Source organism: Ischnura elegans, chromosome 6 (genome assembly GCF_921293095.1).
Source record: "Ischnura elegans chromosome 6, ioIscEleg1.1, whole genome shotgun sequence".
NCBI lineage: Eukaryota > Metazoa > Arthropoda > Insecta > Odonata > Coenagrionidae > Ischnura > Ischnura elegans.
Genome location: NC_060251.1, coordinates 4,978,253 through 5,050,341, shown reverse-complemented (window position 1 = coordinate 5,050,341; position 72,089 = coordinate 4,978,253). Strand labels below are relative to the sequence as shown.

Below are 72,089 nucleotides of genomic sequence, written 5' to 3'. Positions count from 1 at the left end.
TCCTTCAGAAAATTTTCGATATAAATGGTTCAAAATGGTTAGTTTTACTGCTTTCGGAGGGATGTTTTATTAATATTTACACTATTCTGTAAGTAATGTTAATCCAATTAAGTAAAATGGATTAAACTTTTTAAAAATTTCCGAGGTCTGGGGGGGTTTCATCCCCCAAAACCCACCCCCTCGCTGCGCCACTGCAATGGTGGATATATTTTAGATCCTTTGTGACTATAGCCCGCCACCCATTGGGTCGACACACACACTAGATAAAATGAAAACTTTTGAAAATTACCTCTTTCTAAGAAATTATTTATTTATCTTTCCTGCTAAATTTACCTACTAAAACGAATTATTACACAAAAAAAACATATTTTTAATGGCAAGAACATATTTCTGTGAACAGCTTATGAAAATCCTTAATGACAAATGTAATTACAGTCAGAGCACATATTATTAGTTTTTGATTGACATTTTCCTTAATATGATAGAGTTTTAACTTTAATTAGTAAATGAGGTTTATCTTCAATTACCTATATTTACTATTTCAGGGCCATAACACCTGGGCCAACTCCCTGCTACATGGGCGGCCAACCACCCAGAGGTAAGAGAACCCTACACTCATTTCATTTTTAATTGTTGCAGCTTTTTTACAACAAAAAGTATTCATCCCTCACTCTTAGAGCACTACAAGACTGAGATATGTTCTTTCAGCTATTATAATATGGATCATACTACCCCAATTAAACAGTGTAACCTCCTTTTTTTGCCGCCTCCCCTCCCCTATTACACTTGTACTGACGAAAGGGCCTCGACCAGCATAACGAAGAGCAAAGTGGAAGGGCCTGCGACAAAAAGAGGACATTATTTCTAAATGTCCCTGCTCATTCCTCAATATCTATTTTGGCATGTATTATAGCTGTAATCCTTACTTAGAACATTTAAAACCCTAGCAAAGAGGGCAACTGCAGGCGGACGGAACTCACATAGTATTATGTGTAGGGATGATGGAATCGGATACAAATATCCACAGATATTGCCCTTCATCAGATACATCGGATCCAAAGTCGCAGAAGACATAGGATCTAGATGCAAAATATTAAATAATAGCTTCAGTGAATTCAACTCCCCACAAGGCTGGAAAGAGTTCCGAATCTCTCTTTGAATGCACCGTCGCATGCAATTCTTGTCCTACTCATGAACCGTTTTGCTTGAAAACTCTCGCAGAGGCTACGTAGGAGTATTTCAGCAGTGGAAAATAAAAAAGGCAAAATACAATTGGCACATATTGTGACTCTTCCCAAGAGATTGAACATTCATCAGGGGAATCTCAGCATCAGTAATGTAAAAACGCATCTGGATTCGAAAATTTCCGATCGGAAACATCCAGCTCCAAAAATCAAAGATCCGAAAAAAAGTCCTTGATTGGCCCATCCCTAATTATTTGGGTTCCGTTATGCTGTTTACTGTTAATGTGGGTATTAATATTCCTGCTCGCGGCAGTGCCCTGCGAGGTGCCTCCAGTATATGTATATCATTGCTTCTTGCCTGAGAGAAGGCTTTGCCGCTTTGACTGCAATGCCCCTAAGCACGTGCCTATATATTTATCCTTAAGGTTGAACAGCCCCAGCATGCAAAAAACATTCACTCAAAGTGCCTATCAATTTCAAAGTGTACACAGTGTGTCTTATCATCATTAAAAAGGCACATTTCACATGCATTTTATGATTCTACTTGAAACAATAACCAGGAGCAATAGCATGTGTTTTAAGTAGAGCAGATGATCCCAAATTCATCTTAAGCTGGCTCACGATGAATATCATTTAAATTGATTTCTTTTTCAGCCATAACACCTGGCCACTCATCCCGCTGCGGAATTAGGGGAATGACACCTGCCCCAGGCCTGCAGCACATCATCAAATCGGTAAGAGATTTGTTCGTATTATCATTTTTTCACATGCATATATATATATATATATATATATATATATATATATATATATTCCATATTCCAGCATCGCAAAAACCATAAACTGGCTCAGGGACTATAATTTGGAACTCACTCCGGATTAACTTGAGCCTTTGCATCAGCACCTAACGTATTCAAGCAAAGGCATTTGAATATGTATTCAAATGACTAACTAATCCAGGACTATGCGGATGGAATCTAAGTAATACATAGTTTAAGGTATATTTTCATAATAGATGGACCCATTCAGTTTTTCAAACTCAGTCCTTACAGTTCTTTTCTTAGAACAAGAACTTTTATGTTGCTTTGGCGTACCCAGCGGAGGAGAGGGGAGGCAACTTCCCCCCTTAGAAGCGAAAATAAATTTAGTGCAAAACAAAAGTTATGAACAAAATTTTCTTTTGAAGAAAAATAAAATTAGTAGAAGACATGGAACTAAAATAAATATCATTATTCTTTCAAGCAAATAATTATAAAGACCAATAAATTGCTGTCATAATTTCCTTAAAATTTTCGTTTCATTAGCCTTTTTTCTGCAAAAAAGTTTCAACTTGAATGGCCATAGCTAGTTTTGCCCCCCCCCCTCCCACCTTGATTTGATTCTGGGTACACATATGCAAAGTTGTGATGATTTGGTATGAAAGTAATAACGAAAAGAATACAATAAGGAACATTTACATCTGGAAGAAAGTTTTGCGTCAAAGAGTTCAATACCCACATCAAAATTCATGACAAATGTTTTGGTACACTTTTTTCTTGCTGTAGCCTTGCTGTTTGCTGCTGAGAACAATTCCTCATTTCCTCATGTGATATGTGTATGTACCCACTACGGATGAACTTTGCCTCTGATTTCCTTCATGCATTTTACCACCCTCTGATGGAAAATGCATGTAATTATCCATCCCCTTGAAAGAAACGAAGTTGATATGGATTTTTATCATATTTTTTACTTCCATCGTGTACATCAGCTCAAATTTCCAAAATATTATGACACCAGTGGTAAAAGTGTCATACCAAAATGTTTACCCTTTTGCAGGGAACTATCGCTTGCTCTCTGGGAATCTACCTCTGTCACATGCCGCATTAGCACTGAGCACATGGCAGGGAAAAAAGAAGAAACAACTCCATTACTCAGCTCTGCTTACATGTTTTACTGAAAAGCTTCTCTACTACCAGTGTTTGAGATAGCCAATATATGTAGAGCCATCTGATAGTCATTGCTTATTTTTGGGGTAATCTGCTGATGACATCATTAAATCTTAGTCATTGCATGATAGTTAAATACAGATAACATCCTTCCGGGACTGTTTCATTCATAAGAATTAAGAAGGAAATAGAATAAATAGCAAATGAAAACTGCTGTATCTTTCCAGGCACTGGATCAGGTCTATCGTGGAAAACTGAAGCTCAAAAGTCAATAATATGGCATACCAATAATACGGCCTCTATTCCCGGACAAAAATTGCTCAGTGAATGTACAAATTCCACAAAGAGTACAGTAAGTTAGTACTAGTACTAATTGCAGTGAATACTAAACTGTGAAGCAGCACCATTGTGGGGTGGATTCTGGAAACGACTCATAAAGAGTGTCAAGGGCCTCATGAAGAGGATGATCGGCAAGAGCAAGTTGTCATTTGATGAGTTTCGCACCTGTATCGCAAGCGTGGCTGCCACCACCAATGACCGTCCACTTACAACCATTACCGAAGATGGAAATGATCTTGTGTCTCCCTCTCCATCCATGTTTTTAAGACGTACAATGCCTGGAGGTTTCCCTGAAGGAAATTTTGCCCAAGGACTGGAACAGAGTTACCGAAAAATGCAGAATATTTAAACCCAGCTGAAGGATCGTTTTTGAAAAGAGTACCTGTCCCTTCTCATCCAGAAGAAGAAGAAAGTTAACATTCGACCCACTGCTGTGGGAGATGTGGTACTCGTTGGATGTGACATCAAGAAGAGGTTCGAGTGGCCCCTTGGGAAAATTGAGGACCTCTACAGTGGAAAAGATTGAATCGTGAGGTCTGCAAAAATCAAGATTTATAGCAGTAGGGGGATTATCTATATCAATCGTCCCTTACAACATCTGTACCCGCTGGAGATTTCTCAACAAGAAGGTGCAGCAATGTCAACGACAAAACCTATATTAGAAGAAACCTCGTCGACTTCAATGGAAAAGCCTGTCAAGAAGGCTGAGAACAAAGAAGAGTTCATCATTACACGTGGTGGAGGAAAAGTGAAAAAGCCGAGTCGCTACTCTTCCTGGTTTGGAGGAATCATCACATGAACTTCTTATACAAATATTTAATTCATCAAGCTATTCTTTTGTGGATATAATTCCCAACTAATTGTAAATAAGGTTAGGAATTAGTGGGAGGATGAAGAATCAACTTGAAATTATGAAAGTGAACTTGTTTATTTTAGTTGCTATGTAATGTCAAGGATATAAATTTGTTGATTTAATCTTGCTATTAACAATAAAAAACGAAACCCTGAATCAATCGTTCGAAACTTTAAATCTCTCTGTCGGGTAGGCGAGTGGATTTGACAGAGGGGATGGTATATTATTTTCAAAAAACTTTCTCTATATTTGCCAGACTTGGAAAAATGCTTTCAATCAATTCTCGGTCAACAATACTTGTGAAATATTCCATTATTGTATCAACCATTCATTAATATAAGACCACATTTCCGATTTGAAAGATTTTTTACCGAATTATATACTCTGTAAACCATGTATGTTGCCACAGCATTGCAGCAATGTCTCTCTGCAACCTACTGGGAGTTGCAGCAATGTAATGACCAAAGAGGCGGACGAAACCTAGCTACCAAAGCTGGAGTCAAACTCCAGGAACTTAAGCCCAATCGGAAATAAAATTAGCCGATGGTATGTACTGAGGTAAATAACGTCCACGATCACATTGGACCGGCAGAGTGTTTTCTTTCGGACTCCATTACGAGGCATTTCCTATCCTTAGATTTATATATTCATCCCCTGCGTATCTCTTACTAATACGAGGCTCTGTGGCCGAGTTGGTCTACATTGTGCGTGGTTGTTGCAGAAAAGTTCTGGGAGGGTTTGAATATGTAATTATTATACTTCTTTCACTTTCTAAAAGAGAAATCGTGAACGTTAACGTAATCAAAGCAGATTACTGTACCGATGTTCAGGAAAAAGTTAGTTATGAATTTTTTTAAACCACTGAAGTTATTAAAATGATGACTTTATCTACGTTAGCACATTTCTAAACAGATTCATTCACGGGGAAGAAATAATAAGGGGAGGTGAGGATTGTTGTATCTTCATGTCTTTTCGGCTATGTCAAATCTCAGTTGCGTGTGATTGCTACTCATAGTAATTAAAATTATCACAAAACAATCAGACCCTATCGTATTCGAAATCAATTTGATGACCCTAGAGTTAGGATATAATGGTAGGTAACTCTGACAATTAAAAATTGGTTATCTTTATAAAAAACCAAAAATATATTAATGAAAAACATACATGTGAAATTTAAAAGGTCAACTTTAAATTTAACTTAGATAATTAGCTTTAAAGTCCACATAGGAGCTTCGGCCATGCCCACGACGACAAACGTATTTCCATTGGCTGACGCCGCGTAACGTGTGAACCTCATGAATGTCTCGTGAGTACAGTAGGGGAAAGAGAAAAAAACTGAGGGGGGTGGCACAAAATATATCTTGAGTTGTCTTAATTTTATCGCAATAAAAAATGGTCAAGTCACAGGCAGAGTATAAGAAAATTTAATTAAAAGTGATTATATGCATGTAAAAGACAATGACATCTTATGATATGAAAAAGTTAAAATTGTTCTTTTGCAATGCTCGGCAATACAGCTAAAACCGCAAGGGAGGGGGGGGTGCGCTTCCCCATCTGTATCCGCCAGTGCTTGAGTAATACCTGAAGAAGCCGTAAACACATTGTGTTCGTGGAATTAGTGGCCAAAAGTCTATCATCTTGGCGAAACAATGCGTTAATTTTGTTCTGGCTGATTCCCGAAACGTACTGACGTTATCAAACAAGTCTCAAAACACAATTTATTGTCTCAAAACGAATCATTTCAGTGAAATAAAACTTCTTAAGATGAAATGCTCACAGTTTTGAGATAGACAGTAATCACGGCAATCATCGTGGATGCTTTAATTTGTGGACATACCATCGTAAAATCCTTTAATTATTACTGTTTTTTAGTTTCCGGATGGAAATAATGAAATAAATGAAAAAATTTTGCAATAGTGATATCTGTTTTCTTGTTCACTAAAGGGAGGAAATTCGGGGTATTCTCCGTTTCTTTTAGGATTAGCATTCAAATTTCGTTGGAACAGCATTTTTAAAGCAGAGGCCGCGCTTTGGTCAACTGTGTCACTGAAAATTATTCAAGTCAGTTTCGTACAATAAAAAATGGTGGAAAAGTGTCATCAAAATGAAAGAGTAACTCAGAGATGGGGATTTTTAATTGTAAATATCCGTACGTTCACTTATCTATACATCTGAGTTACTCGTACAATCGATTGTACCTACAGTGGTATATCACTTCTAAAAGTTTTAGGACAAAGCTTGTGGCACCACTTCAGCTTCTCTAGGAAATTTCAATCCTTACGTAGTTTTTTGCTGCGCTCAGCTAGCATTCCGCTTGTGAGTGAATATATACACACTTACAAAGGGAAATTTTAATTTATAATTGCAACTATATCATTCTGCTTCAATATATGTTAGATTAAATGATTATTTTGTCTGCATTTACTGCATATTTGCATTGGTTTTCACGGTTTGGTTACATATTGCGCATTTAAAGCCAACCACTGCAATGGAAAGGGTCTTCGTTGCAAAGAAGTACATAAGAATAACGGTCTTCTAAGCACATACGAATTTTTTGCGATGTATGGCCGAAGACAACAAAAGAAGCAATGGAAACTAATTCCCTTTGAGAAGCATAAACAGACATTAAAATGGCCCTCAGTAACCCCCCTACTCCTCCTAGTTTCTATACGAGTAGATAGGAGTTTTACATCGTCTGAGATTACCAATGCATGAATGAGGTACAGAGCTCAGGGAAACATGTCTTAATAATCACCCATTTAAACTGCCTAAGGTCGGAAAGTTTCCTTCGTTTGATAAGGCACTAATAATCCTTATTTAAGCCAAGCGCTACCAGCTAGCATCCTGCGTCGTATCAGCGCTCAAAGCCTCGCCTCCAGGTCACCTCACCTGCGGCAGCGGGAACCAGAAATACGTCACTCGGACTTTTCCCAACACTCATACTTAGCCATCGCGTTTTCGCGCGCCTGAAAATTTTTTCTTTTCATTTAATCGCGAAAAATAGATATCGTCATTTAAAAATCTAAATGGGTTAAATACGTAATCCAGGAGTCTTTCTTTCTTTATCTCTAGTCATTTTTTATCGAATAAATCGTTCGATTGAGTCAATAAAAATGATAGGAAACCACCCCATGGCCGTAGCGTTATAAACAAGCAAGAAGGAGATCGAGCACGTATTACAGGACGCGGATGTGGTCATTGGAACAGTGAGCTGGCGTACAGAGATATATGAGCGACTGCGAAGTTTTTTCTTCAGGATATAAAATCTACAGATGCGATCGATGCGATAGGGAAAGTGGCGGAGTTTTTATAGCCGTAAAAATCAGATTTGGTTTAATTCTTGGAGTTTTTATTGCACAAAAACATTAAGCACGTCCGCCCACGACATTAACGACATTGAAATAGAAAGCGTATGGCGTACAATTAAGCAACGAAGTAAGAGGAGTAATCATATTTGCTCTTTTTAGACCTCCGAACTCTGAAGTTGATATTATTTACCAAATGGATAATCAAATATACGCCTTTACTTTGAGAGACAGTAAAAGTGTAATAGTGATCGGGGGAAACCTTAATCTCCTATTCTAAAAATTGAGATACTTACGCTACAAAGGCGAATTCAAGGAACAAATCGGTGAAATCCTACCAAACGCACTTGCAACTCAACCATTTGACATAGTAGTTGACAAGCCAACGAAAGGAAAATATGTTTAGACCTTTCGGCAGTCAGCCATCCTAAGATGATCAAACAAATGGATATTATTCACGGTGTAAATGATCCCAGAGTAATTTTTGAAATGTTAATAATTGAAGAAAAGTCAGCTGTAAAACAAGAACGCAGCATTAGCTGATTTCATAAATAGAAATTCATTAAATTTGGTGAGATAGTGAATGATTCGTACACGAAATTTGTAGCTAAATTTGAACAAAAGCGCAAATGTATCGTGGAAATACTTCTCAGAAATTCTACATCAAGGAAGCAACGAATATATATTTCACTAAAACTGAAAAGTGATAGTAAAACAATTTGCTATCACAACAACGATGTTAGGAGCGACCTTAGGAAACAGAGAAAACTGTACCACTTGTTCAAAAAGTCCTTTACGTTAGGTGAAAAATCAAAAGAACTTGAAGCGAAAGAAAATTACGCCGCAAAATAATCAATAAACAAAGAATAAATGCAAACTGCACTGCGAAATTTCTAGAAAAAATCACTCGTTGAATTACTCGAAAAAAAATCCGAAATCTTAGTGGATTTCTCCATTTTCGGGTTATCGCCGCGTTTCATGGTCAGAGGTGTCACCGCGAGAATGGAGAAATCCACTAATTCTGTACGCCACGGAAGACTCCGAGACAACGATCCGAAATCTATTTGCTCGTTTACGAGAGGGAATCAGGGAAACTATTCAACCGCAGATTCGTCATTTGGTATAGACGGTACTATCGACGCCGAAAATATTGACAGAGCCAACGCCTTGAATCCCCAAATCAAAAATATACGCAGTTATACAGACGATACTAAATGTAATTTAGGCATCATATTCACTGAGAAACCTATGGAGGAAAAACCTATCGATTGCGATGGGATAACTAAGTATCTAGAAGCAATAAAAAGTAGAAAAATCTCCGATTCCGGAGGGAATACCCTCAAGGAGTTTGTCCTCAAAGAGTTGAGGAGTTAGCCGAGCGACGAATTGTAATCAATGTGTGGCCCGAAATGGACGCTTAGTCTCACCGAGAAATACATTAATTCTTCACATTAAAATGCAGTTGAAATGTCGTCTCGAGACGTCCAAAGGTCTTACGTAAGTCAATAAAAATTCCTTTCTTTCTGTTCTCATTTTATGTACATCATCATATAATACAAATTGAAACTTTATGGCTCTAAACTACTATCATTCGTGGAAAATTTCTAAAATGGAAACAAAAACTATAAAATATTCCTTTCGAATAATTCTTTCAAAATAATATCAGGTTCTCTTTTGCCATTTCACACCTTTATTTTATTTTTCATACATTATTTTCACACTGGGTATTATGTAAATAAAGCAGGGACGCCGACCTACAAAAAATATTGGGGGGCCCAAACCGGGGATCTTGCCCCGGGGAATTATATAAGTATGAGTTTTAAGTTTTTTAAGCATTTTATAAGAGTCATATGATCAACATTAGAACCCTGATATCTCGAAACTCGATATCTGGACACTCCGGGGAAAATCGACAAGCCTGACACATTTTTTCCTCACCCGTATAACGAATTTTTTAGGGGGCTCGGGCCCCCTCAGGCCCCATGGAGTCGGCGCCACTGAAATAGAGCAACGAATGAAAAAGTAGAATTTTATATTGCAAAAAAACTTTCGTTCAAGTAACACGAGTCTTTTTTCTATTACACCTTTCGTATAGGCTTCACGATGGGAGAATACTGCTGTTGGGGTCCCCTAGGATCGGGGCCCTCGGCCATTGCATACCCAACCGCACCGTTCCAGATTACACCCCTCTGCTAATAATTCACGGGATCAATTCCAAACACTCATTAATGATTAAATAAAAAGTATTCCAACAAGGAGTAAGAATTATACCCAATGAACTTATCATTTTGTTGACACAATAAACTGTGAATTCATTGCGAAGTTAGCATTTTCATCCTTTAGTTCCATTAACGTATTCATAAAATATTCAATACATATAATCGGATGACAGGAAGTAATTTTACTGTTGAACTAATTATCCCAAATCAATATAAAATTTCCATGATATTCATTACAAGAAGGTACAAAATTGCAAATTTAGGTAATACGCATAATTACTCCATAAATTCCACATCCTCCTTCATAAGTTGTCATCGAAATTTAAGACGCTAAAGGGACAAACGTTAGTAGCAGTTATGGCGAATGACCCATATTAATGAGGCGGAGTAGATTTAGGATGATTTAAGGTATTAGGCTGGGATAGCCAGAGAATTGCCCGCCGTAAGTGCAATCACATGTGTCCATTGTTGGCGCTGCCATGGTTATTCTAGCTCTTCACAAGAGAAGCAATAATACGGAGCAGAGGGAATTGCTCTAACGTTTTAGAAGATTTTGACTACCATTTTAGTTGAAAAATATGGGAAACTATACTACTACTACTATGAATAAGCTTCTCAAGCAGGACATCGGTTAAAATATTTTTAGAATTTTTTTAGGAACTGCGAGGAACGTTTTTAGCGAGTTACTAGCTGCGAGATTTGTCGTTATAATAAAAATTACATGTAAATCGGAATTGGAATATATTTCTAAAGGTAACAGGAAGAAGGTTAGAGTTAATTTGAGAATAATATAAGGAAGTCATTCAGTGCTCGACGAGCGATGCGATAAACTGAAAACGTTGCTTGTTTGAGGAATAAAAATCAGATATGTGAAAAAAGAATCAGCGCTGAGTATGCCGCTAATTTTTTCATGTACAACGCGGTGTTTTTCAAAGAGAGTGTAGCATATAGGCAGTGGTTTAATGTCTTAAAATAAATTTTAATCATTTTTTCTCGTGCACTATCTTCATCAAGGGAATATAAATATTATAAACACATCATCAGTCATCATCCGTGAGATTAGTTTGACACAAGTCTATTCAATCTTCCTATCGGCTGATATTATAACACGTACTTTCTTAATTCTTCCGTTATTCCCTTCCTACAAGCCCTCAAAGAGAATTTTCATTAATCATCGGTTCTAGTGATATGAACGATCAAACAGTCCCGCCTTCTACCCGATTTTTCAAAAGAAGTTTCTGTTTACTGATATACCGGGAAAAGCCACGGAGAATATTAAACGTAGCGACCCGCGATGCACATATAATGCGAATATTCTTCGAAGAAAAACTCATTCGCTTTGACCGGGATTCGAAGCCGAAACTTCCGAAGTTTGGTCGATTGCTTAGGCCAGTCAAACTACAATAGCGTCTAATCACCCTCTGGAAATTTGTGGACTGAACCAGACGAGATTGCTGTGGACGGCTTAGCATATAATAATAATAATAATATTATTTATTGTTCCGTTGGTCAAGGAAATTTGACATAGAACATGGTCATGAAAACATAAAAATATACACTTTACACAATATAGACACATCTCCCGCAATAACAGCCAACGAATTTCCACAGCGGGATTTGAGGACGCCTTTGTACCTACACTAACTGATGCAGAGGACCAGATTGTATCTAATCTGTACACCAGCAGCGCAGCGTAGTCAAGTTTTTGGGAGGATTAAATCCCCCCCCCCCGGAGATGAGAGAAAGTTTTAGGTTTAATCCATTTCACTTAATTTGATTGATATATTTATAGAAGAGTGTAAGTATGAATAAAATATCCCACAGAAAGACATAAAACTCTCTATTTTGAAACATTTATATTAATTTTTTCTTGCCCCTCAGACCTCCAGCTTATCCTGGCGGTTATACCACACACCTAACGTCTAGTTGAGCCTAAAACACCCCTAGCCTTGTTTCCTAGCTGCGCCCCTGCTGAACACACTTTCTAACAATTTTGACCCTGCACGATATGTGATCCAGACCAGGGGTGGGGTGGCCAGGAATTTTGTTCGGGAGTATAAAAACAGAGCCTGGGTTAATTTTGAAAAACAAAGTATTGAGTATTGAGAGGATTTAAGACTAGTTTCAACACTTTTCTTAACAAAAAAAACTTAACTTTTCAAATAAATCTTTTGTAAATTCATGAATTTTCAATCTTTGCTGTCTTTTATTAGGCAAAGTAATTGTATTTTTATATTTTGGGGGTGGGGAGGCATACCTCCACAAATTCCTCCTCGCTATGCGACTCATCCATACGATTTCCTGACATCAACAAATTTTAATATACATACATTCTCTTCTACTGTGGTCCAGGTTGCTGCTGTTGCCCACAGCCAGAGGAGGAGGAGGAAGAAGAGGTTGAAACGGAGGGGTCCTTGGAATCGTATCCTATGAGGTGGGAAAAGATCATGGGGCCTAGGATACAAATACCTAACATCCACGTACATCCTTGCATGCCGTCCATTCATGGGCAGGTTATGCGAGGGTGAAGGTGAAGACCCCTACGGTGCCAGATGACTGAGGGCCATAGGGAGGTGTTACAAGGCAGACCAGAGGTTTTTCTCAAGGTAATTGGTTGTTTCTATTTCTTTAGAGCTTTGCTTAAACCTTTCATTCTGAATATTGTCGTTCGCTTATGATCATTTTATAAAAATATTACTTAAGGCTACCTATACACCCCACATTAGGTTATCAATGAAAACAAACAAATGTCCACAATAATGGACATGGGTGGATGGAATTGCACACTGAAGTAGCAATGGTGATGTGTTAAGTTCATCAATGAGGAAATGTATTTTTTACATATGCATGAACTATTACAAAACTTCATTAGAGGGGCACCTTAAAGATAATCGTTTATTTTCAATTTTCTATGGAAATAACTGATAGGAAAGAGGGGGGTTCCTTCCACTGCCAAGACATGTATTATGCTGAATATATTCATTACAAGAGAGAGAATCCTTGAAAAATTGAGGAAATTAAACCAAATAATAATTGGATACCCATTGAACATATATTATCAGTTAACCCTTTCACACCGAATGTTATCACCAGCCAACTGTTACACTTAAATGGAGGTGCTCTAATGTTGGCTCTAGCTAACGAGACCTTTACAATGCAAGCGACAATGACAGTGTCCGACCCCACAAATGGGAATCGATAATTGATGTAGCATTGGTCGCAAGTTTTCAAGCCTGAGATGAGCTTAGTGAAACCTTGGTGCCACTCCTCGGCAATTCAATCCGATCTTCCTTATCATTTATGATACTCCTCACAGCAGGAATGGACTCCTGAACTGGTTCTTCTGTCAATGATTTTTGAGTACTTCCAATTCTTTATGCCTTGAAATGAATTCTTTGTTTTGTTCTGCGAATTTGTTATTTTTAAGTGGAATTTTAATGTTATAATTTTAACAGACTTCTGGCATGAAAGTCTTGGTACCCTATGTGTTCACAACTGATGAAAAATGCGTATTGAGAGAAACATTATCCCCCAAATTTGTTACTATCAATTCTGAAAATCAATTAAAAATTCAATGGCATATTTGTTATTTTCATTAAGGTGTACATTATTCAAAATCATAAAAAATCATTTTAGAATAATATGTACTGTCAATGTAGTAATGAGTTAACTGTGAAGTCGTGCTAAGAATGGGTGGGAGGGTCGAGTGTGGCAGGAGTATTGGGTGGACACCCCATTGTGTTAGGTCCCAAATCGGAAGGAATTCGTAGGAGAGAAGTGTAAAACATTCTCATGCTAATCATTCCACAGAAACATTTTCCTTTCCCAGGTACCCGTAAGGAAAGTGTTAAAATATTTAAGGGATACTATGAAATATCCTTAAATTATGCAGATTTAATTAAGATTTTATGAATAGAATGTATAGCCTATTTATTTAAATATATGTAGTTTTCCTTTTCATACAATTTAAGGGCATTTTTCCATTGTATGCAGCACTCAGATTAAGCAAACACTCTTATAGCGAATTTCTGGCCTTATACTGCATACTACTACATAATTTAATTTTAGGATTAAGCAGAAGTACACCGTCATATGGCAGTAGTGAATCGTTACTGTCAGGATACAATCATGCCAAATAACTTTCCAGAATTTATAGCACATGTTATCATCCTACTACATACGTGTCCATCAATTCTTCATGATGTGAGTGATGATGCTTCTTTGGGTATTAGTCTGCATTAGGAGCACACTCATGTGTGAACATTAATATTTTCATTTCAGAACCAGAACACCCGGTTCCCCTCCCTAAGGCAGTCCCTGGCACCGAGGGCAGGCCCCCACCCACCAGGACCCCTCCGAACATTGAACGCCAGAACATCCGGCACCTCTAATGCTACCTCCTCCTCCTCACCCAGCAGGTTTGTTGAAATCACTCTCAGAAATTCCATTTTCTATTAGCTTCGATATTATAAATGAAAATATAAGGGATTTATAATGTAAAATCACTGTCAATATAAAATAGGCAATATCTATTTCACCTTTCCTTTAGGGTTCAATGCTGTAGGTATTAAGAATAGTGAGTATTACTGGAGTGTTAGATACAGGTAAATGGATTTGAGGGATAGAAAGTCAGAGAATAAGGGCTCAAGGGGAGCCTTCCAAGGGTACAATACACCGGGACCCAGCAATCTCGCTGATACGCCTAATCACCCGGGGAGGGGGAGGAGAGGATAGAAAAAGGAAAGAGGCGCCACTGCAATAGGACCACGACGACACCTCTTGGGTAGGATAGGGTCGGAAGGGTTGGGACGGAAAAAAACATCCTAATGCTATAGAAGCAAAAAGGTCCCGACTAAATAGAAAAACCAGGGAAAGCCATTAATGCACCAGCGATTTTAAAGGATTATCCTATGAGGAAGAATAACCCAACGATCGCATTGCTAGCTTAAGATGGAGGGACAGAGAGTATTACTGGAGTGTTAGGTACAGGTTAATGGACTTGTGGAGTGATAAGTCAACATGGGATATTAAATGGGAAGCTGGGTCGCTGTGAAAGGTATAGATAAGGTAAGCAGCTTGATTTTGATGGTAGAAAATGAGATACAAACCACCGCCCTTGTTGTGGTTAATAGCCAGGTCAAATTAAACAAAAAAATAGGGGATTATTGTTTCCATAGCTTAGCCATATGGCCTTGTTTTCCGTACCCTTTTAGTTTTTCATGAAACAGATAAGGTACATTTGTAGTGAATAATTTTCTCATATTACGCATGCAGTTATGTTCAGAGACAGCATAGTCATGCATATTTTGGAGAGTATAGCTCTAGATAAGTTTCGAATGGCTTTCTCTAAAAATTGGTAAATCTTGGAGAAAAGATTGTAGAAAAAAATTATTAGATAATTACATGATCTTCAATTTTCGTCAGAGCTATTTTTATAGTTTAACTAACCGTTTTTAACTAAGCAACTCTTTTTTGACCTTTTTAACAGAGAATTAAAACAGTTTAAGGTAGAAATTTGAGAAATCCTGAGTAGGAAAAATCTGGCAGTGATGGGGGACTGCAATGCATAAGTTTTAAGGGAGGGACGGAAATGAAATAGGGGAAGTAGGATCTTGAAAATGGAGCAAAAGCAGGTCAGTAGCATTTTGCAGGTGGGACAAATTATCCATTACTAACATAGGAGGATTTAGGAGGGGGCAGGTGCCCCCCTAAACACTAAAATATAGACAAACGTTTTTTATACATATATCATTACTTTCATTTTGTAATGTTCAATTATGGGCCTCAATCATTTAATTTCACATTAATAGCTTTCGTGTTAAAATAAAGAGAATATTTCTTACAGCGACTGTTGTATCTTGTTTCCTAATCTCAAGAATGAAAAGATCGTTTTCCAGTCAGACCAATGAGCAGGGCCCCCCCAACCCCAAAACCGAGAAAAAATCCTGGGTCCGCACCTGATTACATATATATTCCAAGCATCATAAGGAAGTGATTCAGTCCATGGTATCGCATGGACTATGTCCATGAAATATGTAAACATATCAGATAGACGACATAAAAGTAAGCCTAAGATGTAGGTTAATCATGAAAAACTCACGCTGGCTCCCTGCAGTTGATGTTGATTCAACCCAAAACTTAGTGTATATGACATGAAATGTGAGTTTATAGTAACATGACCTGGTAATTCAAAAAGGTGAGGAAAAGGAATGTGGTAGCTCTGGAGTGTACTTGTAGGAGAGAATTTCAGGAACTCGTGAAATATGTATAGTATCCAAGAGAATGGAGAAAAGTAGACTATAGAGAAGCATGGTATGAAATTGAAAGTGGAAACATCCAGGGGCGCCGACTTATAAAAAATATTGGGGGGGCCCATATCGGAGGTTTTTCCCCGGGAAGAGGTTAAATTCAAAGTGTGTCGCAGCGCCGAAAAGCTGTCATGATTCACACCACCTGATTCAGTTAACCTGCTTAACCTTATAATTGTTTGTTTTAACACATTGTTGAATTTATTTTAAAAGGTAACTATCGTCAAACATAGGAAAAAAATTACCAATATATTTTTGTGATTTCACAAAGCATAATATAACTTAATTATTTTCTTGAATTATTGAGGGGGCTCCGCCCCCCCAAACGAATCTTTGAGGGGGCTCGGGCCCCCTCAGGCCCCATGGAGTCGGCGCCACTGGAAACATCAAAGCATTCAAGATGTTAATTGAATATGGTGACAATTTGGTGATAAAAAAAACCATGGATAACAGATTAAATAATATCAAATATAGAGGACTTAAGAAAGTGGGAAGACATTGAGAGAGAGCAGGGAGAAAAGACATTAAGGGAAATAAATGAAGAATTACAACCAGAAAAATAATATGGCATGGTGGAATGATGGAAAAAACAGAGTACGTAATGTAATGGAAATGTTCAGAAGGAAGGAGAGGTATGAGCACTATAAGCCAAAGTTTTGTCACTATTGGCCATCGAATGAGGGCAACCCAAATCAAATATTGAGGCTAATGATGGAAGAACATGCTAACTGAGCTCCACAAGATTCAAAGTATGTTACTGGAAAGATACACAGTTTAAAGGATATGCCCAACAGCAGGAGGAGGCTGAAAATGTTGAACAGAGTGTTGAACAGGTCTTAAGTGTTGAGGAGAAGGATAATTTTGGACTTGGATGATAAACAATGATATCAAGAGAGCCCTTCACAGTATGAAGACTGGGAAATAAGTAGGCCTTGACAAGCTTGCACGTCATCCAGTGTAAGCTTCTGAAGAATCAGGGTGGCAGCAGAATGTTTTTCAAAATAGTACTCTGGATCTTTGAGGATATGTCTTGGCCAGAGGATTTTTAGGAATACAGTTGCTCTTCCAATTGCAAAAATAGAGGCATTGAGGGATCAAAATATGTAGAAAGATGAAGTCAAGGGCAAAGAAGTGAATATGTTACCATATGTTATGTTATGGACAAGCAAAGTCAACTGGATATGTAGTAATAGTGATGAGAACACTTGTAATAAGATACCCAGAATATAATTAGTACATACTTGTAACCCCTATCTATAGCATCCATTCTACAGATATATACTTCTGCATATATCTGTGATCCATTCCTAATGATGAATTTCTAGCCAAAATATTTCCTAATAATTTTAGTTTAAAGTTTGAGTTAAAATGTTTACACTAAGGTTTCTATCAAGTTTTCACAACTAGCACATCTATGTAATATGGAAGACTTTTTGATTACCCATTTCACATTTTCACCAAAACATTTTAGGGACAAATTTAATCAATTCCAAATTCCATTAAAAATTATTGTTATTAGTCACAGATTTACAGCAATAAATAGCCGTTTGCAAAAAAAAATTAAAAAATTAATGATTTTTAAAAGCATTATTGAGAAACTGAGAAAATGGCATTCAGTTAACTATAGCATAAAACTAATTGCTCGCTTCCTTTTCAGTAGCAGCTCAAATGACCCAGAAGGGCACGTAATTCCACAGCCTAGACTTTATCCACGAGGCTTCGTCCAGCCATGAGGTAATTATATTCTCTTCAGTCCAGAGTGACATGATCATCAGCCAAAACAGGCGTTGGCCTGTGGGGAAATGTTGATACCAAATATCCTGTTGCTCATATATACTAATTTCCCATGAATTTCCCTGGCAGTTTAGGCACAGCCATCCTCAGTACATTAATTTAGCAAGGTTAAAAACTGATTAACCGACTAATTCTATCTCCTTCTGTAGCAGTATGCAATATATGCATTGTCTTTTTATATTTTTATCATAATTAGTCTGCATGCATGCCAATGTGATTTAGGTAACATTATCGTTCTTTTCTAGACAAAAAATATTGAACTTGACATAGGTGGATGTCAATATGTGACATTGAAAAAGCAAGACCTGGTGATATTCAAACCTATGATTATTTCAAGGTTAGCAGGCGAAGAATCTCTTTCCAGCTTAACCTGGTATTTTTACCAAACTGCCTCCTTCGGTTTCAGTGCACATACATATTTCGCATTTCATTTTTTTACAATATTTAAATGCACTCAAATATTCGAAGGTGGAAAGGTCACCTCAGATTATGCTAATTTCATGCATTTAAAAAAGAGAAGCAAATTCCTGTCCATTGACCACTGCACTGCACAGTGGTCTACGGAAGCATTAGTTGGAATAACGAAGAAAGATGCACTTGGTGTGAATTTATGTGCATATTGGGCGAGAGAGAGGGGAGAATCAACGGGGACGAGAGCGGCCTCCATCCAAAATCCATTTTGTCACAACTCTTGGGCATTACCAGAAGAGAAGCACGTCTCAATGTTCGTACACCTCTATAGACACTTGAGAGGCCTCTTCATAGACCATAGGCTCCTTACCTACATTCTCGGATCTAAAAATATTGGGAGAAATATGAAAATATTTCATTACTGCTCTAAAAGTTGGAAACATCAATTTGCTTTACCCTTTCACTGCTGTTCAATCTTCGAAAACTTTCTCCTCGCTCACAGCGAAAACGTTAAAATGCATTTTGTGGGGCCATGGAGCAGGTACTTCCAGGATGGATGTGGTACACCCTCCGAAGGGTCGCAAATCCAGGACCCTTTCCTTGACGAGCTCACCCTATCTGGTCCCTCTCTTCGACCCTGCGAGCGGGGGCCCTCCCTCCCCAAAAGTGACAGCTCTGACTGCCTTTTGAAATGTTAACTTTGTTAAATGGCTATTTTCCAGTGGTCCACAGCCATGTTTTTAGCAGTTCACAACATTGATATTTTGCATCGCAGAAACACGGTTCAAAGACATACTTGATTGCTTGATTGGCAGGAGTTTTTTTTTGGCTTAGCCGTGGAAGGTACATCAAAATGCAGGAAATGTTTGCCCTATAAGAGCAGTAACTCAGCAATATCTGTAGGAAATGACCATAAAATAATAAGGTTTTTTGATTTTTGACCCTCCCCACCATAAATGACATTTGAGCAAGGGTCAGGGGTTCACGTAAAGGTCTCAAAATTTGAGGTGAGTTCCTGGTCCTTTGGACTTTTCAATGATAGGCAATAGTAATTTATTCGCTTGTAACGAATTCAGATGATACCAAATCCCAGCTATAACGAATTATTCCTTGGTCCTAATGAAATTGCTATGGACCTATTGCTTGAATACAGATGATTATCTGAATTTTAACCAGCAATCCTGTGGTTCATATAGCAAAATCCTTTATTATGGACATCACAAAATCCTGTATATTACAAAATGTAATGATAGTTCCCTGAAATTCATTAGAAGCAAGTTTAACTGTACATACAAACAACAGAGGATGTCTGTTTGTGTGTCTGCTATGCATTTCCAAACAGCTGCACGACTTGAAACCAAAGTTAGTACATTGATGGATCTCCTGGACATCCTGCTATTGGTACGCACACCTCTTGACACAATCAAAAGAGAAAACATAAATCAAAGGAATCCACATTGAACTATATACATAAATCCTTTTGATGCAAACCTTTCTGCTGCGATATGAGTTCACAGGATGTTCATGGTCTGTGCACATACTGACACACACAGCGATCAATGTTGTGGAGTGGAGTGTTAGCTAATAGTTAGTTTGGGGTTAGGGACCTGGCAATTTTTTAAAAACAGGACACTAAGTAGGGAGTTTTAAACTAATTTAAAACTTTTCATACTAAAAAAACTTCATTTTCCAAAGAAATCTCTTGTAAATTCATGATTTTTCAATACTTTGTTTTTTCCTGTGGAGCATTGTTATTTTTTTAAATATTTTTGGGGCCCCCCATTGCTAACCACTGATTTTATCCTCTGACTTCCGGCTTTTTTCCATTTGCCAATGCACCGTTGGCTTCGACCTTTTTCTTCTATATATTCCTATCCCTTTCTTTCCTTACCTTTGAATTTATTTCCATGTGTGTGCTTAAGGCATCATGTACATGAATGAAGGATGCATTAGCCATATTGGCTTGTTTCACTTGGGCTCAGCTTGCCCCAAAACGCATGTTCCTGTCTCTTTCCAGCCATAGTATGAGTGTGTGACTTCCCATTCATTCTTGTGTCCTTGTCCATTTCTTCCATTGGTGAGTGGTGAGCTGCCCCAGTGCCATTTAGTGGTTACTCTGGCCAAAGCAAAGGGAGATTAATTCTGTTCATAAATCCCAACCGAAATCATGGCAAATTTGAGCATCCATGTAGCGCAACTGGTAGAGCACTTTATCAATAATCGAGAGGTTCTGGGTACGAGTCCCAGTCAGCCCACATGTGAACACACAACAGAAAAAGGGTGGGTGACTAGCGGCAGCAGCGGATTTTCCACTTTTATTTTGCTACAGGAGTGTGTGAAATTCTTTTGGACAAATATTGCATTTTTTTTAAATTTAGTATCTCTCCTAACAATTGGGGTAAAAATTATAGTGGTGGAAATATTATTTGCCTTAAATTGGAGCAATAATCAAATCAGGAAATTCTGCGATCGAGCCAGGCATCTACCTTGACTTCTTATACTATTCTATGCCTATTTAAATGAAAAAGAGCGAGTTGGAGCAAGATTATTCTTTTGAAACATAAGTTAAGATTCAGGTCTTTCTTGCCATATACATTTCTCGATCGAGTCTCGTCGCCCTCATAAAGAGTGTAACCACTATTTGTCAATAATAGTCCAAAACAATACACTTTTAAATGTTTAATTATTAAATGACAAATTGATAAATCAACAAATGTTTCCCTATAATTATTAGGAAATGTTTACACTTTTAGAGAATATGCTTTAAAGTGAATGAAAAACAAGCTTAACCACTCTTGAGCGAAAGTAAAAACTCAATTTTTGCTGAAATTCCGATTTGAAATTTTTTCTAATTTTTAAGGGATTTTGATGACTTTATTGATACGCCAAATATTTAAATAGTTACAGTTCCAAAAACATAGTGAAAATTTAGGGTTTTGTCAAGCTTTTTTCGATTACCGCCCACTGTGCGTCGGTGGTGAAATAATAATACCAACAAGGGTTAAATCCTTTCGCATGGATTCATTTGCTCCACTTTATCTCATTTTTCAGGTGTTCCTGAGTGGGGGATGGTTTCTATTGGCCCGCTGTTTGTGCCTCAGCTGATCATCTCCACGGGAGACGGACCTGCGGGCCTCACGCTGCAATTCCACAATGCCACTCACACCGGAATCAGAACTGGATGAACGATATCCGCCAAGTACGTATCAATTCTTAGTAATTATACGTTCATCAGTGTCTTGGAGGGTAAGTCAATAGGAATAGGGTGGTTTCCTATTATTTTTTTATTGCATGATCGAAAGGTTATTGCTCTTGGAGTATATATTTCACACTTTCATATTTTTATTGACAATATTTATTTTTTTGCCATTAAATGAAAGGTGAAAATTTTCAAGCACACGAAAACGTGACACCTAAGTATGAATGCTGGGAAAACCCCGTGTGACGTCATTCTGAATCCTGCTGCCGCAAGTGAGGTGACGTTGAGGCGAGGCTTTGAGCGCTGATACGACACAGGATGCTAGCAGGTGGCAGAGTACCCTCCTAGCAGGTAGCGCTTGGCTTATATGTATAAGGATTATCAATATCTTATCAAACGAAGGAATCTTTCCGACCATAGGCAGTTTTAACAGGTGATGATTAAGATACATATCCCTGAACTCTGTGCCTCATGCATGCATTGGTAATCTCAACCGATGTATGACTCCTATCTACTCGTATAGAAACTAGGTCCCTGTGACGTCACATGGTGTGGCATTGCATGGGCACCAATCTGGTCTTTTTCAAATGCAGTTAAAATTGACCATTGCCAGTTGTCTAAACTAGGATTTGTAAAACCAAATAATTTGTATATTAGGAATACACTGTTGGGTAACAAATCGCAATCAATGCCTTTTGTTTTCTTTGATGAAGGAAACTATTAATTTCAGATGTTTAACAAATAATATTCATTGCAAAAAGCCTAAATGAAGATATAAAAATACACCGAAATGTTGGCCAAAATTTTCGCATTTAACTCACTTTTAAATTTTAAATTTTTTTATCGTTGTATGTGTACCCTTAAAGCCCAGCATATATATTTAAAGACATTTTTATTATTTTTTAGAGTATTTACTGTTTTGGTGAATGTGGTATTACATGTAAGTTTTGGTGAACACCTCTGGTCAGTCAATCCTCTACACTGGCACGTTGTCAAGGGGTCTTCAGCCCCCCATGTAATATTTTTGCCTTCTGTCGACTGTGCACCGAATACATCCGATAAGTTCTGAAATTTTGCCTAACAGGTAGGAGTGAGGATTTTTTTCCCATCGCACTTTAAAAGTCTTAATTAAATGTACGGCATAATTTTCTTAGAGTATTTAATTTTTATGAGTAAACTGTTGGTGTGCTAACACCCCCCTGAGTAACCACCCCTTATGTGTATTGAGGCGGCTTGTAGGGCAGTATGTAGATGTAGATGTCCCAATTTTCTCTACTATGTGTTGTGGTGGGTATTGCACCACACTCCTCCCCCCCTTGAGCGAGTGGTAATATCTGGTGATGGCACTGATGGAGTTGGCGGAGAGTCCTCCTCAAGAAGATGGGCTGGCTTGAGACGGTCTATGGAAACACTGGAAGGTTTTCCATTGATGTTTAGGGTATAAATCTTCTTATTGCGGTTGAGAACAGGGTATGGTCCCATGTACGGTGGTTGTAGGGCTGGCCGTAGATCGTCTTGGCGAACAAAGACCTGGGAAGAAGTGGCCAAGTCCTTGTGGATAAAGACACGCTGTGAGGAGATCTAGCGTGATGGCACTGATGGAGTTGGCGGAGAGTCCTTCTCAAGAAGATGGGCTGGCTTGAGATGGTCTATGGAAACACTGGAAGGTGTCGGATGCAGCCTAACTCTGACTCATGTGGTCACGCAGCTGAGAGGCAAGATGGCTAGATCTGTTGAATCTAAATGCTGGTCAGAGTCGACGAAGAAGTCACCGCGAAGACGCAGTTGCTCCTCAAAGAGAAGTTCGGCAGGGGCTGTCAGCAGGTCGGCTCTCCAAGTTGTGCGGAGGCCGAGAAGAACTGTGGGTAGTGCGTCCATCCGAGAGTTGGAAGAAGAGCACATGAGGGCCGCCTTGAGAACGCGATGTAGACGTTCGACAAGTCCATTGGCCTGAGGATGGTAGTTCCTGGTGTGGTGTAACATTGCACCCAGAATGGAGCAAAGTTGCTGGAAAATAGAAGACACGAACTGCCGTCCACAGTCGCAAGTGATATGCTTAGGACAGCCAGAGTTAGCTACCCAACCAAGAAGAAAGGCGTGAGAGACGCTGTCCGCGGTGATGCCTACTAGTGGTTCTGCAACAGGCCAGCGGGAGAACTGGTCCATAATTGTGAGGAGGTAGCAGTAGCCGTAGAAAGGCGGAAGAGGTCCCACAATGTCCATGTGTATGTGTTCAAAATGCCTGGTTAGCAGAACGAAATCTCCGAGTGGCGTTGTGATGTGACGAGACACCTTGCAACGCTGGCAGAAGAGGCAGCTGCGAGCCCATGCGCGACAGTCCTTACGCATGGATGGCCAAACATATCGACGGGAGACGAGTTTTATGGTGGAGTTTGCCAGGATGACTAAGGAAGCGGATGTTGTCAAAGATTTGCTGACGATATGGTGGAGTAAGTAAGGGGCGTGGAGTTGGCATGGAAGTGTCGCACCACAGTGAAATGTTCATTCCGGGTACAGGCCTCCTGTGAAGCTGAAGAGCTGTACCGCTGTGGAGTAGTCTGTGTAGTTCTTCGTCGTCGTCTAGGGAGCAAGAGAGAGCAATGAAGTCAATTGGAGCTGTTGTGATTATGGATTATACCCTGGAGACCAAGTCCGCGACGACGTTGTCCAGTCCAGATATATTCCTCACATCCATGGTGAATTGTGAGATAAATTCCAGATGATTAAATTGTCGTGGTGAGCAGGTGTCATTACTCCTGATTCTAGGGCCAAAGGTGTAATATAGGGGTTTGTGATCAGTGAAGATCGCGGGCTTCTACCATTAATCGAAGTGCCTCACTGCTTGGTAGGCAGCGTAGAGTTTGCGATCGTAAGTGCTCCATTTCTGCTGGGAAGGCTTTAGCTTTCAACGGAAGAAACCAAGTGGCTGCCAAGAGTTATCAGAAAATTGCTGTAGGATGGCGGCAATTGTGGTTTGGCTAGCATCAACGACGAGAGCCAGAGGTGCTGAGTTGATTAAATGCGTCTGGGTTGCAGCCTGGGCGAGTCCAGCTTTAGAGGCATCGAAACTCTGCTGAAGTTCAGGTGTCCAGCAAATTGGAGTGGAGTTTTTGACATCAGGACCTTAAAGCAGTGCATTGAGAGGGGCTTGTGTAGATGCAGCGTGTGGTATTTGCTGGCGATAGAAATTCAGCATACCGAGGAATCTTCGAAGGTCCTTAGTAGTCTTCGGTGGAGGGAAGTCTTTGATAGCAGCTTCCTTGTCAGGTAACGGCGTGCATCCATCAACGATCATGTGACCTTGGAAGCCCAGAAATGTGACCTTGGAAGATCCTAGAATACACTTAGCTGAGTTGACGATGACACTAATCAGAAAGGCACTGGAATAAGCTCCGTAGGTGTTGATGATGCTCTTCCTGCGAATGGGAAAATACTAACATATCATCTATGCAAGGAAAGCAAAAATTTAGGCCTTCGAGAGCTTCGTCAATGAAGCGCTGCCATGTTTGGGTGGCATTACTAAGTCCAAATAGCATAAATAGGAATTCAAAAAGGCTGAAGGGTGTAATTATGGCTGTCTTTTCTTTATCTTTGGGAGCCATTGGAATTTGAGTGAAGGTCTTGGCACAGTCAATAACGCTGAAGATGGTGCATCCCTGAAGAGCGTGGGAGAAATCCTTCAGATGGTGAACAGGGTAGCGGTCCGGTATCGTACGTGCATTGATGGCCCTTTAGTCACCACAAGGTCGTCAGCTACTATCCTTCTTGCGAACTATGTGAAGTGGTGAGGCGTAAGAGCTGTGAGAGCGATGAACAGTGCCTTCGCGTAGTAGTAGCTCTAATTCTGCCTGTGTGTCTTGAAGTCGATCCGGGGATCCGGGGCGGGCACGGTGATCGATCGGCGGTCCAGGTTGCAGGCGTATGTGGTGCTTAGGATGATGGTGAATATCCCGAGGAGTCCCTCCTGGCCGGGTGATACCAGGAAACTAGGCCAGGAGGTCATGGTAGGATGAAGAGCCCGACAGAGCGCGCATGCTGTCTTGGGAAGATCGACCCCTATTACTCTATTTAGAATTGCCAGTGATTGTGTCGATGAGCTGAGTGGTGGCCATATTAGGAACGAGTAGAAACAAGGGTTATGAAATCTGCTCCGATGATTGGCTCGGTAACGTCGGCAACGATGAATCTCCAAGGGAAGTCACGAGGGAGGCTGAACTGAAGGCGTAGAAGTAAAGTACCGTATGAACGGATCCGGCTGTCATTGGCTGCGGAGAGCTTGTAGTTAGTGCAGGTCCGTTGATCGGGGCACAATTTTACTGGGTAGATTGAGAGATCCCATCCATTGTCTATGAGGAAACGCCGATGGGAGAGGCGGCAGCCTGTGAGAGAACGGGTCGTAGCCGCCTCTACGAGTCGCTTTTGGAGTTTACCGGATTCACTGCATTTGCGGTGCATGGCTGGATGCAAAGTCTTGCTTTGACCCCAAATTTGCGATGGTAGTAACACATCACAGGTTAAGCGGGGCGCTGCGAAATATCTGTGAGCAGAATGCGGTAAAAGGCTGCTCCGAGTCCACGTTTGTGGTTGCAAATGTTTTCTTAGACGAGCTTTTATACCTTGCAGCTGCTTCGAGAGTTCCTCAACCCGTTGGGTCAATGCCGAATCATCAGTGGTATGGCGTACTGCATGGATGGCGGGTGAAGATGGAGGAGGAACGACGGCGACGATACTGTCAGCCATATCTGCAAGTTCATCAAGGTAAAATGAAGTGACTTGCGATTACAATGGCTTGAGCGTTGACCGGAAGGCGTTGCAATCATAATCAGCCGAGGAAAGAGTCCTCCACATATGTGGTGCCGATGACGGACAGCATGCGTCGTAAGAGGTGCTAAGGCTTGGTATCTCCAAGCTCATCCACTGTGAGGAGTTGCTGCATTCGTTGATCCTCGGAGAGATAGACGCGCTCTATCAATAGATTTTTCAGTGTTTGATAACGATTTTCGGCCGGTGGATTCACTGTAAGATCGCTAATTTCACTGGCCAAACGATGGTCTAGGTTTCCTACGACGTAATTGTATTTAGTATTGTCTGAGGTGATGTTGGCCAAAGAAAATTGTGCTTGGACCTTATTTCAGGCTGAGCTGGCCAGAAAGGAGGCAGTTTCAGAGTAACACGGTAAATGGCAGCAGTGTCGACGCGGGAGGATAATTGAGGTGATGAGAACTGCTGCGATGAGAGCGTTCCTTGCTGCTGTTCTTGGATAAGTGGCAGCTGTTGGCTGTGGTTTGTTTGCTGTGCGGCGAGTTGATGCAGCAGTTCCGCGATTTGTGCCTGCAGTTTGGCGAGTCGCTCTGCGTCTGCCATGGTCGTTTGAAGTCGGGGTCACCGATGTAACGATTTACTACGCTGAATAATACTTTTGTCCGCTAAATAACACACATGTGTCTTTACTGCTGTGAAGCGTTTATCTTTACTTCGAAGTACAGACTGAACTGGCTGAATCATTGTTGGCCAAGATCGTTTGTTTATATAGTAACGGCGAATATGAGCGCCGCGCTTGAAGTTCTTTGAACATTCCCGATTTTCTCTACCGCGTGTTGTGGCGGATATTTTGCCACAAATAGTATTTCATTTTGACTGCATTCCAATTAATTTTTACTTTTTTGCTGAAGGTCCTTTTGTCCTGATGATAAAAAAATCACGCAATTTCCGATTGTGCTTTATTAGTTCTGTTTTTCTCATTAACATTTCCTGATTCGTACACCATCTTTTCCATCTTATATCGTATATATTTTAATAAATTTCTCTCATTAAGTCCAATTAATTGTAGGTTCTGTTTTCAGTCTAGTAATAAACTTAAATATATATATAAATCTCCAAATGAAATATCACATTTGAAGCTGCATCAATATCCTATTTGAAGTGCATGAAGCAAACATCTAATGTTAAAAACATTTATGAGAAGAAATGTATTAGGGAGGGAGTAGTGTAAAGAACTGCCATCCAGAGGACTCTGTTCAATGCGATCCACTTTTTTTCCAACGTTTTGTAGTATATTGTTCTTCATTGTGAGAAGTAGCATTGAAGAGGTATGAATTGTATACATCATGTCGTCAGCAGTACAAATTTCGAGTTTATACCCCTAATCATACCTTCTTTCCTCGTGAAACTCGGATCAATTTGTCCGTCAGCGAAGCGAGTGGTGATTTTTATAAACCTCTTTAAATGCGGGTGACAACACATTTAGAGGCCAACCCGAGGATCCTCTTTTGTAATGTTCGTGAGACAAAGGGTGCAGGTTTTTTCATATGCCAACCTTAGAACCCTTTCCCTTGGGCTACTACCTTGTCGCGGTGGAAAGGCTTGCGCGTCCCTATGGCCCCTAGAGCTGCACTGGCGGGATTAATTCTAAATTATTCCCGATAATGCCACCCATGCCAGATAGGTGGAAGGGTAGGAGCCAGACTAAAGGTAGTCCACGTGATGGTGTCACGTGAAAAACAATGTTGGAATGGAAGTGGGAATTCCTACCAGCTATCTCTTCCCTGAAAACATGGAGTACAACCAAATGAGCTTCGGAATTTCATCGACCGGGACCCGTCCGCAAAGGGCGGGTGTCGGTCACGGCAGCGAGGTCGGCAAGGTCCTCGGGGTCGTCAACATGCGAAATCCTTGCAGAGACTTATTATCATCAGCAGCAGCAGAAGCAATGAAGAAAGAAGAAAAGAAGTCCAAGAAGATGGAGAAGAAGAAGTTGGCTATAAATGCAGGGACGTGGAATGTGAGGACAATGATGAGAGCGGGGAAGTTAGAAAACATTAGAAGTGAAATGGATAAAGGGAGGATAGATATCTTAGGATTATGCGAGGTGAGGTGGCGGGATGGGGGGACTATTGGAGTGATGGGTATAGGGTTATACAGGGTGTCCTATTTATCTTGACCACCCGAAATAACTTTTTGTCCAGATGCAAATTCAAAAATGTGACAAGCAAATGCTCATTAGCCGTTAGGGGGACATTAATCAGCATGACTGCCTTCCTTGAAGCTTCGTTATTTACAAAGATATGAATAGCGGTATGCCTTTTTTTAAAGGGCACCCTATATTTTTTATTTGGCAATTCATTTCCTCTCCTAAAGACTTATTCAAAAATGTAGCACAGTGGATCATTAAGATAAACACAACGTTATGAAAACATTTGGGTTTCTTATGACTGGTGTGCATTTTACGACGTTTTCAATTGTTCACCGTCAACGTCAGCAAGTGGAGTTCCAATACCCGCGTACCTGCACAAAGCGCTAGAGAGTCAGTCATTTTTCAGAACACTGTGTTTATGTTAATGGTCCACAGTGCAACATTTTTGAATACGTATTTAGGAGATGTAATGAGTTGCCGAATAAAAAATATAGGGTGCCATTTAAAAAAACACCGCAGTATGACAGAATGAACAGACCGGAGAGATTGACTCTAGAGGAGGAAAGTGCAGTGGAGGAGGATAATATTGGGCAGGGGATATAAGATTCGGAAATAGAGAGAGCAAATCATGATATGCATGCTGGGAAAGCAGTAGGCGTGGTCAATATCCCGTGTAAGCATCTGAAGAATCTAGGGAGGGATAGTAAGAAAATGTTTTTCGAACTATTACGCAGGATCTATGAGAATTGAGGAGGTATGTTAGTCGGAAGATTTCGTGAAGACGGTTTTAATTCCTCTTCCGAAAAAGAAGAAAGCTGTGGAATGCGGAGATTATAGGACTATCAGCCTAATATCGCATGCGGCGAAAGTGGTACTGAGGATATTGAACAGACGAATGGAGGCGAGGGCAAACGACTGTTTGGGCGAAGATCAGTTTAGTTTTAGAAAAGGGAAGTCAACTCGTGATGCAATAGCAATAATGAGGTCCCTCGTGGAGAGGAACCTAGAATATGACCAGGACGTATATGCCTGTTTCGTGGATTTTGAAAAAGCTTTTGATAGAGTGAACTGGGAGCGTTTGGTAGGTTGAATTGGGTAAAGTTAATGGATATTCTCAAGAGAATAGGAGTAGATTGGAGGGATAGACGACTGATTCGTAATCTGTATATGGCCCAGACTGCGCAAGTGAGGGTAGAGGACGGAGAATCTGGGTGGGCAAGCATTGGCCGAGGTGTGAGGCAAGGCTGTCCTCTATCGCCGCTGCTTTTTAACGTATACGCTGAGGAGATGGTAAGAGAAGCGTGGGACGAGTTGGAAGCTGGAGAGAAAGTGGGAGGGATGCTGTTGAAATCAGTGAGGTTCGCGGATGATCAGGCGCTGATTAGCCAGTCAGCGAGGGGGCTTCAGGCTCTAGTGGATGCGTTACACGAGCGGTGCGAGGAGTATGGGATGAGGATTAATCACAAGAAGACTAAGGAAATGCGGTTTTGTAAAGTTTCGCGAGCGAGGAATGTGAGACTCAAGATAAAAGTAGGTGGGGAAAAACTTGAGCAGGTAGAGCAATTCAACTATTTAGGCAGTACGTTAGAGGAAAACGGACACAGTAGCAAGGACATCAGGAAGCGAATTGCTCTAGAAAAGGAGGCGTTCATGAACAGGAAGGAGCTTCTGAGAGGATCGTTATGAAAGAGTTTAAAGAAAAGGTTAGCGAAGAGTTTGATTTGGAGTGTAGCTCTCTACGGTGCGGAAACGTGGACACTGAGGAAAGAAGACGAGAGAAGATTGGAGGCATTCGAGATGTGGGTATGGAGAAGAATGGAGAGGGTGAAATGGACGGAGAGGAAAAGGAACGACGAAGTGCTGGATATGGTTGGCGAGCAGAGGCAGCGTTTAGATGAGATACGGAGGAGACAAAATGTATGGATGGAGCGAATACTTAGTGGGGAGGGGATGTTGAAAATGGTGTTGGAGGGTAGAATGTTAGGGAAACGAGGGATGGGAAGGGAAAGAATAAGATATTTAGATAGATTTAAAGGGAGTAGGCCTTACAGTGAATTGAAGAAGGCTGTGCTGGATGGGAAGGAAAGCTCCCAGATCTCTTCTATATTACACTATGGAAACCTACCTTAATCGTTAGAATACTATAATAAATAATAAATAACCTTACAACTTTTCCCCGACCTGGCCCAATCAGTAAAATGGGACACGTAGATGTCTACATACATACTACTGGAAACGATAGTACCTTGTCTATTTTACCAACGCCAAGAGACCTAGGCATCGTGTCCGAGAAAAATAAACCGTGGTAAACTCCAATAGTCCATCCAAGTATTTCTGAAAAACGGCCTAGCTAGTTAAGTTTTTACGTCGTTTTTATTTTTCTTCTCTGCATATTTTCGGGCGCTTAATCCGAATGTAAGGTTTAAAAAGAAAACTTCGTGGTGCAATTGTGCAAAAATATCAGAAAGGCAAAAATTTGTCTGCAGCGCAGTTTATTAAGAATAATGACGTTGATATATACGTAACAGATTTAAATCAATACTTTAAATTGAGCATAAGGCATAAATTAAAATTAACTGTATTACTTTGAAAGCATACATCATCCGATATGAGTAATATGCCTTTTGAAACTTTTACAGCTAGCAGGAGTCCATACAAAAAACAAGATCGAAGGGCTCCGCACTTCAACAATACTATAAGACGACCGTTGTCAGCAGGCCTTTAAATATGTATGGGAGGTTAGGAAGTGGAGGCCATGGATCATCGACGGCTCTTGCCTAGAAATAGAGTTTGTTTGTTAATATAAGAGTCCGTTTCCCTTCTTTGAGCACACGATTTAAGTCCATTCTCCGCAGTAGTACATGGAATGCACTCAAAGAAAGAAACCTTTCAATGCACCTATTGCAGTGCCCAGCGATTGCATAATAAGAGTCATTCGTATCAATATTTATTAATTTTACTTTCTGGTGATTATTTTCTATCACTATTATATCTGTTATCCACATATAAAAGTGAATGAGACCATATTGCAGCCACACGCTTGCCGCGTCGCCGTACTCTCCGCCGCCGCCGGCCAGAACCGGGGTCGACTGCACGCTCGAAAAAACGATTTAAATTTCGGGATTGCAAGTTGGTGCAAGGTTTGACTTTAGATCCACAATACAGAAGCTTCATAGGACGACGTGGTATCAGTCACTTGGTGGAAGTCCGTGACAATATATACTTTTTCTCTAAGTTTATGTAAAAAAAGGCTGAAAACAGGCTCCGCCATTTTGTTATATATCTACGATTATTGATGAAGCAAAATCTTTAAACACCCTTCAAATAAAAGAATAAAAAGTGTCAATTAAGATGGTATAGCAATTTTGTCGAGTAAACTATTCATGAAACCACTGCACGAGGATACAGTCGGCAATTTTCATAAATAATCGAGGGTGGTAGTTTTTCGCTAAATTTGTACAACTTTGACCTCACATAAATTGTTAACGTGAAAACACAGGAAAAAAGTAATTTTGGAAGTTACGCACAATTTATTTGAGAATATGTATGCGAATTTTCAACTTCCTAGCTCAAAAAAATCGATTTTGTGGTTTTGGCTAGCTTTTTTCGATCCTAGCCCACTGTGCGACAAACTGTGTATCAAAACTATTGCAAATGTTACCGGTTGGCTACTTTATTTATCCTGTTGCTTGCACACGTTATATCCATCATATAGGAAAATAAGAGACCATCAGAAACTAATTTCATAATTCGGTCAATGAAAAACACAAAAAAGTAACAAATAAATCGCCAGATGAGAATGCTATGTAACAAAAATCATTGGTTGAACACTCGTTCGAAACAAACAAACGTCTGTATACGTTGAAGGTGGCAATGGTATCGCTACTGAAAAAATATGCACCTACGTATTTACCTCTGCTTTTTTTTGGGTATAGTGCGTTCCACATTCAGTTGACTCTATGGGAGGTATGGGCTCTTACGGAGATTCGTTTCCCGTGATAATAAGGCCTCGAGCGTGGCGTTATCAATGCAGCATGAAAACTAATATTGCGCCATTAGCCATTTCAAAGGTACCCTGGTGTAAAAAGAGACACTATATTCATTGATTCCAATAATTTTTCCATAAAAATTATAATAAAAGCCATTAAAATATTTCCTTGATTTTCCATTAAATATTTGAATTTTTTCTTCGTCTTCTTATCGCAAAAATGGCCAAACCGTTATATATATATTTAATTGAAACTTCTACTCAAAATTTTTCATACTTTTTTCTCTTTGTCTTTGTCAATTTTACGGTAATTGAGAAATGATGTTGTTACACCGATATAGGCGGATCACGGGGGAACGTGCCCCCTCAGACCCTTAAAGATATGCAACATTTTTAATACGGTCCCATTATCATTGCGTTCGTTTTTTATTACGAGGTATCCTTGTGCCCCCCCCCCCCCCCCCCCGGAAAGAAACCCTGGATCCGCCCCTGTATACCGATGTCCACTAACTGACGTTTCTTACGTCGTAGGTCCGTATATTCCGTAAACTAAATGCTAATATATCTACAAAGTAATATTTAGTGAAAAAATCATTTATCTCAATTTAGACGGGAGTTACAAAGTGTTGATCTTAAGATAGAATGTAATGGCGCCGCTGAACCGAGCTTCTCGCTTTGTCTTGCTTGAAACTCCTTGCGCGCGAAGGGAAAATTCTCGGGCGAAAAAGTAGATATTTATCAATGCAACCTGGAAATGTGTACTTATTCGTTACATATCTAAAACAGAGAATACTCATTCGTTGTAGTAGGAATGTTTTTATTTCACAACATTGATCAGCGAAAGCAAGCAAATTTCGAAGGCTCTGAAATGAGACGAAAAATTTCGCATTTGGTGTTCCGGTCTTGCTCCAGAAACCGAGGGAGAAGTGCTTCGAGTGAATGCCTTTTACAAAAGGGCGCCCTTGGTTTTACCTCTAGTTTCATTCATAGGGTCTGCACCAGAAGCGACCCCAGCCGAGGGGGATAGGGTCTAATAATTCGCGAAGGCATGATCAGTTTGTCGTTCCAATTTTTGGAGTGAACGAGCGTTGTGTGGTCTTCAACTTTTGAGATCTGTGGAGTATTTTTCATACCAATCTCTGCTATAACGCTCCCTGACACTATATGCGATACGAAAAGGAGGAGAAAAGGTAAGAAACTTTGAAGCTGCGAACGAGAGTCAGTGCTCAACGTTTTCTCGTACTAGAGGATGAGAACAGGTTGAAAAGAGATCTTTTATTTATAGTTGACCGAGTACGGGTCAGATTTAAAAAGATTATGATCGATGAATTGGCAAAGAAATATGTGCTTAGCTGCAGAGTGCTAAGGCTATCAATTCGAGTAAAATCCGATTGAGATGGTTTGGGCTCAAATAAAGCATTACGTCGCGAAGAAAAATTCAACTTTCAACAAGTAGTCCAGGAAATGAAGCATTTTGGCTTGCAATTTTTTCAAACTGAATCGATTTTGTTGAAATTTTCACAATAAGTAGGGAATAAACCAAGAATCAAAATCTATATCATGCCGACGGGCGCTTTTACCCAGGGGGTGGTTTCCACCCCATCTAGGGGGTGGAAACTTTTAATTATATTTTCACCACTGGAATCGATAGAAAAGTATATTCTAAGAATAAAATGTTCTATCCATTTTTTGCGTAAAATTAATATTTTCCGAGTTATTTGCGATTGAAAGTAACAGTTTTTTGACGAAAAAATTAACGATTTTAATCGAATATAGGCAAATAACTTGAAAAGTATTCATTTTATTAGGAAATTATTAATTACAAAACTGTAGCTTGTAAAAAATTAAATAAAAATCTTATTTTATATTTCCTTTATGACCAATTTGGACCGAGCTACAACTTGTTGATGGTTATCTATTGTTTGTCATACGCTAAATTTGAAAGATTCAATACCAAATAGCGGGAAAAATATAATTTTCGAGGAAAAATTATGTAATCTGTTTAAAAGTGTTTTTAAAAAACTTTCTTATAATGAGAAAAAAAAAACTTATCATGAAATTTGAGCGAGTTATGATTAAAAATAAGATCAGTCCCTACTTTTTTGTACGAAAAAATCAGTGAAAACAACTCCTTATTACCACACTAGACAAAATTGATCAATGCCCTTCAGTTATTCTCTTTATTTAAGTATTGTCAATTGATCCTAGAAGTTTGCTTAATTTACCATTCTAAATTTTGAAAAAATTGGAGGAAAAAGTGAAAAGTCATTTTATACAATTTCGTTAAAAATGCTCTTTTTTTCAAAATAACTAAAAAAAACTGGAGACCTGAAAAAAATTCAAGAGTAATTAATTGTGGCTTTATACTTTCAAATATTTGGTGTATTTTAATTTTCTATACAATAATTATTTGGTGAGATATTGATAATTAAAACCACTATTTTGAAGGGAGCTCCACCTTATTTAAACCCTTAAATCCCTCCCATTTCAAAATTAATGACTCGAATAAAATTTAATTCACATAACCTTATAGTCAGTAAAAACCCTACAAAATACAATTTAAATGAACTTTCTATCATAAAAAATAAAGGAGCTATGTTTGAAATACCAATCAAATTTATTTTCGAAAAAATTCGAAATCCACAATTTAGAGCATAATATTCCTTATTATCAGCATATACTTAGTGTACATTACGTTAGAAGCTAACGATTCACTCAAATTTGCTACAAAATAAACACACATACCCATAAGATGTATATATACATACACATATGTGAGTATGTGTGCTCTCGCTCACAGTGACCTGTGAGAATCCATGTGGTGGAAAGACTGGAAGCCATACAGTCTCCGTTTGATTGTGTTTCATGGATCATAAACATGATCATTTATGGCAAGGAGATGGAATTAGGGGTATTAGTAAACAGTCTCCATTTTTCAGGGTCACATGGCATCATTAGTTCTATCAACATCTAGTTCTTTGCATTAAATTTCAGTAAAAAACCAAGCCTTAATCTTCTGTAAAAATTTCAGTGTTGACACTCTCGTGCTTGTATGAAAAGATTTTTATGCCCTTTACAAAGAGATTGGCATCCATTTACATGTAACTTTGTGCTATATTGTTACAGAAGTTTGACCAAATACCAAATATTTGGTCAAACTAATGTAACAAGTGGTGCAGCAAACACTTGGAGCCCAATCCTAGAGCTCACCGCCAACTTGGCAGCCAGAGTAAAATTTATAAGCAGTTTTAAGAATTAAATGCTTAATTTCCAAGTCTTTTCACCGAAGAAACATAACAAAAAATAACAACAATGAAGCTTCAGACCATCTCCGTGGGAGTGGGTTCAAGTCCTCCCCGTCCAAACCGAAGTTCGTGGTTTCGAGTCCTGCCCGGGTAGGTTGTCCCTACCCAAGGCATGGTTATGTGTGAAAGCCATTGGTTGATGTTATTTCCCCCGTTTGTAAAAGGCCTTAAATGAGCTGTTTTTGGGGCGATGTAAACAAATAAAATATATTAATATATCAACCTTTGTCATATTGTTTGAGAAACTTTCTATGCATAAAACCTCAGGCTCAAAAAAGTAATTCATCAAAACTTGAGGAAGTAGAACAATTTTACTACATATTTGGCAAACACTATAAAGAAATGCAGATTCAGCTGTAACAATATCTGGGAAGGAATAGAATTAGCAAATGAGAATTATATTATTCCCTTCTTTCACTTCTATCTCGTAGCAACCATTATAATTTTAGCTTACTTCTAAAGCTCTCTCTGTATCTAATTTTGTTATTTGTTACTTCTATTTTTTAATAAGCATCACAGCCAATTTCATGTCCCACAAAATCTGTTTTATAGAAGTACCTATTGTTGTAAATCATCCATTCAAAATTGATTCTCTTTGTTTTTGTACATTCTAACTGTTTTTTGCATTGAAAGCAATGGTATATTATTTCTCCATTACATTTTCTCGTAGATTGGAAGACATCCGAAGGAATGATCCATTTTCTCCATTGATAATGCATTATACGCCTGTGAACCAGTTGGATGTATTCCTGCCTGAATCAATGAAGATTGCCTCTACTTGCATTGGTACATCCAACGAGAATGATTTTTGTGAATGACATTGCCGCTTTTTTCCTCTGAAGATCAAGGTGAAGATGATGAGTTGCAAGTAGTCTCCATCCCAGGCTCCAGTCTGGCGCAGAAAAAGATTGTTCATGGTGGTTTATCAACCGTTGATCTCAGTGGTATTAATACCTACTTCTCATAATTTTCATCCCGTGCCAATTACTGTACGTTATTTTTATTAGAGTAGTATGTACGTGATTTCCTTCAATATTCAAGCACATCATTTTTTACTTTCATTCAGGGTTGTACTTAACGATATTGAATCGAACCATTGCCACCTCATAATATGAAATAATTCCTTCAACAACCGTTAATTTAAGAATTATCACTGCCATTTTGGCAACAATTACCTAAACAAACTATTTTGCAAAAACCTATACTTTATCTCTAGCACCTGAGTGACGCAAGTAAAAATTTATTTACTGTAAACAGAGATAATAGGTACTTATCACACCTTTTCACTTTTACTTTTGGTGATCATAATAATTTACGTTGCTGTTCTGCCCTGTCGCCTGTTCATTTCCTTGTAGAATATCGGACTAAACATGCATGTATTGTGTAATGAGACACATAATTTCTGGTTAACTGTGTTGAAAGAGTTGAATCCAAAATTATTTTTCTATTTAAAGATGAACATGATGTACTATCTATAGCAAATTTACTACTTACATGGTACTGCTACTGGGACTTGATTCCCGGTAACAGGTTTCATGGAACAGGTAATTCAATGGTTCATCATTCCCTCCTGAAAAAATTTAATACATATGAGTCACGGTTTTTGGGCATTCTTCCGCGTTGTGTTCTTCAAGACAGTTTCTCCAGTCATCCTGCTGTCGTCTTCAGGTCGGAAGTAGTGACGCATAAATTTTGCCGTCTTATATAGGAACTTTAGGGATATTAGGTCGGTTCTGATTGGTTGGATCTCAGGTGGGCTCTGATTGGTCATTGATGTAGAAGACCCTTTTCCATGTGTTGGCTAATGTGTAGCCGTCTTCTCTGTTGCAGTTCTCAGGATGCTTAGTTATCTCTATAGTTTCTGGGATTAGCCTAGGATAGTAACAGCTTCCATTACGCAGGATTTAAGCTCATCGAAATCCACAGTGTGGCAGGGTGCTGACCACACGTGCTCCGAAACGGCGGAACTGCTTGCTCTCCGTGGCGCGTTCATGTTCCCTTAATACTGGTTTAGATAGATTGGTACCTCTGACCCCAAGGCGCCAGCAGGATTGCTGGAAAAACTGTTGTCCCCTATGTACAACTCAACGTGGAGGAGCGTCTGAAAGCCGAGACCGATATGGCGATATGCCATGCAAGCCTCACACATAAATGGAATATACGTGTCTAAAATGCACAAATAGAAAAGCAGGTACAGAGTGTTTCTGATAGCAATAGCCTCATACATACTTGAATGAATCGATGATCGAATGGGAAATATGTAGTTTTCAGGTCAGTAATATCAGGTTTTATCAATTTTGGTATACCATTCCTCTATCAAGTTCTTAAGGATCCTGTCACAATAATATCCTTTTTTTCATTTCTACCTCATGTCACTTTAGATACTCAGCAGGTGTGTGAAGATTCTTATCCTCCTCACTTCTGAAGGACCACCCCCTTCCAGAATTGTTGAAGCTGTCTCCCCTCCAGTAGCAGCTGAATTTTTTTCTTCATCTTTCCTTCTCTCGGTGTGATCCGAAGAAAAGTAGCTGATTCTGTGGCCTGGCTGTAATTTTGTCATTTTTTTGTGTTCCTGAGCAAATCCAAAATCCAATTTCCTAGTACGCTTAGGCGAAAGATTGGAATCATTGCTTCGTCCTACTCATCGCGTCACAGCGGAAGAGAATTGACTTTAATGGCCAAACATTCTATCATTCATGACAAAAGGCTGTTATTTTAATGGTAATTAGTTTTCTGGTCACTAAAAAGGTTCATTCAATTTTGACGAATCATTCCTCTTTTAAGTTTTGCAATAGTTCCATCCTATAACTATCATTTATTTTTTATAATGTTTTCTTTTGGATACTCTCTACGTGTGTGCAGAATCATATTCTCCCCACTGCTGAAGAGATCTTGAAGACTGCCAAGAATTTTCACGATGTCTCTCTAATCCAGTAGAAGCTGTACTTTTCTTTTTATTTTTGCATCTTTCAACGAAATCTGAAGGAAATAAGTGAATCTGGTGGGCTGGACCCATTGATAGCTGTAAAGTTGGCATTTACTGATTCTCCTAATGAATCCTAAATCCCATTTGCAAGCAGCCATAGGAGAAAGATTGGAATGGTTGCTGCCTCCTACTCATCAGGTCACCGAAGAAAAGAATCAAGATGAAGTGACAACAATTTTAATTTTGAGTATTTTACGCTGTTTTTTGGTTAACCCAACTGTCTCTAGGATTGTTGGCATCATTTCATTTGCAGATAACCCAATTCTTTCATGGGTTGTCTTCTCACAATTATAACCTTGATTTGAGAATTTTCTCACACTATTGTTTGATATGTGAGTTATGATTGAATATCCAAAAATATATCTTGTTTTCAGATAGTCTCATGTCGACTTTGTGCCCTTATTGTGAGTTCTATGTGCTAGGCATTGGATTTACTGACGAGTCTACCTAGGATTGATATGTGTTTGCTCTTGATCCTGAAGAAAATAATTACCTTGAGAACCTACATTTTTTCTTGTAAAATATGTTGTGCAGATTCCTACATTAGTTCATGAATAAGAATATTTTTCAAATTAGTCATTTGTTATTTCCCCTAATGAGAATATGATACCGGTGTATTGATGGACTCATATGTCCATAATAAACCCCAATGATAATTTGGATGTCAAGTTCTAGTAAATACAGTAGAACCCCATATTTGCGTTATCGGAATTTTACGTTTTCCCGCAAATTGCAAGTTTTTTTCTGGGTCCCGTCATATTTCTTATCTCTCCAATGTAAATAGAACCCTGTATTTACGCCGTTTTTTTTTTCGTTTTCCCGCTATGTGCATCACGACGTGCCGGCTAAAAAAAATTATTTGCCTACTAAAACAATAAATCGTGCATATCACCCCTTAAAAACTGTCTTTTGGCTTCCTTTCGTGCATTTGTATTTAAAAATCCAAGAGAAAGAGACGCAATGAGAACTATTTTCGGGAAGAATTTGAATGTGGCGGGACAGAACGTCACTAACGTCGGAAAGTTGAACTACGTTTTCTCGTTTTCTGTCAGCGGCGGAAAGATTCACGATATGAAAGTAGGTGTTTTGAGCAATCGAGCTATGTAATAATTATAATGCAAGAACTCCTGAAGCAATGTTGACAATAATCATGTAGCCTATAATTTGATACGAGAGTTTGAGAGGAAACCAGACGTGCTGAAACGTGATAAATGCCGGAACTATAAAACTTGACCGATAACTGGGATCATTTGCGCTGACTTCATTCAACAGTTGCGTAGCGTAGATGGGTTAATTAAATACTTAAAAAAAACTTATTTAAATTTGAATTATCCCATCCACATAGCAGCGTATCGCAAACAACTGTAACTTTCAAAAATTATGAAGTCGCACGACAGTTTGTACCACGCACTTGATCGCCGAGAGTGGTTCAGATACTCGTGTGTTACTAAATTAGTACGGGAAATAGAATTTATCCTGCTTGAAAATGGAAATTCGAGGTGAAAAATGGACATTTTTAATTTACGAGAAAATGAAAATTTTAGAGCTAGTTGATTCCCACACCGGAACCCGCATCGATTCAAACGCTGGCGAAGCAACGCGAATATTTGGACTGGGAATCCGATCGGATATGCAAACCAGTGCGGACATTTATCAAAAAAGAGAATATATGTGAAGAATTCTAGGTAAGAAAAAATAGAATGAATTCTAAAAGAGTAGTTTTTAGGTGCAAGATCATCAAATGTTCCTGAAAATGGTGTCATCTAAAGGCCTGCCCTGACAAAAATAAACTCCACCATGGTGGGTACAGGAAGGGTACAGGAAGGGTGGCATCCTTCATGGTGGGTAGTTACCCTTGCAGAACCCACGCCCTACCCACCATTAAGGGTAAGGGAAGGAGAGAAAAATCCTTCGTGTACCCTTCCTTGGAACTCCTTCCCTTACCATCCGTGTACCCTTCTTCTACCCACCATTAAGTGTAAGGGAAGGAGAGAAAAATCCTTCGTGTACCCTTCCTTGGAACTCCTTCCCTTACCATCCGTGTACCCTTCCTCTACCCACCATTAAGGGTAAGGGAAGGAGAGAAAAATCCTTCGTGTACCCTTCCTTGGAACTCCTTCCCTTACCATCCGTGTACCCTTCCTCTACCCACCATTAAGGGCAAGGGAAGGAGAGAAAAATCCTTCGTGTACCCTTCCTTGGAACTCCTTCCCTTACCATCCGTGTACCCTTCCTCTACCCACCATTAAGGGTAAGGGAAGGAGAGAAAAATCCTTCGTGTACCCTTCCTTGGAACTCCTTCCCTTACCATCCGTGTACCCTTCCTCTACCCACCATTAAGGGTAAGGGAAGGAGAGAAAAATCCTTCGTGTACCCTTCCTTGGAACTCCTTCCCTAACCATCCGTGTACCCTTCCTCTACCCACAATTAAGGGTAAGGGAAGGAGAGAAAAATCCTTCGTGTACCCTTCCTTGGAACTCCTTCCCTTACTATCCGTGTACCCTTCCTCTACCCACCATTAAGGGTAAGGGAAGGAGAGAAAAATCCTTCGTGTACCCTTCCTTGGAACTCTTTCCCTTACCATCCGTGTACCCTTCCTCTACCCACCATTAAGGGTAAGGGAAGGAGAGAAAAATCCTTCGTGTACCCTTCCTTGGGACTTAGCATTTATAACTGAAGAAAACAAACCCTGAAAGACTCTCCTTAGCTACTTTCACCTGCTAAAGAGTATTGAGTTCCGTACAAGAACGTAAGCAGTCTTTGAAAGCAAATATAGACGGGCTACACAACTAATCTTTAAAATTTCCTTAAGGAAAACAATAATATACATATTCAGTGGCGTATCCAGGGGTGGGGTCCGTAGGGTACGGACCCTCCGCCCCCCCGAAGTATAAAAACACAATCATTTTCCTTCATAATAGAAATCAAAATATTGAAAAATAATGAATTTAAAAAATATTTCTTTGACTATTGAAGTTTTTTCGATTATGAAAAGTGTTTGAATAAGTTGAATTCCAATACTTAATATCCTGTTTTTCAAAACTTTTCCCACAACGAAATTCCTGACTACGCCACTGTACACAATAGTTTCTGTAATTGTGTGAAAAAAGCTCATTTAGAAGTTCTTCCATTCACGTTTTAGGATGTAACCTATTTGTGTGGCTGACAATCTTTATCTTTATTTATCTTTATTCATCCACGGCGAGGATTGGCCCTCGCGGATGCTGTATACAACACATTTATGAAAACATTCGATACAATGAGACATCGCTAGAGTGATGTTCAGTATTAGAATGCCGATCTTATTTTCTGAAACGAAATAGGTGTGGTAGAAAAAAGTCACAGCTTTCTTCCACATAGGCCCGGGTGCGATTCTCATCTTAAGATTTTGTAGTATAACTTCCGTTGAGAAACCACATTTGACAAATACCTCGATAGCCGAGGTTGTTAAATCACTAGGTCGTAATATAGTAATATGTGGGTCGTGGGTTCAAGACCACGTGAAGGCTAATTTTTTTTATGCCCTATAACTTTAGAAATCACTGTTGCAACTCATCCCCATTCGTTTAATTTAGTTTATTAGCGATTTTTTAAATTTTTATGTTAATTTATGGATTTTTAGTTTTTATTTTATCCTACCCTTCCTGTACCCTTCATTGAGGCTGGCCAAACCCTTCCCGTACCCTCCAGGAAGGAGAGGGCGTACCCACCAATGTTCTAAAATACCCTTCGTGTACCCTTGCTGAAGGGTACAGGAAGGGTACATTTATCCTTCCTGTACCCTTCATCGAGGCTGGCCTAACCCTTCCCGTACCCTCCAGGAAGGAGAGGGCGCACAGTGGTCCCAAATCGAAAAAAGCTGGCCAAAAGTCGTTTTTTCGAAAATTTTCAAGGAATTTTTGAACCTTATTTTCGGATTCTACAGGATATGGTCTACAAAATACACTACTAAGCTAAAATACTAAAAACATTTTTTAGTATTTTTGCTCATCAGAGCGGCTGCAGTGATCCGTCAAACATGGAGCATTCACCGTAAAAATCACAGTTGCGTGAAATCGGTCGATTTTGAGGAAGTTCAGCGTCATGCAGGACAGCCTTTACGCGATATATTTGGCCAAAAACATTTTTAACTACAAATATAAACATTATTACATAGTGGGACATAAATTTTATTCGGATTTTACTATGTTTACTATTTTATATATATTTTGTAACTTATAGTGTTTTTTACCCGAATTTTCAAATAAAATGTACAATATCGTTTAAAAAGGCACGTGAATGCACGGTGTCTTTTGCACCAATACAAAGGGAAAAGTATATGCAACGCAGTAGTGAAGAAAATTTTTGCTACTAGTTGCTACTCCGACCTCAGCATTGATTTAACTATAATGATGCAATGCGCTGACGCGGGGGACGGCCTGGCTGGCGCGTGGTAGGGCTCGAGGAAATCCAGTATTTATGGGTGTTATTCAACATTGTTGGATATTTTATTTCTACAAAAAATATTTACCATATGAATAAACATCTCTTGTCATACGTAGAACGCTTTATCATTAATAGTTTCCATTTGACCTTACCTTTTATTTACGCATGCCCATGCTCTCATATAAATTGCTTAAGGACTCGAGCGGAAGGATATATTTATGGAACGAAAGTTCGCAGCTGTGCTTATAGTAATCCTCAAAAACATGAATGCATTAAAAAAAAAAAGAATCCCTCAAATGCTACTCCACCCTTTCCTTCCGTTAGACGGGTTAGTTTTAGCCCTCACGCGGCACATTGTCCCTCTGTCGCCTCCTTAGCGGCCTCCTCAACCACATGCAGGGCAAACGACGGCCGAAAAGGCCTAGGCTATTGATTGCGCCCATCGGGAAAACGACACCACCGCTCTCCGTACACTTGTTATGAATTGCACTTTGGCCACCGGGGATGAACGGAGTAAGCCTTTTCACCTTTCAAATGTGATATTTACTAGAAAATATAGATAATAGCATCGCGAACCTCACACTGTGGAACCCCCAAATTACTTCTAGACATCGCTTGCCCGAAATTTTCTCGCCAAAACTCAGTTTTACTCAGAGTTTGCCAAACGAAAGACGTGAAAGTTAGTTTCCTCAAGCGAGAAGATCGAGTCTTGAAAAAGTCGAGTATCCTCGAACTTTTTAAAGAAGACTTGTGGGGTTAAAGAAGAGTGCCCATAGTGTTTTAGTTCGATAACTCTGAAAATTTTCACGCGTCTTGAGATGCATGAAAAATTTCTTGAAAGTGGAAAAGGGTCCGTATCGTTTAAAAACCAATACTTATTGGATTGCTGGAGCAGCAAGATAGAGTTAGATGATGACGTTAATTCAAAAGTTATCCTAAAGAAATTGCGGAGAAGTGTTTTTTCTCTCAAATTATCTTCGCCGGTGGAAGGAAAGAAAAAGAAATGACAGGTTTTTTAGAAGAAAGTTCGCTGATTGCCTAAATGAGAAGTTGAAATTTCCTCCGCCTTTATTTAAACAATTTGAGAAGTCCAGTGAAAGGGCCTAGAGATGGAAAACGGAGGATCTTAGAGCTAGCACATCGCCAGTAGAGCATCCATGAGTTATCGAAGCAAAGGTGATGAGTTCGTGGCGAAAATAATAAATGAGGTGACAACAACCACTCTCTCAAGAGCGCGGCGAGTGTTATCAAAATGGAGAGCCAAGGATGTGAGGCAAAGTAAAATCTCCCACGAAGAAGCCCTTTCCATGATCGTTTCTGGTAATTTCACGAAACATCAGTACTTGCTCCTCCGACGGACATCTAAAGAAGCTGCCCTTCCTATTGTCCACTTGTCCGAGGAGGCAATGGAGGCGAGGAATAAGGACATTAGAAGATTCAGGGAGCACCATGCAAGGAAATTTTCCTGGATAGCAACGAATGAAGACCTGTTTAAAAGATTACTCCTAACTTCAGATGCAATGATATCAAGTATTTCTAAGGCTCAAAGAAGGAAATTACTTCAATTACCAGTCGAGGTAAAGAGTTTATTAATCCTGGAAGAATTGAGTGGATGACGACTGTGATGAGGATTTGTCGGATAGTGATCATGAATGTATTTAAATTTTTTTCGTAACAATGACTGAGAAAGATAAGGAGAAATGTTAACTTATTTTTTTGATAATTAAAAAAGCCCAAATTAATGGAAAATCTCATTTAATTTTTCGTACCAAATCATGTGCTCGTTAAATTGATGCCTCACTTCGTAAAGAGCTTATTGCAAGCGTATCAATAAATTTGGCGTTTAACTTGAGTTATCTGAGTTATGAAATATTGCTTATAATATTTCAATGATTGTAATAATGCCATCGTTGAAACTTGTGAAATTAGGAACCCCGTTTAAAATTGCTTCCAAATCCATTGGCACGTTACAAGGAACTATAAAATTGCCTACTTAATTAGAATTAGATATTATAATTTTTAAACAATTAATGCCCCTGTCGATTTCTGTAACAATAAAGTCTGTTCATTGTCTGTCAGTTGGCTGTTCGCTCCCTGTTCCCTGACCAAGAGAGAACAGGCAGGCGACTGTTCGTAGAATGTAAATTGGAACGCCTTGTCTGTTCCTTGTCTGTGAGGAAAGGGTTACTTGTCTGTTCCCTCCCTGTTAAGAAAGCGGCATTCTCTGTTCCTTACCTGTTGGACCACAGACAATGAACAGGCAGGGGACTGTGCGCTGTCAGTTCATTGCCTGTTTTCTTCGGCTGTTAGTTCCCTGTACCTTGACCAAGAGAGAACAGGCAGGCGACTGTTCGTAGAATGTAAATTGGAACGCCTTGTCTGTTCCTTGTCTGTGAGAAGACTGTTATTTGTCTGTTCTCTCCCTATGCGCATACTTTGTTCCTTAACTGTTCGCTGTTGCTAAGTTGGGCATAATAGACAAGAGATAATTTATGTTAAAATAGAATTAAAAGTTGAAATTCATTTGAATGATTGTAAGAAAAACTTTTATTGTGCTTTTCCACATATTCCATTATAGTTATAAACATCTTGAATAGTTGTAGAAAAGCAAGCTTTGTCATCATTAACAGAACAACCACTACACCAACAAAATATTTCACATGCCTTCATCAAAGAAATATGTACTTCCTTAAATTAATACAACTCGGATTCTGCACTATGTCAACATAATACGTGTGATTTTAAAAGAGAAACACGCCTTTAAAGAATATTTTTGAACACGATGATTTCACTTCTCACAAACAAACCTACAAGAAAGACAGTCCTCTGACAATGTTTGTCGGTTCTTATTGGCGACGTAACGCACATACGCATAATACAAATACAATACAAATCTCAGTACTTGCTCAAAAACTTAAGAGACACAATAAATTATTAAATAAACACACTCAAGAACAAATATCACTTCACGACTTTCACTATCACTGAATGGATGCCCGAATTACTTAATTCGTCACTGCGGGCATTTAGCACAGGTTAAATAATACTCAAATAAATAACTGTTTTCTCCGCAACCAACAACTTCACCACAACACAGTCGACCATGTGCTCGTAAACTGTCCGGATAACGGTATCGGTTATTGGCGTCATTGTTTGCGTTTGCTATCTTCTATAGGTAGGTAGCAGCACCACGCTATCTTTCCGTCCTTGTTGAGAACCTGTTCACTAGCTGTTCACTGTTTTCTGTTCGTACCCTGTACCGTGAAACGGACAATGAACCGGCCCTTGCCTGTTGACTGTCCGTTCACTGTTGTCTGTTCGTTCCCAGTCCGCTGAAACCACAGAGTACATACTCTTTGGCTGAAACATACGGCCCCTGCCTGTAATTGGCGAAGTAAAGTATTTAACGTGCGTAAGCCGAGCGGATAGCTAATATAATTTGCGTGCTCACTTCAATAACCGTCATCCGTGGTTGATGGTAATCGTGATAATGAATTCAACCGTGTATAATTACTGTTTAAGTAGATATGATATTTTCTTTGGATTCAATCAAACTTCCTTGTACTCAATTAAATTTGGATTAATCCAAATTGTTGTCCAAATTCCGAAACTTGAAACAATTGTTCGTACGTTGTTCATAATCTGTTCTCAAAATCTCCAAAAGGTTCCAAACGACAGCGAACAGGCATTATTTTTACGTAAATCGATAGGGTGTTTAGTGTTTGTTCACTGTTGTCTGTTCATTCCCTGTTCGGTGAAACATACTACCAACCGGCCCCTGCCTGTTAAAAGCTTGTTCACTATTGTTCCCGAAATGCTTGTTTCCTGCCTGTTAAGGAACAAGCTGCAAACAGAGTACAAACTGTTGGTAGGCTGTTCGTAAGTTGTTCCTACTTGTGAGTGACCCGAGATTGTTCGTTGGCTGTTTATACCCTGTTCACTAATCTCGAACAGGCTATCAACAGACTTCAAACGGACAGCGAACAGGCATTGTTGTTTCAGAAATCGACAGGGGCAGTACAATAATATTAATAATATACTTATAATATAAATTTCCAATTAATATTAACTTATTTTTCGTATCAAATACGATCAAACAAATGAGAAAGTAGAAAATGTTCTCTTGGTTCATTCAAAATAAGTTGTTCAAAATTTGTCCAAAAATAAACAATGCAGTCATTTTATATGCATTTATGTATGTTTTAAATAACTAATTCAGTTTTATGATATGTATAATATTAATTTACTATCACCAGTATAATCTCAAATTCCAATGTTAAAAAAATTAATTGTTTAAACAAAATGTGAAATAGCAAAAAAATTATTGCAAATACATAAAAAATAGTTATAAATTCAGAATAAGCGGGTCAAAAACAATAAGAATAGACCTTTAGGTCAAATATATACATAATAACAACGGCGTAATTAATTTTGGCCAGCTTTTTCGATTTGGGACCACTGTGGGGCGTACCCACCAATGTTCTAAAATACCCTTCGTGTACCCTTGCTGTAATGAGGTATCAGAGGAATGGAATAACATTAGGGATGTAATATGGGAAGTCTTAGAAGAGGAAGTTGGTGTTGTACAAAAGGAAAGAAATAGGACGGAATGGATCACTCAGAGCATGATAGATAAAATGGAGGAAAGGAGAAAGTGGAAAAATGTTCACACTGAAGAAGGAAAAGGGCAATATAGGAAACTTAACAATGAACTACGAAGATTAACTGATACGGCAAGAGAGGAGTGGATGGAGAGAGAATGCGAAAAGATGGAAGTCCTAGAAGAACAAGGGAGATTGGAAGAAATGTATAAAACAGCTAAAAAGTTCACAAAAAGAGAGCCAAAGAAAATAAGTAAACAAGGAATGTTAAATAAATACGGAAAGATAACAACAGGTGTTGAGGAAAACAAAAACATATGGAAAGAATATGTGAAAGAACTATATGATAGTGTGAGGTAGTGGTTTATTAACAGAGGTAGCAAGGATTATTACAGCACTCGAGGGATACTCCCTTAACAAAACTCGCACCGTCTCTCTACACACATTCCGCGCGACTGACTGCACGTCACCCTCCTTACTGGCTCTACCGTCCGAGTTCCTCGGCGTCCCCCAGAGGGGCAGCACCTGCCGGACCATTTCGAACAGCCCGTTGATGACAGTCGGCCTTTCCTGATTTCAGGGCCGTCCTCGGCCCGCTCTTGCGGTTGGCTGACCTCTTCTTCTACAGCATCGGATTCCTCTTGAATCGGCTCGTTGGCTCCCTGGTCTCCGAGGCTGCATGGGGGTGGGTTGTCATCTTCTTCTACAGCATCGGGGTCCTCTTGGATCTGCTCGTGGGCTCCCTGGTCTCCGGGGCTGCATGGGGGTGGGTTGTCATCTTCTTCTACAGCATCGGATTCCTCTTGAATCGGCTCGTTGGCTCCCTGGTCTCCGAGGCTGCATGGGGGTGGGTTGTCATCTTCTTCTACAGCATCGGGGTCGTAGTCTGGTGGGGGTTGGCACCATGGTTTCATTCGATCTGCACAAAAGACCGAATGAAACCTCCTCTGGGTTCTGGCTGCTCCTGGGATGTCTGTCAGCAAATATCTATCCCTGGGGAATACCTTCTCCACCCTGTATGGTCCCTTAAATTTGGGTGCTAGCTTTCGAGACGTTCCCGTCGCCTGGGCTTCTCGCTCGACTAACACTAACTCTCCCCGCACGTATTTTCTTGGCTCCTTGTGAGCTTCGTCAAACCTTTTCTTCTGCCTCTCCTGACATGTTACCATCCTGCCTAAAGCTTCCTTCCTAACCTCCTCTATCACTTCTTTGCTCACTTCATGTTCATCTTCCTGCAATGTCACTACAACTCGGTTCCTTAACGCATTCCGCGGGCGGTACGCGAACAACAGTTCATGTGGACTGGCTCCCACCGTCTTGTTCTTCATCGAGTTCATGGCAAATTGAATGTCTTTCAAGCGCCCATCCCAATCACTTCCATCCTCCGTTGAATTCATCGTAGTGATAGCTCGAGTAATTATGGCGTTTGATCTCTCTACTTGTCCATTTGCCCTAGGCGTTGCAGTGGCGTTCTTGATGTGTTTTATCTGATGCTCCTCCACCGCTTTTTGCATGCTCTCTCTTTTTGCGTAATGCAGACGATACGGACGTGACGTCACGGGTTTGTCGTCATTCAAGTCAATGCTGATGCTGGTGAAGTTCGCCTTGCCTAACTCGCTTAAGTTTTTAGCAAAACATCCCCTGAATTTATTTACGAGGTCGCATAGTGCCCCTTCGTCTTGCGTCGTCAGGTTCTCGTTCATGTGTATCTCGTCTTTCTGGATCCGTGACTCCTCTTCCACCTTCCGCACTTGAGAATTCTTTCTTTCACTAAGGTCGGCGTTTTCTCTGGAAATGGTGAGTCTCCCAAACTCCTTTTCGACCCGAATTCCTGGTTGGTCTAAGGCACACCGCCCTACAATGATAGCATCCTCCTGAGAATTTTCTGGGACAATTAAAACCTCTACGTCCACATTCACATCGTCTACTTTCAAGATCATTCGTTTCGTGCCAATAGCTTCACAACCCCTTGATCCAAACCCAACTAAACGCTTCTGGCTCGCCTCATATTCGACTCCTAGTTCTTGTGCAACGTCTCTTCTCAGGGTGACAACATCGCTTCCTAAATCAACGAAGCCAACCACCCTGTCGTCGTTTATCTCTATCCACTTGTGGTACTCGTCCTTTATGATGCAATTGGGTCTAGTGATTTTCCTAACGTTCCACTTTTTCTCATTCTGGGTCGTTCTCGGTGTTGCCTGCAAACAATCTTTCTGCATATATCCCGTCTGCTTGCACCGGTAACAAATTCTCTCACGGGCAGCTTCTCGGCACTCCCTAGCGAGGTGCCCCTCTTTTCCACAATTGAAACAAACGCCCTGGGTAGGCGTCCTTTCTCCCCTCACTTCCTTGACTTCAGCCCTTTTGTCAATGGTCACAGGAGGTCGATTGTGAAAGTTTGCCCTATCTCCCAATTTGGCCCTATCAGTGACACTCTCGTATCGTCTTATCTTGCGTAATAGTCCTTCTACATCTTCAAAGTCACACATAGTCAGCAGCTTCACTAGTTCCTTATCCCACATGCCATTTAGAATGTACTTGATAAGGGAGGCTTCATTTACTTCACCACGCCTAGCGATAGTCTTCATCACGTAAACATATGACTCATGCGTCTCGCCACGCTGCATTCTTCTCTTTGTAAGACTCAAGTGCACGTCGGCTTGGTCCTCCACTGATGGGAAACAATATAATAGTCCTTTTTTGAACGCCTCCCAAGAGTGTACTTCCTCGGCTACGCTATTCAGCCATAGTTTCGCCGCTCCGCGTAACTTACTAACGGATTGGGCTAACAACATCGACTCGTCCCATCCGTAGGCTGATGCAATGCTCTCTACTCGCCTGACCCACTGTACCGCCGTGAACCCCAGGGTTAGCGAAGGTTCAAACTCCGGCAATAATTGCTCTGCTATTTCTCGATAACCCACCATACTTTTATCAAGAACTAACGATTGCCCATTTAAAAGCTCTCGTTCACGTTCTAGAAGTTTCCTTTCTCTCTCTAGCAATTCTCTCTCGTGTTGCAAGAGCGCTTGTTCCCTCTCCGCTGCGCTTCTAAGGACGCTACTCTCTCCGACAGGATACCGCCAATTTCCCAACGACGGTTCTCTGCCCTTAGTAGGCCACACGACAGTAGCCTCGCGCGGTTGCTCACCGGGTCCTCTTGCCTGTATATCCTCCTTAGCCTTGTCTCTCGCGGCAAACGGCGTCGACGCAGGCAGAACCCACTTAGCGGTAGCCTCTCGGTGCATCTCACTATGCTCCCTGGCCACGCCGGCCTCGCTCTCCTGCTCTCGACATGTTCCCGCCAATTCAGTCGCGTCCCTTCCTTCCGCAGAATGGTCCCCGTTGAAGCTACCTACGCGACACTCGCCATCCCACGACGCATTCGTCGGACTGGTCATTGCTACACTAGAACCACACTCTCTCACCTTACTCAGTCCGCACTGGGGTTTTTGATGTTCTATCTATTGATGGCTGGATGTGCACGAACAACTCCACCGCAGCTCGCTGGTCGATCCCACTTCTGAACTGTGAGGTAGTGGTTTATTAACAGAGGTAGCAAGGATTATTACAGCACTCGAGGGATACTCCCTTAACAAAACTCGCACCGTCTCTCTACACACATTCCGCGCGACTGACTGCACGTCACCCTCCTTACTGGCTCTACCGTCCGAGTTCCTCGGCGTCCCCCAGAAGGGCAGCACCTGCCGGACCATTTCGAACAGCCCGTTGATGACAATAGTAAAGATGATCATTCTGAGATGGAGCTGGAAGAGGAATGGGAATGTGAAGAGGTGAATAGAGGACCAAACATACTGAGAAGAGAAGTGGAAAAGGCAATCAAGGATCTCAAGGAAAGGAAAGCAATGGGATGCGATAGAATACCATCAGAAGCATTAAAGAACCTAGGTAACAGTGCAATGAGTCGACTAACAAATTTAATCAATAGGATGTATGATACCGGGAGCTGGCCTGATGATCTACTTAAAACTATTCTAATACCAATACCAAAGAAATGTAATGCCGAAGAATGTAAAGACTATAGGACAATTAGTCTTATATGCCATGTTACCAAAGTAATTACAAGGATTATATTAAAAAGAATCGAAGGAAGAATTAAAGAAAATATGGGAGCAGATCAATTTGGATTTAGAAAGGGTAAAGGGACTCGTGATGCAATAGGATGCTTGAGGATGATAGGAGAAAGAATGATGGAAGTGAATAGAGATTTGTACATTTGCTTTATTGATTGGGAAAAGGCATTTGATAAGGTTAATTGGAATGTGTTATTGAAAATTTTGAAAGACATTGGCATTGATTGGAAAGATAGGAGATTAATAAAGGAGATGTATTGTAGGCAGGTAGTAGTTATAAAAATTGGAGATGATGAAACAGAAGAAATTGGCATAGGAAGAGGAGTGAGGCAAGGGTGCTGCCTTTCTCCACAGCTCTTCAATGTTTATGCAGAAAAAATGATGAAGAAAGCTTTAGAAAAAGCTAGAGGAGTTGTAATAGGAGGAAAAAGAATAAAAACAATTAAATATGCAGATGATCAGGCAGTGCTGGCAGAAAGTGAAGAAGATTTACAACAAGTGATGGATGATATAATGGATGTGGGGAGGGAATTTGGAATGAACTTAAACATAAATAAAACCAAGGTGATGAGAATCAGCAGAAAAGAAGGTTGTGTTTGTATATCCTTAGAAGGAAATATCATACAGCAAGTACAGACTTTCCAATATTTGGGAAGTCTGGTAAGATGGAATGGAAGTTGTACTGAGGAAATAAGAAGAAGGATATCAATAGGTAAAGGAGCGTATGGAAAGGTAAAAGCATTGTTAACAGCAAAAAGAATTCCAATAGAGATGAGGAAGAGGTTTATGAAATGTTTTGTGTGGAGTGTAGTGTTGTACGGATGTGAATCATGGACTGTTAAAAAGAAGGAGGAGAGATATTTAGAAAGTTTTGAAATGTGGGTATGGAGACGAATGTTGAAAGTGAAGTGGACTGACAGAGTGAAGAATGAGGAAGTTCTAAGAAGAATAGGCGAGGAAAGAAAATTAATACATATGATTCATAAGAGGAAGGCAAGTTGGTTAGGGCATATATTAAGAAGGAATTGTTTGGAACGGAGAATAATAGAAGGGAAGATAGAAGGAAAGAGAGGAAGAGGAAGAAGGAGGATGGGAATGTTGGATGATATAAGAAGAGGAAGAAAATACAAAGACCTACAGGAGGATGCTCAGGATAGAGAAAGATGGAGAGAAGTCCAGTGGAAACCTGTCTAAGGACAGTAATCACTGATGATGATGACCCTTGCTGAAGGGTACAGGAAGGGTACACTTATCCTTCCTGTACCCTTCATCGAGGCTGGCCAAACCCTTCCCGTACCCTCCAGGAAGGAGAGAGCGTACCCACCAATGTTCTAAAATACCCTTCGTGTACCCTTGCTGAAGGGTACAGGAAGGGTACACCTATCCTTCCTGTACCCTCAATGGAGGGTAAACCTCTCCTTAATGGAGGAGTTTATTTTTATCAGGGTGTTTACATAGTACATTAACCCATACAAGTTAATGTCTAAATTATGAACACGAAAATGCACGGTGTATTCACCCAACTTGTGGGTATGCATGAACAGAAAATATAACCTGTTCAAATTTGATTCAAGCATTCATAGTCGGATTTAGGGGCGGAGGATGTGCCCCACCCAGATGCTTAAAAAATAGGCAATATTTGAATACGGTTATCACAGGAGGATCTATGGGGGGGGGGGATGTGCCCCCCCAGACACTTAAAAAATATGCAAGATTTTTAATACGGTCCAATTATCATTGCGTTCGTTTTGTATAACGTGGTATCATTGTGCCCCCCTCCAGAACAAAATCCTGGATATGGCCTTGCTTGTGCCCCCCAGAAAGAAATCCTGGATCCATCCCTGATGGTCATCATTACGTTCGCTTTATTTTGTGTATTACTCAAGGAGGCTCAATCATTTAATTCAATAAGAATAACTTTGATATAAAAATAAAGAGAATTTAGTAAAATCATTGTTATATCTTGTTTTTAATCTCAATTAAGACAAGATCTTTTGCCTGTCAGGCCCTCTGTGCCCCTCCCAGAAAGAAAAATCCTGGATCTGCCCCTGCCTGTATTCGTACATTTCCTGTCCTGTTCCGGTCCACAAAAATCATTCATGCAAACAGACATTAATGTATCGTGTAAACAGGCCCAAATCATCATCATCATCATCATCAGTGATTACTGTCCTTAGACAGGTTTCCACTGGACTTCTCTCCATCTTTCTCTATCCTGAGCATCCTCCTTTAGGTCTTTGTATTTTCTTCCTCTTCTTATATATCATCCAACATTCCCATCCTCCTTCTTCCTCTTCCTCTCTTTCCTTCTATCTTCCCTTCTATTATTCTCCGTTCCAAACAATTCCTTCTTAATATATGCCCTAACCAACTTGCCTTCCTCTTATGAATCATATGTATTAATTTTCTTTCCTCGCCTATTCTTCTTAGAACTTCCTCATTCTTCACTCTGTCAGTCCACTTCACTTTCAACATTCGTCTCCATACCCACATTTCAAAACTTTCTAAATATCTCTCCTCCTTCTTTTTAACAGTCCATGATTCACATCCGTACAACACTACACTCCACACAAAACATTTCATAAACCTCTTCCTCATCTCTATTGGAATTCTTTTTGCTGTTAACAATGCTTTTACCTTTCCATACGCTCCTTTACCTATTGATATCCTTCTTCTTATTTCCTCAGTACAACTTCCATTCCATCTTACCAGACTTCCCAAATATTGGAAAGTCTGTACTTGCTGTATGATATTTCCTTCTAAGGATATACAAACACAACCTTCTTTTCTGCTGATTCTCATCACCTTGGTTTTATTTATGTTTAAGTTCATTCCAAATTCCCTCCCCACATCCATTATATCATCCATCACTTGTTGTAAATCTTCTTCACTTTCTGCCAGCACTGCCTGATCATCTGCATATTTAATTGTTTTTATTCTTTTTCCTCCTATTACAACTCTTCTAGCTTTTTCTAAAGCTTTCTCCATCATTTTTTCTGCATAAACATTGAAGAGCTCTGGAGAAAGGCAGCACCCTTGCCTCACTCCTCTTCCTATGCCAATTTCTTCTGTTTCATCATCTCCAATTTTTATAACTACTACCTGCCTACAATACATCTCTTTTATTAATCTCCTATCTTTCCAATCAATGCCAATGTCTTTCAAAATTTTCAATAACACATTCCAATTAACCTTATCAAATGCCTTTTCCCAATCAATAAAGCAAATGTACAAATCTCTATTCATTTTCATCATTCTTTCTCCTATCATCCTCAAGCATCCTATTGCATCACGAGTCCCTTTACCCTTTCTAAATCCAAATTGATCTTCTCCCATATTTTCTTTAATTCTTCCTTTGATTCTTTTTAATATAATCCTTGTAATTACTTTGGTAACATGGCATATAAGACTAATTGTCCTATAGTCTTTACATTCTTTGGCATTACATTTCTTTGGTATTGGTATTAGAATAGTTTTAAGTAGATCATCAGGCCAGCTCCCGGTATCATATATCCTATTGATTAAATTTGTTAATCGACTCATTGCATTGTTACCTAGGTTCTTTAATGCTTCTGATGGTATTCTATCGCATCCCATTGCTTTCCTTTCCTTGAGATCCTTGATTGCCTTTTCCACTTCTCTTCTCAGTATGTTTGGTCCTCTATTCACCTCTTCACATTCCCATTCCTCTTCCAGCTCCATCTCAGAATGATCGTCTTTACTATCATATAGTTCTTTCACATATTCTTTCCATATGTTTTTGTTTTCCTCAACACCTGTTGTTATCTTACCGTATTTATTTAACATTCCTTGTTTACTTATTTTCTTTGGCTCTCTTTTTGTGAACTTTTTAGCTGTTTTATAGATTTCTTCCAATCTCCCTTGTTCTTCTAGGACTTCCATCTTCTCGCATTCTCTCTCCATCCACTCCTCTCTTGCCTTATCAGTTAATCTCCGTAGTTCATTGTTAAGTTTCCTATATTGCCCTTTTCCTTCTTCAGTGTGAACATTTTTCCACTTTCTCCTTTCCTCCATTTTATCTATCATGCTCTGAGTGATCCATTCCTTCCTATTTCTTTCCTTTTGTACAACACCAACTTCCTCTTCTAAGACTTCCCATATCGCATCCCTAATGTTATTCCATTCCTCTGAAACCTCATTACTTTGTCTTACATCTTCCAATTTTTTCTCAACATTTTTATTATATGCTTCATTCTTCTCATTTTTCAGCTTTATTACATCCCATTTCCTTATCAACCTCCCTTTCTTAACAAGCTTCAATCGTGTTCTTATATCAGTAACTAGAAGATTGTGGTCAGAGTCAGCATCTGCTCCTGGGTAGGTTTTTGCCATTTTAACACTATTCTTAAATCTTTGATTGACAATAATAAAATCTATCTGATATCTTGAAATATCTCCAGGTGCTTTCCACGTGTACAACCTTCTTTTATGATTTTTAAACCAAGTATTTGCAATCCATAACTCCAAGCGCTCACAAAAATTTATCAATTTTTCTCCTCTTTCATTTCTACTTCCAAGTCCATAATCTCCAACTACATTCGTCCTTCTTCCATTCCCCACTACACTGTTCCAATCTCCCATCATTATAGTTCTTACTTTGCCTTTTCCATTTTCTTCATATATTTCCTCTATTTGCTCATATATCCGTTCAATCTCTTCTTCTTCTGCATCTGATGTTGGCAAGTACACTTGGATAATTAATGTATCTACTGGCTCACTCAGTATCTTGATAGCCACTACTCTATCGCTTACTGGCATAACTTTAGTTATATTCTTCTCCAAATTCTTTCTGTATATCAACCCGACTCCATTTTCCTTAGATTCCCCTCCCTTATAAATAATCTTATAATCTCCTGAATCAAATTCTCCTTCTCCTTCCCATCTTACTTCACTTAATCCTAGAATACTGATGTTGTGTCTCACCATTTCTTTCTTCACATTTTCCAACTTCCCTTTCCTATTCATTGTTCTGACATTCCATGTTCCTATTCTCAATGCTGATGTTACCTTTCCCTTCTCTTTCAAACCACACAGTTCTCCTGGGATAGTGCCCACCCGGAGATCCGAATGTGGGCATATTACTCCGGAATATTTCTTATTCTCAGGAATCACCATGCTTTCATTGTAGTCCAGTGGGACTAGGGATACCGTAAGGGTCTTTAATGCGGTGGTTTCCCCTTGCCTTCCGCATCCTATGCCGTTGACCTCGTGGGTTCATCCGCCTTTTGGAATGATTTCCCATTCCAAGGGCAAGAGGGTGCCCTAACCCCTGTCCGCTCATCCATCCTCTACAGAGGTTGTTGGCTTTGACAGGGGGGGTCTCCTTATCCCGGGAGATACTCGGTCCCTGTGTCGTTAGCCGTTTTTAATAACGTTGCCCCCTCTCTACCACGAGGAGGTGATCATCAGGATTTTCCTTTCATTGAACCAAGGACCAAAAGGCATTACCTTGGTTCTCCAGTACTTTTAGAGAGGCCCAAAGGCCCTTGAGAAAAAGTATTTCCCCAGAAGATTGGGAATCGAAGTTTCCACGGCATCTATAATGGTTGGTTGGATAGATTCAAAAATTGGTACAGTCTTGTATACAAGATGGTGAGTGGTGAAAGCAAAGATGTTAACATAGAGACAGCAACTCAGAAGAAAGAATCTGAATATATTAGACTTCTGGAAGGTCACAGCCCAAAAGATGTTTTTAATGCAGACAAAACAGGATTATTTTTTAATTTTTGTTGCCAGCTGTGCTTCAGAGGGAAGCAATGTTATGGAATAATGCTTAGTGAACAATTAAAAAATTAACATTTCCAAAGCCAATATGTGAATAAAAGTGAAAATTCTATATTTCCCACTGTTTGCATTTTCCCGCAATTTACACTTTTTTTCTTGGGTCCCTAGAAAAGTGTAAATAAGGAGTTTTACTGTATCTAATATGTACTGTTCATAACCCTAGAATGATGGACTGGGACCAATGGACCCAGTAGTTGCTATGAAAGTTTATAATTATGTCAAAAATGCAGGAAAATCCTTTTGACTCCGTGACTTTTCCTAAATGTATGTCCTTTTAAAACATAGCAAGAAATAATGAGAATGGGCTCATTACATGTTATAGCATACTACAAATTTACATAGTGGATGGACTGGGTCCATTGGCCCCAGTCTACTATTTTTTTTTGGCTTTGGGTGATTAATTTCAACTTATCAGCAATTTTCTTATTTACTTTGTATTTTCGGCAGATTCAATGTTTATGGAGTTATAAACAAAGTCCTAGGCTATACCAATCACCAATTGGTGGGCAATTTTTATGGTTTCTACACAACGTATGAAAAGCTTAGAAGTGATGAATCTAAGTTTTTTAATTATTTTCGTATGAGTAGGTATACATACATACGATTATCTCTTGGGACGCATTGGAGAAGTTACACAGTGCCAAGATACTACTATGAGAGCATGTATACCACCGATGGAAATGTTCACAGTAACAATAAGGCAAGTTTAAATTAATACACAGGCTGGTTCGACTTTAACTTTTAATTGTAATAAGTGCAGAGAAAATTTTACTTGGGTTTATCTACAAAGTTATTTTTAAAGTTCTTGAATAAAGGTGGTTGAGTGATTGGTTTGAGGGTCACAGGGGGATTGTAAATGTTCACTTTGAGGCAATGACAATTGTTGACTTGAAGCCACTGATGATGGTTGTTGTATGGAACGTGTTGGGTAGAAGGCAAAAGATGGGGAATGCTGATAGGGTGATGATGAATGGGTAGGAGAAAATTCTAGGATAGGGGCCGCGTGATTTACGGTCAGGCTTTCGATGTTTTTTACAAGCTGCATGACACCAATTCGGAATTCAATTTTTTCTCCTTCACCCATTTTCCTCACAACCGATAAAACAGAGTGAAAAATTGCTTCGTCTTCGTCAGGTTCATGTTTAGAATCTGTAATAGCATTTAGAATGGCTCTATCTATGTCGTGTTGGCGTCTGTGTTTTTTTTGCGAGAGTGGCAGGCTTTGTCCCAGTTACAGGCTTCCTCTTCCTGATGCTCTATATCCACGCCAAAGTGGTCATCAGCCTCAGTATCAGGTCCCTTCTCCTGTGAGTCTTCTATGCTTGATATTGTATCATCTTTTTGACAGATTTTCATCAAAAATTTTAAGTTCTCGTGGTAAATATATTTCTTTGGAGTGATCTGACCAGATCTTTTCCTTTATGATTTCAAAATAGAATCCCTGATATTCTGCCATTTCGCCATGATAAGTTCACCTAAAAAGATGAAAAAATACATTTAATTGCGATATTAATGGCGATAGTGCTGGAGGCTGGGGAAGATAGTAATACCTTAGACGATATGAAATGGCAAACGCGTAGCGAGCAATCTTAGAATTAGGAAGATTAGATTATGGAAATGTAACTGTCTCATGTGATCGACAAAGTAACTATCTCGTCAACCGATAGTTTTTTTTTTTAATGTTCATATTGAAACTTGATAGGCAATAATTGTGAAAGAGCAAATGATTTATTGAAACATAACTATATCTTTTACAAATACTTAAAATGGCTACACTTTACCAACGAAAGCTGCACCAGATTACGCGAAATTAACAAAGAGACGCTTCTTGATAGTGGAATCGTAAGGCGAATAATATCCAATATCAAGGGACAGAATGAACAAAATCAGAATGATTTGAGCTCTTAACAGGGTTTTGAGAAAAATATGCATGAATTCAAACAATGATAAACTGAGAATCAGAAAAATGGAAAAATAAAAATTAATCAAGGAATGAATTGGATGCTCTTTCAAAGGAAATAAAACAGTTATCGGGAAAGAGACATTGATTAGCCTTGGTGATGACCATAAAATACAAAAAAAGTTACACCGTGACTTTCCTCCATAATCTATTTACTTGACGTTCCTCCACATTGCAGGTACCTGGCAACCGGCGCAACATTTACTGACCTGCATTACAGCTACAGGTTGGTAATAAGCACAATCAGGTCACTAAACTTACCTAAAGTACCTACTGACTTACCTATATTGCGTTGTTCTTTCTTATCAATCTCAAAGAAATCGTCTTCTAAAAACTGGTAAACTTCTCTCCATGCTCTTCGCTTTTCCACCTTGTCTTTGAAGCAATCTGCAGCTTTGTCCCACAAGCAAGGCCTGCTCTCCACCAGTTCGATTAGGGTTGCTCTATCCTACTCAAAACTGCCCATTTTCGGAAATGAAAGAGAGCCACAAATGTGTGATTACCGCAGGAGCAACGGCACGGCTGAAGACAATCTCCTCTCCGGCACAAGCAAAATTGACCTACGTGGGCAAGTATAGGTAAAGAAACATTGTAACCGACAACCGGTGCCGGCGCCGGATTCCGACTTGACGAGTTCATCGCCGGCAGCACTTGTAGGTGCCGGCGATCGCGCCGGCAATGATGCCGGACCGGACTACATGTATAGCCTTCCATTTGGTTACATTGAATCCGGCGCCGGTGCCGGCAACGGCAACGGCACCGGATTTCCTGTATAAACCTGTACACAATTGTATACAAAATGTGTACATTGTATACAAATTTGGCTTCATACCATTGTGTACAGTGCATTAATTTTACACTTTTTCATACACTCCCTAGTAGCACAAGAAATGTTGAGCATATGCTCAGATTATGTCAGGGGGTATTATTTTACAAAAGGTACAATCCGGATTTCGCCTTCAAACCTTCACTTTCCTGTAGTGTTTTTGCCTCCTGATTAACGTGGTGACATTCATTCCTGGCGGAAATCAATAGTTTTCGAGATATTTTAACTTTTATGGATAGCGATTTTCGGGTTCTGCGCATGCGCCGCCATTTACGATCTTCACTTACTCACCCTTTACTTTACGCACTTCACCTTCTGCGCATGCGCAAACATTACCATGCCGCCCAATTTAAACTTTCATTCAATTTGGTCCATGTCGTCATGGAAGACCAGCCTGGGACATCTGGGCAACCATAAGCACTGGAAGGTAAGCACATTTTACCCACTTCTACCTCCCACCCTACCAACTGGACCAGCTCGAAGGATATTTTTTTCTAGTTGACCAACTCGTACATGTGCCCGGAAAGTGATTTACCCGCTTTACCAACTGGACCAGCTCGAAGGATATTTTTTTCTAGTTGACCAAGTCGTACATGTGCCCGGAAAGTGATTTACCCGCTTTACCAACTGGACCAGCTCGAAGGATATTTTTTTCTAGTTGACCAGCCCGTACATGTGCCCAGAAAGTGATTTACCCGCTTTACCAACTGGACCAGCTCGAAGGATATTTTTTTCTAGTTGACCAGCCCGTACATGTGCCCAGAAAGTGATTTATACACTTCTACCCCCCACTTTGTTATGTATTGGACCATCACTAGGGATATTTTTCTCTTGTTTACAATTTCAAACATGTTCCGTGAAACTAATTTACCGCCATTCCAATATGGCCGCGCATGCGCAGAACCCGAAAATCGCTATCCATAAAAGTTAAAATATCTCGAAAACTATTGATTTCCGCCAGGAATGAATGTCACCACGTTAATCAGGAGGCAAAAACACTACAGGAAAGTGAAGGTTTGAAGGCGAAATCCGGATTGTACCTTTTGTAAAAATTTACCTGTCAGGGAAATATGTTTTGCACACAACATTAGCATATGCTGAAAATATGTTCAGCAGATGTTTAAAACCACATGTTTTCAACATATGCTCGAAATATTTCCAGCATATGTTCAGACGATGTGTTGAGCATATTTTCATAGAAATATGCTGCACATGTGTTCAACAAAATATGTTGAGCATATATACGTAGACATATGCTCCACATGTGTTCAACGAAATATGTTGATCATATTTTCAAGAAAATATCTATGCGTTCTGAGAAATATTTCGTCGACAAATCAGCGATCAGGATTCGAATACTGCATGCTAGTTTTATAATTAATGTAAAGGAATATATCTACTTCTAGTTTATTCTAATTCAAGTATATCAATTCATAATTTTAACCAAGGCCCTGATTTTGGGCGCGTTCCGAAATTCACTGGCAGTACTGTCAGTGCTGCCAAACCGTTCCGAAATCAACTGGCAGTACGGTGCAGTAACGGATGACGTCAGCCGTTTGATGACGTTCCCTACGGTGAACTCTACTGCGGCTACTGCAAGCCGAGAGCAGCAGTAGCGGCAGTAAAGCAGACGATTGGCGGTAAAATTTTAACTTGGCGGTGTGTTTTCAACACTTCAACACTTTAAAAATAATTGAAGAGCGAGACGCATGCGTCGACGTTGTTGTGTGTGTTCATGTTGCTATGATTTCATTGCTCAAATCGCACGTTGTTTACGTTACTTTATACAAGAGGAGAGAGCCCAGTTACCTCGGAATCATCTAGAAGCATGAAATGTAAGTACATTGGTAGATAAATATATGAAATTACTATTTTACAATTAGTACTAACTGTTCTTGTGTGATATCGTAAAAGTTCTCAATCGCTGTTTATGAACGGATGAATGTATGATATTACTATTTTAGTTCTGACTGTTCTTGTGTGGTATGGTAAAAGTTCTCAATGGCTATTTATGAACTGAATTGTGGTCGTAAATGCCGTATTAAGTTATTCCTGCCCAATGTAAATACTTGGATCGAATATGATGCATGTAACCGAGTGAGTGCGAAAATGTTCGATCAAAATCAATCATAGCAACAATAAAATGTGAAGGAAGTAATAAATTCTTGGTCAAGGCTTAGAGCCTGTTCTAATTTCGTTTGTGAATCTATTCATAAACTCTTTTTTTGTTCATGCTAATATTGTAACAGGGCCATAAAATTATGATAACAGCACCATTTCATGAATGCTAAACTAATCGCTGGATGATGAATTAGCCCTCTCTTTCATGGTATCATTTTGAGGCATAATTAACTAATTTGTAACCAAGTATCATTAACGAACTTATTTTGTGAATAACTGTCGCAGCGAAGTGCTAACAGTAAATATGAGTAGTCTCGACTAGGAATCATGTTAACACAGTTGCACTCTGATATGAGGGAACGAAACAAAGAATTGGCATGGGTAACCCATGGGGATGGCTCAAAAGGAGTGCATGATACGTACTATCGTTAGTTTTTCCATCAGATTACTAAAAATTTACTTTAGCACTTAGGCGATTCACTCAGAAGTAAGGGGACAAAAATAATCGAGTTTATTTGCAGTATCTACAGTAATCCTGTGGTTCGTGCCTCAAATACTAACCAAATCTGGCATATATATTCTGGGTTTCATGGATTTCAAGACATACACCATATGCGCATTGGTATTTATAATTTCATGGACAATTAGAGACCAAAGCCACATAATGTGTATCTTAAGCGATTTTTATGGAATATAAGGCTCCACATTATAGTGGAATTAAATTTAATGTTGTCAATTGAACCGTTTGTTCTGTTAAACATGATACTCTCAGGTTCGTCATAATTTTCTTGCTTTCCATATTTCATTACATATTTTAAGCAATGCAAAATCTGTTAATGAGAAATGTCTGTTTAGTCATGCAAAAAATGACATTTTTATTTTTTGAAGAACTTCACCCTCTTGCATGGAAATGAATCGGTGTCTTAAAATGTTCATGACCTCACTAATCTATTAGTATTATCTTCATCTAGCTCTCAATAATTGTATTATGTTGATGGACTTACATGGAAATGTATTGTAGGATTATTGATATTTAAGACCAATGTATATACACTAGCTGACATGAATAACTTTTAAATTACATATTGTGTGAACTTATGATGCAATACTTCCCTTACTGCTACTTCCTCTCCTTAGTCTGTCTCATGTAAATTTTAAATTTTGCAACTTAATGTTAATTTACCATTCATGAAAGATGTCAATATTCACCATTTTCAGGTTAAAGAAGTAATAATTTTTTGCTGTTTAGTGCTTGTTTAGTGGATAAATATTGATTTCTGTTTATTTTAATCTACAGATGCTCTCCACTCTTGTCTTATGTTTAGCAGTGCTGATAAATGTGCCTTTCTTGAGTTAACTGGGGAGTGGCTACGATGGTCGTGCTGCCTGAAGAAGACTGAGAGAAATCAAGGAAAAGAATAGGATTGAAATATTTGTTGATAATGTTAAATGCTTATGTTTTTTTATTAGAATAAATCTACTTCATTATCAAATTGCAGAACTATGTCTTACTTGATTCTCCTATTATATCCTATGTAATCCATTATCTACCAATTGATTACATATTCCGTAGGAGCTCCATCAAAGGATAAAGTGGCAGTAGACTTTAATAATTACAAATAATTTGGGCTAAAGCATTATAGTGGCTCATGATACCACCTATGTATCAATATTCTTATTAATGTTACTAAAACATGCCTTAGCCCTTTTCCTTGTTCGTTCAATCTTTCGTACGTTGTAATCTAGCAGTGTGGAGTGTAATGCTTTCAGATGTACATGTGCAGTGGAGCTGGTGAGAGCTGTACGATGACAGGGCTAAAGAGGATGTTGAAGGGTTAGACAACATGATAATCAGTACCATCAATGCTTTATTCTGTCGAATGCTTATCATTTATAAATTTTAAATTAACATTGGCGATTTCAAATCCTTGACCAAATTTAGTTGTATTAATGATTAAACATTTTCAATTTAAAGTGCTAATCTGATAACTTGAGTGAATGCAATGTGTAGGTCTGACATCATGCCCTAAGTCCACAGTGAAAGGCAGGAGCGGTAAAAAGGAGAGAATTTGTGCATCTATAGGTATTGCAAGGTTGTAAGGGAATACTTTTCATAAGGGGGATAAATGGATGCAACCTCACCCTAGTGAAAATCTCCATAGGATTTCTTTTTCCTTTCGTAATTTGACAATGGGAAATGATTGTTCCTATAGGAAAATTTTAGATTCCTATGGGAAAATAAAATTTTCCTGTAGGAACATAAAAATTTCCTATAGAAACAAATGTTTCCCATTGTCAAATTACTATTGGAAAAAAAATCCTGTAGATATTTTCACTAGGGTATGCTGAGCATATTTTGGGAAAATGATGGGCATATGTTAAAAACATATGTTGGGCATAATTGGATACCATGCTGAGCATATGTTAAAAACATATGTTGAGCATAAGTGGGTAATATGCTGAGCATATGTTAAAAACATATGTTGAGCATGTGTGGAAAACATGCTGAGCATATGTTGAAAACTTGTGTTGAACATATGTTGAGCATATGCCTTGCCGGACATTTACATATGCTCAGCATGTGCTCAAATTATGTTGAACACATCTTACATATGTGTTGAAAATGCCCTGAGCATACTCTGAACACAAATTGTGCTACTAGGGCTGTATACAATTGTATGAAATGTATACAGTTGTATACATTTCATGCAATTGTATACATTTCATACAATTGTATACATTTCATACAATTGTATACATTTCATATAATTGTATACATTTCATACAATTGTATACATTTCATACAATTGCATACATTTCATACAAATGTATACATTTCATACAATTGTATACATTTCATACAATTGTATACAGTGTATGAAAATGTGTAAATTTTATACACTGTACATTGCTTCATACAATTGTATATACAATCTACAATTTGACTTCATACAATTGTATATACAATTGTATGAAGTCAAATTTGTATACAATGTACACATTTTGTATACAGGTTTATGCAGGAAATCCAGTATAAAATTGTATACAATTGTATACAAAATTTTCACTGGGGTAGTGCATAGTGTAAACTCACAGATGCAATTTTTCCCGAGAGTTGGACGCGAGTTGTTTTGCGAGCTCTCGCGCGAGCCAGTGTCACTGTTGGATGCGACAGTTAGTATGAAATCCGTTTACATGTGACAGCATTCGGTGCAATTTCAACTCGCGGAAGTGGTCCTCCCGTACCGTGGTCAGTAGCTTTTTACAATGCCAAGAAGTAGACGTGCGCAAACTGCCGCTACAATAATGTTACTTGATTATTGGCAAAGAGGACATAAACAGAAAAAAAAATAAGAGGAGTATCTGGGTTAAGGAATGGATTGATAGAAGGCAACATTTGAGAGCTTTCTCGATTTTAAGTAAATGAGTTACAAAGAGAGGACTCTCAACAGTTTAGGAATTTCATCAGGTTGTCTGCTACAGAGCTGGAGAATCTGCTCTACTTTGTTGGGCCATAAGTCCAAAAAAAGGACATAGTTTTGAGGGAATCGATATCAGCGAGTCAGCGGCTGATAGGTATAACCCCACGTTTTCTTGCCTCTGATTAGTATAATCGTTTTTATTCGTTATATTGGCCTGTTTACGTACGTGTAAATATCCACAGTAACCTAACGGATGGCACAGTGGTTCCAATAGGATGGTTTCCTATTATTTTTTTATTGCCTAAATCGAAAGATCACTACTCCTGGAGTAAGTATTTCACGCTTTTAGATTTTTAAATGACGATATCTATTTTTCGCGATTAAATGAAAAGTGAAAATTTTCAAGCGCACGAAAACGCGACGCTTAAGTATGAATGCCGGGAAATCTCTCCGTGTGACGTATTTCTGGCTCCCGCTGCCGCCCTGTGAGGTGAACTTGAGGCGAGGCTTAGCGCTGATACGACGCAGGCTGCTAGCGGGTAGCTGAGTACCCTGCTGGCTGATAGCGCTTGGCTTAAATAAGGATTATTAATACCTTATCAAATGAAGAAAACTTTCCGACCTTAGCCAGTTTTAATAAGTGATTTTTAAGACATGTTTCCCTGAGTTCTGCGCCTCATGCATGCGATGGTAACCTCAGACGATGTATAACTCCTATCTTCTCGTATAAAAACTAGCTCCCTGTGACGTCACGTAGAGTGGCATCGCATGGGCGCCAATCTGGCCCTTTTCAAATAAGGATAAAAATGGACCATTGCCTTTCGTCTAAACCGGTATTTCTAAAACGAAATAATTTGTATATTATGAATACCGTAATGGTGGGTAACGAATCGCAATCAATGCCTTTCATTTTCTTTGATGAAGGAAACTACCATATTGCGAATTGATTTTAGCGGAAGAAAACATAGAAATGGAAAACATTTAGGAATCATCCACTGAACCTTATTCCATCTGAAATACAAATCTCAGCTTATACTGCTTGTGGCCACTAATTCCATGCTAACTTTATTTAAATATCATCGTATATTTGAAGTCATTACCACTCCGAGGGAAGTTATGAAAGTTCAATTATAATTTTCTTCAAATTTTATATGAATAGCTAATACTAGTAAAGTAGTAAAATTGTCCATCCCAATCCAATTGAGAAAAAATTTGTGCCACTGAAGTGGTACCATGCATACTATGCATTGCATAGCTATTTGTTTGGCGCTGTTCTATCTATGCACTATCTTCGTCATACAATCTCTATTTTTTAGGTGACTCTTATCATGCTCTGATGTATTTATTCTTCTTGCTAATGTCACGCAAAGATTCCTGATTTTTCACTCGGTTTCTGTAATCTTTCCGGGTCACATTCCACAATATTTCGCTTTATTCATATAACGTAATAAGTTTTTTTTCTCCAAGTCCGATCATTTGTAACTACTTTGCTCAAGGGGATTTTCCATCCTTTTCCCTTCATCCATCAACAAATCAACATGAAACAAAAAACAACAAATTACAGGAGATTCGAGAGACAACACAACTACACTTCAGCCCAACTTCCGCAAAAATGTCGGGAAATATCTCCCACAGTTTGATCAGGCGACAGTGCGAGCGCGAGAAATTGCTAGAGCTAAGTTTCATGTTTAGACCTGCGAGTCGAAGTGTCAGACACTCCGCCGCCAAGCTAGCGACACTGCTCGCCGACCCGTTTGCACTTGCAATTTTGACTGTCAGACAGTAAACTCGCGCAATTTCTCGCAAGTGTAAACCTAGCTGATATTGTCATCCCCACTCACTAAGCGGAATGCGCCAAATTCCCGCGTCTAATAGGTGACCATGGAGCAGTAGTGCTTATATATTATTTCATGGGGCGTGGGAAAGACCGGTGTAAGATTAGGTTAAAAATTGTTAACTAAGAAAACCCTTGAAGTTTTACATTAAAAATAAATATAAAATTGAAAATATATGGACTTACATCAGTACTTATTTCACTATGGAGGCGAGACTTGTTCGTTGATAGAAGCCGAGAAGTCGAGAGTGGAATCATTCGAAATGTGGTGGCATCGAAGAATGTTGAAGATAAAATGGATCGACCGAGCAAGTAATGAAAAAGTGCTAGGAAGAATGTGAGAAAACAAGCGTCTTCGAAAAACTTTAAGGAGAAGACGGAACAACTTAGTTGGTTATATTATGAGACATGATAGTTTCATGAAGACAATCGTAAAAGGACAGGTGGAAGGGAAGAATGGCCTCGAATGAGTTACACAGGACAAAGGGTTATAGAGGATGTGAAAGAGAAGAAATACGTCGCTATGAAAAGGCTAGCCGATAGGAGAGATAAATCGAGAGCTTCGTTAAACCAATTTTGAGATTATTGACTAATGATGACAATAGTACTATTAGATGGAAAGAGTACTACGGAATCCACGAAGCGGTTATTGATGGGCAGTTGAGAGGAACTGAATTTTATTCATTTCTGTGGGAGGTGAACACTCGGGGTGGGATTCGATATAAGATTTCATGCGGGAATCAATTCGTCAGTGAGAGCGAGGAGAAGAGTTTAGGTGTCAACATTCTCAGAGGAAGATTTGGTATGTTGCGATTAGCAGACGATACAGCAGTCATAGCCATGACAGAGAATGATTTTAAGAAGAACTTGATAAATATGGAAAGAGCAAAGACCAGAAATTAGCTGAAAATTAAAAAAGACAAAGATATTAATATGCAGCAAGGGAGGAGAGGCTAGGAAATTTATGTCCCCGTAAAGATACCTAGTGCATACGCCAGATGCTCTCTCACGATCTCCAATCTCCAAAGCTCCAAAAGAAGGCGTATTCTCACCGATGAAGACGTGGAATTGTACGTGTAAGCTGTGAAAGCAGATTTACCAATGAGTGACAAACTCCTGAAGAGAGTTTTGAAAGCGCAACGAGAAGATGAAAGGACTCGACGAATAAGTAAGTATTTGAAAGAGAGCTGGCCACGGAAACAGAAGCTACTGTTGGAGGATACCAGCTTCTACCACGAACGAGCAAATCTTTCCCTCCTGGACGGTCTACTAGTCAGGGGGATCAGGGTTTGCATCCCGGAATCATAGAAGAAAGGATTGGTGTGCCGTATCCGCGCAGGTCTTCTAGGTATTCCAAAGTACAGGAGGCGGATGCAGCAGTCAGTCAGTGTGGTGACCAGGAGCGTCTCACAAAATGCTGGAAATGATAAGCAAGTGCCCGGAATGTCTCGAACGTCGTCCATCGCGAATAGAGCCGTAGAGACCGACGGAGACGTCGGCGCGGCCCTGGAGGATGGTAGGAATAGACATTTTCCACAGCCGAGGGCGTGAATACTTAAACACCGTACACAACCTTTCAAAATACACGGAAGTCGCATATTTGGATAATACGCGGGAAACGAACGTGATCGCGAAAATAAAATCCACATTCGCGCGTCACGGAATCCCACAAGCAAGGGGGCGACAAAACTGCGATATATCGTATGGAAAACCTCTTTTGTTTTGATTTTTCCGGAGCCCCATTGGTCCAACGGCCTACCCAACATAGAGGCGCTGGTGTAGCCTGTTTTTCTGAGCAGGTATGAACTGGGGGCTGCCATATTGAATCTCGCTGAAAACAAACGTGATATTGAGGCTTATTGATAGTCAATAGTGTTAACTGCAGACTTTTTTTTATTGCTTACAGTGTCCCTTACGATTTTGGAATTTGCTCGTTGAAGGATGTGAGTCTCAGTGATCTTGGTTATTGCTAAATTGCATGGGTGTGAAATGTATTTGGTGATGAAAATGTGAGTAATTTGTTTCCTTCATTATTCCATTTTGATTTCAACCTGTGATTACCTTTTCTCATGTTTTCAGCATTTTATGGTGTCTTGTACTCCTTATATTTCTATATGTTTTTCATTGTATTTGTAGTTTTTCTAGTGTTCAAACTACTCACGAATCGCTAGTGCTATGCTTCGGTTTGTTTAATGCTAATCATTTTGTTGGTTATGTATGTAATTTGCTATTTCAACTCTGTCCTTTCAACTGTTTAATTGTCATTAATTGAGCATTATTCATTAAGTGTTCTACGATGTTTACATTTCTTAAATCTTTAATGTCTTTCCTTTTGAAGTAAGAACTTGATTTCTACTAAATTGGTATACAATATTCTTTACTTTTTTCGTTTTCTACTTTTGGAATACTTTCTTTCGTATAAGTGATGGATATTAACTTATAAGAACCTTTCATTTTAAGACTCATCTGCCAAGATATGTTGTATATCTTACTGGGTACTCATCATGAACAACTTCCTACGAAATAATGTCATCCTTTCTTAATTAAATAATTATCTTCCATGAAATGATATCCAAACTTGCACGCTTATTTCTAGTTAAGTGTTGTTATGGTCTATGGTTTCAGGATCAGCATTATTTTCCCTGTACCAGAGCTATTGCAAGATACATCTACGTCAAGGAAAATTGGGTCACCCTCTTTGTCTGCAACTGTGGAGTGTTTACTTAAGTAATGGAATCTTTCTCCAATTACGCAAAGGCTGCTCATCTCATGTTGTAATTGATATTTGTTGCTTGTGCCTCTCATGTGCTTGTAGAATTGTTAACTTCCACAGATTTCATCTCTAGTATGTCATATTTAAATTGTTATTGTTGTATTTCTATTACCAGTTATTCTATCAATAAATACCAATGTCCACTGAAGTAAGTTTCCGAGATCATTATTCTTACCAACCACCAGATCGCCAGTTGACTTTGTACATTAATCTTGTATTAAGGTTACCACTTTGGTAAACTGGAGAAGTTCTTCAGGAAGATTTTCTTACATTCATTGCTTTTAAGTGTCTCGCAATTGCAGTATCATTATTAAGCCTGAATAGCACGCCCTATCGTGACGCGTAAAAAAAATTGAAACACGCGCCGAGATGCGCATTCAAACTTCGCGGCAGCATTGGACCACTGGCATAGATGGCACTGATGTATCAAAACCCATACGCATCATCCTTATGGGTATGTCGCCCCCTTGCCCACAAGTTGTCCCAACGGACAATGGGCCACCATTTGGAGGAATACAGTTCCGAGAATTAGCGAATGAGTACGGATTTGATATCGTAACTAGCAGACCATACCACCCAAAGAGAAATGGACTAGCGGAAGCAGCGGTGAAAAAGGTAAAACACATACTGGCGAAAGAAAGAGACCCATGGTTGGGGCTTCTTGCATACCATGCTTCACCCTTGGAGTTGGGGTATTCCCCGGCGGAACCTCTAATAGGACGTAAGCTGAGAACAACTTTGCCATTTCATACCAAGAAGTTGAATCCCAAATGGCCCAGCCTTACGAGGTCAGAATAAGGTCATCGTGGACAGACAGAAGGGGAACTACGACCGACGACACCGGACAGAAGAACTACCCCTATTGCGTGCGGGAGCCACCGTTTGAGTGGGGATCGTCGGGAGTATGGAACGGTTGTCGGAGAGTCGGGCCATCCCTGGTCCTATCTCATTGAGACGGAAAGCGGAGTCATCAGGAGGAATCGGGTGGCGCTGACCTTAGCAGAACGGCAGCCGAATACTTTGGTTTATTACGAGTCATTGTTCACAGACTTCGAGACCACATCGGAGAGCCACAACCCACAGGAGACGGGATCGTGTCTTGCGGCATGTGGGGGGTTATTGCTGTTAAACCACCAGACTGTACGGTTGCTTGTGCGCTTTACAGTGTAGAGGCCAAAACTGGAAATTGTCGGCATTGGTTATTTTACGGCAACAACGCCTTTACGGCAGCATTATTTATTTAACGAGATTCAGATTAAGTTGAGTTGTCCCTTCCTCTTCTGAAGGTTTTCAGAAGACTTCTCTTTTTCTCCCACTCTTCTCATTGTCAGCACTTTTCCCCTCATTATTTACCTGGGCGATCCGTTATATCATCATCATAGATTTAGCCATGCTGATATTTCACGGATAGATAACGGGAGTAAACTTTATTAATTCCTTTTTAGGGGGGAAATAAACACTGCTTAGGTACTTCATGAAATACCTGAATTTCAGTAGGT

At 39.5% G+C, this 72,089-nt stretch overlaps 1 long non-coding RNA gene across 1 annotated transcript; it reads left to right on the top strand.

Annotated features, from left to right (window-relative positions):
- The first annotated feature begins 14,087 nt into the window (after positions 1–14,087).
- Positions 14,088–60,214, top strand: LOC124160925. Its single transcript, XR_006865271.1, has 5 exons — positions 14,088–14,243; positions 17,794–17,867; positions 21,390–21,537; positions 26,161–26,295; positions 59,793–60,214. It is a non-coding gene; the product is annotated as an uncharacterized LOC124160925 (long non-coding RNA).
- Positions 60,215–72,089: the final 11,875 nt, after the last annotated feature.